The sequence below is a fragment of the Labrus mixtus genome, chromosome 22, assembly GCF_963584025.1.
Source record: "Labrus mixtus chromosome 22, fLabMix1.1, whole genome shotgun sequence".
Classification (NCBI taxonomy): Eukaryota; Metazoa; Chordata; class Actinopteri; order Labriformes; family Labridae; genus Labrus; species Labrus mixtus.
Genome location: NC_083633.1, coordinates 18,759,049 through 18,830,343, shown reverse-complemented (window position 1 = coordinate 18,830,343; position 71,295 = coordinate 18,759,049). Strand labels below are relative to the sequence as shown.

The window sequence follows — 71,295 nt, the reverse complement described above, 5'->3', positions numbered from 1 at the left end:
TTTATTCCTTCAGGTTTGGGCTTTTTTTCAGTTCAACTTAAGACTTTATTTATTTACCTGTTTTTCTAATCTTTGCTCTCTTTCTGCCTCCAGCTGCTGAGCATGCTGATTAACGCCGCCTACAAGCCCGGACGAGTCCTGAAGGAGCTGCAGGAGCTGGAGGATCCGAGCTGGGACTGTCAGGAGGAGACCCTCAAAGCCAAGTGAGGAAACCAGACCACAAAGTGCAGGAGGTTGATCAACAAAAGTGGCTGGAAGAGATCTTCATTTTTGCTTTAAATTAATTTAATCATCCTGTTATTAACTTTTAAAACGTCCATAAAGACCTATGTATCACATAGTTAGATACATTGTTTTGGATCTGGATTTCCAGATGCTTTAAACCCCGGTCACACATAAGAGCCTCTCTGTCCCTGCGAGTCCTTTCTGCAGCCCCTCCATTGAATTTTTGATGTGATTTTTTTTTTTTTTTTTTTTTTTGCAGCAGCAGCAGCAGTGGTTTATTTGAGGTCCACATTTTCTTCCACTGCCAGCTGCACGCAGAGCCCAAAATTATTCCACAGCTCCAGGCTGCATGCTCCGTGTTTTCTAATCAAAAACGGCCCCTATTTTTTTTTTTCCTTTCTGCAGCGAGGAAGAATGAGCCAGTCAGGGGGTTTGTAGTGAGTCACCTGCACGGCCGTCGCAGTCATGCGTGAATGTTTGGAGAACTTAACAAAGGAGTTACTCTTCACTTTCTGCTGCATTCACCGCCCAGCGAGCAGAGTCAGGACTGACTGTGTGTCTGACATTTACACATGTTGACATTAAGAACCAGGCACTTAGAGAGGGTTTTTGTTTGTTTGTTTTTTTAGTCTTTTTTTTTTCAGGGGAGCTTTTTGCCTTACTAGATCGGAGAGTGGAAAATGTAGGAAATTGTGGAGGGAGAGAGTGGGGAATGAAAATGAGGAAAAGGAGTCACAGGTCAGACTTGAACCCGGGCTGCACGCTTGGAGGACTATAGCCTCCGTACATGGGGAGCGACCGAACCGATAGACCATCTGCGCCTCACTTTTAAGAGTTAAAATGTGTATTTTTCCTCGACTGAGCGGATACTAAAACAAGCATAATTTTTTAAATGATAAATAAATAAATGTGTTTTCTAGGACCAAATCTTACTCAGAGTTTAGCAGAAAGTTATAAGACTGGCTGTGCAGCAGACACACCACACTGCAGGATTGCCCGCAGATCAGCTCACCTCTCCCGACCTTCAACATTAAATGGAAGATTACAGATTTTGATCCCGCGCAACACTTCACCTTCCCCTCCAACGCGATCTGAATCCCCTCCAGCTCTCTTTAAAACGGCCCATTTTCACATCGTTACTCCGCGGGCAATCATCGTTCAGCGTCAAGTGCCGTGATAGATTACACACACTTTAATTATGCATCGATCTCATAAATAAAAGTGGGCTGACAATGTCAAACGTCTCCCCCTTGCTCTCTTCCTCGTTTCTGTCAGATATAAAGGGAAAACCTATCGCTCCACCATCCGGATCGTCCGCCTCGCAGACCAGATCGCGGACTTCTGCCGCAAGGTGTGTGTGAAGCTGCAGTGCTGCCCGAACCTCTTCAGCCCCGCCCTCGTCACCGACAAGTGCCCCGAGAACTGCTCCGTCCAGACCAAAACCAAATACAGTGAGTGTGTGTGTGTCATTAAAACGCATCGCTTCCTGCACCACAGCTATGAGGAGCAGATGAATCAAAGCTCTTGAGGGCGGCTGCGGAGAGTGTGTAATTTTCTCTGATGACTAGGTGAAGTTTTTGCATTGTTTTTCAAACATCTTAATGTGCGTCTGCAGCGTATTACTACGGCAAGAAGAGGAAGCTGTCCAAGCCGGCGGGCGGAGAGGAGGTGACGGAGGGGGAGCTGGCCAAGCCGACGCGCCGCAGGAAGAAGAGGAAAGCGATCTTTGTGCAGAAGAAGAGACGCTCGTCCACCGTGGATTACACTCCCGCCGGCTCACCGCAGGTTGGACTTCACTGCATCTACACCGAGTCCACCTTGTGTCTCGTCTTCCAGCTCACACAAAACAGCCAGATACTGAATTTACTAGATTAAAATCAACAGATATGATGAGCTACACGGAGAGAAAATGTAGCTCATCTAATTTTTAAACATTTGACTAACTTGGCTTTTGAAGGAACAAACGTTTCTGACTCCTCCTCCTCTCTTTGCTCTGAGTGGAAACTTAAAACTCAGAGGACAACATGAGTCCAAGCTGACGTCAATAAAAAGGAACTGAAGACTTGTCCCTCCTTTGTTTCTGCCCAGCTCAAATATCTCCTCCTGGGGGGATTCTAATGGTGCTAAAGAGGTGGTCCAGTTTAACCACTGTTCAGCCTCACATGTGGGAGAAGGTTAAATTCAATATTCTCCAAATTGCCAAAAGTTCAGCCGATTCATTATTTTTATTCACTGCCTAAAACCTGGTGTGGAAGTCGGCGCCATTTCTTACAAGAATCCTCAAACTGATGTTTTTCTATCAGGTGTAAGAAGTCTGTAATCCCCGATCCAACGTGAGCTCCTCACCTCTCTCACTCCCAGCTTTTCTTCTTCTTCTTCCTTTCAGGACAGCGACGAAGGCGAGGAGGACGAGGAGATGGCGTTGCAGTCGGGCAGTGAAGGCACCAGCTCGGAGCCTCGGGAGGACCACACGGACGCCTCCTCGGTGGAGGTGACGAGCAGCCGACCTCGCCGTGCCGCGACGCTGCGCCGATCGTTCAGCATCGGGAACACGACGAGCGGCCAGGAGGCCCCCGAGGGCCGCAGGAGGTCGACGCGCTCGCTGTCCGCCTACAACCAGGACAACAAATATCAGCCGGCTACAGGACAAGACGTTCAGGTACATACAAACAGAATAGAATAGAATTACTTTATTGATCCCAAACTGGGAAATTGTGGCGTTACAGCAGCAGGTTATCCAAACACAATATGAGTAAAAAACACAATGTTAGCAAATCTAAACATAATATAATATTAAATACAAAGTAAATAAGCACTAAAAATATCAAAACTAAGAATGTGAATATATACAACCAGGATTTAACTAAACATTACTAGTCTTAAATATGAAAGATTAAATGTAAATGTGTTAAAACAGAGTAGTAAATGGACAGTATTGACATAAGTTAAAGTGCATGAGTGTAGACATATTATAAGCAGAAACTATTCAATATAACGGCGAGTAGACAGACAAATGAAGTGAACATGAGTGCAGGGATAATTTGTAAATGTAACATGTGCAGAACAGATGACAGTATGGAGAGACAGATATTATCATGATGACAGTTCTCTGCTCTCATGAGGTGAGCTGTTGTACAGAGTTATGGCCTTCGGTAAGAAAGATTTCTTGTATCTGTCCTTGTGACAGCGGCGTTGTATCAGTCTGTTGGAGAAACAGAGAGAAGCAGGTGTTAGTTTTTATTTATTATTATTTAAGAGTTGCCATAAAGCTCAAGGATTTGAAAAAAAACATTTTGGTCATTTGAAAGTGTTAGCATTAGCATCTCCTCAACACAAACTGGAGGAATCGGAAATGAACGTTGATCTTTGCACGTTTGTAGCTGCACAGTTAAAAAAAAAAGTTGTTGCTCCCTATCCCTCTTCCTGCATCTTATCCCATCTCTCCCCCTATCCCCTTCCAAGTCCAGCGCAGTGTCTCGAGATAACACTTGTTATGAGTTGACGCTATACAAATAAAAATTGATTGATTGGTTGTTCATGGGTATTAAGATGAATGCCTGAACAACCTGGGCAGTTATTAAATTATTTGTGTTTGTACAACAGTTATTACATTAAATCCATTCCACATGAAAATGAACAGCAGGGTACGCTTCAACTGAGAAAGATAAAGTGGATTAAATCAGTGTAGGGATTAAGTGATAGAGGCGGACAGCTGTTTGTGATTATGTAATTTACAGTGCATCTTTCATGTTGTGTGTGTGTGTGTGTGTGTGTGTGTGTGTGTGTGTGTGTGTGTGTGTGTGTGTGTGTGTGTGTGTGTGTGTGTGTGTGTGTGTGTGTGTGTGTGTGTCAGGTGGAGGAGGAGGAGGAGGGTCAGCTGGTTTTGGACAGAAATCCTCTGGAGTGGAGCGTAGACGAGGTCGTTCAGTTCATCAACTCTACCGACTGTGCTTCTCTGGCAAACATCTTCCAGGAACAGGTACACACACACACACACACACACACACACACACACACACACACACACACTCACTCTAAAGGAGTCTGAATACGTTTGAAGAACTCCTCTCTCTTCATCGTTTTGTGTCTTCTGTGCAGGACATTGACGGTCAGGCGCTGCTGCTGCTGACTCTGCCCACCGTTCAGGAGTGTATGGACCTGAAGCTCGGCCCCGCCATCAAGCTGTGTCACCAGATAGAGCGCGTCAAGGTGGCGTTTTACAGACAGTACGCCAACTGATCGTACAGCGCCGCAGACGGACCTGCTCGGATTTACTGAATATGGTGGACGTGCGCGACTGGGAACGGTTGGATTTGGCGCCTCCTGGTGGAACCTTTTTGGAACGTTTTTTTCAACTTGGCAAACAGAAGGATTATTTTTTTGGAGCAGTTGCATAAAACACACAAAATGGAGTTACAGGAGGAGAAGCTGGAGGATTCAGTTCTGGATTATTGTCGGAGTAAAATGTGACGCAGACTTCGCCCGCTCTCGACACACTGGTTGAACAAAACGCATCGGAGTGGATCCACGTGCTGTGAAGACGTTCTCCTGAAAAGCCGAGGACTCGTTTCTGAAGACATTTCTTGCTTTTTATTTCCATTTTATTTGTGACAGAGGAGCTTTAAAGCGTTTTAAGTTAAAGATCATTATTGACCTTTTGAGAGTATTTCCCCCTTTCTGTGATATGATTGGTCCTGAAAAGATCTATTCACCAATATTTAACCAACCAAGAAGTAATATATTTGGAATATTTATTGTTATCCTAATTTATGCGGAGGTCTCTCTATTTGAATGAAGATGAATTGAAGTTATATTAATTTAAAATGAATGAAACAAACTCCTTAAACATCTCACAAACAGAAACCAGGATGTGAGTTTATTTAGATTTCACTTTGTGTTCACAGAGGTCAAATAAAGAAAGTATCCCAGGTGATGTCGGGGGTTTGTGACGGCCCTCTGAAATCCTCTGAACCCCCCCCCCCCCCCCGTGATGCTCACGTCTCGTCGTTACAATCACACAAAACAATCATGTAAGCTATTCTGTGTCCATCTATGCAAATGCGTGGCAGATATTTTTGATAAGTAAGAAAATAAATTTCTATTGATTTGTATCCGTTTGTGGTGACGTTTCTTTACAGTAGGTCCATGTGAGGTCATCATCTAAATGTCAGATTCTGGTTATTTTATGGACCGGGCAACATGTCGATCAATCAAGACTAAAAACTAAAAGACCCCTAGTAAAGAACCATGGATGTCAGCCTGAATGAGCATACTCAAGAAACAACTTTACACTGTAAAACAATCAGTCCTGGAAACTTTATTTATGGTCAATACTCAAAATCGTTCTTGGTTCTAAGACCGGTCTTTTTTATTTACAGGGACGGGACGGCCTTAAGTATAAAAGCTGTTTCAGTCAAGGACTAGACCAGTGTTTCCCAAAGTGTGGGCCGTGGCCCCCTGTTGGGTCCTGTGGGTACTGCAGGTGGGCCGCGAAAAGCCTTCAACCAAGTATAAAAATAAAAGAAATGTCACAACAATGATGATTCACCATGAGTCAACCCTTTAAGTGATTAGTAAGGCGTGTCAGGACTATTCATGGACATAATGTTTAGTAAACTTTCCTGTCTCTCTTGCCATAATATCATGTTGTAATGTCCAATAATTGACTGGAACTGAAAGTGAGAGCTGTAGTCATAACTTTTATTTTATAACGGGCCCCGGAGTTATTTTGTATTTCAAAGTGGGCCGCGGCAGTCTAAAGTTTGGGAAAGGCTGCACTAGAGAAAAGAAGAACATACTCACTGATTATTTGGATGTCAGGCAAGTGTCTTTAGACCACGCTCATTCTGTCAGTTTATCAGATACGAGTTAACCAAAGTGCATTAGCATGCTAACACAACAATGCAAGACACAGGTGATTGCAGCTCGAGCCAAAGGTCAATTTTGTCAACTGCTTGATGCTTAATTCTGGTGCATTCTTATTGAAAACTCCTTCATGGGAACACGAGTGGAGAGGGGGTTGGAGGTGTGTCACTGGAGGAGAGCGGAGGCTTCAGAACAGAGGAGGCGTGGCCAAACAGCAGTTTTGGTTGTTTTGGTTTAATGCTGGTGCTCAAGGGCGACATCTACTGGATCAAAAAGTCTTACACTCTTCCTTTAATCTGCATATTTCTATTGAGGAGAATATTTAGAACACAAGAAGGATTTTAAAGTGGATTGAGGAAAGAAACAGAAGTTTGTCTGACTCATTAAAACCAAACCATCAGCTACAAAAACAATTTAAAGTTTTAAACTAAGATACAAAAAGATAATTAAAAAAAGCTATGAAACATTCATGCCTTAAAGTGTTGATCAACATCCAGTTTAAACCAGTAACATTGATTATGGGAAACTAGATCTGATCTGAGCTGTGGCTGAGAAAGAAGAGGTGTGAAACTACTTCACTTTTCACATTTTGCATCATTGGCACGTACAACATTTTAAAAAACAAAATGAGCACACTTCTTTGTTGGTGGTAACAGCACCTCCATTTTTAAGCAAACAACCTGAACAACAAAAATCATTTTAAAAAATCCAGAGAGCTCCTTGTAGCTGAAGACACAGCTGTGATAAAAGAAGACTAAAGGTTTAATGTGCTGAACGCTCCCTCGTACCGATGGTGAGATAAAGGAAGTCAGACGTGGTTAACAGAACAAACACACACTGTGATGTGTTAAAGTCACAGCGTTAGACGAACCACACTCCACTCTGAACCTTTGTTTAAATAATCACTCAGATGTTACAACTTGAGGGGGGAAAAAGAGTCGAAATAGTGAGCAAGAAATACGAGAAAAATGGGAAAAAGACAAATACTGTAATCAAAATGTAAAAGGACAAACAGCTCAAATGGTTAGTTCACAGACTGTGGAACTGCCACTGGGAAATCGTTACTACAAATGACAGATGTGTGGTCTGGTCGAATCGTCTAGTGTGTGCGTTCAGAGGATTATTATGTTAAAAATCGGTTGAAAAGGTGCGCTGGTGGTGCAGTGGTTAGCCCCATTTATGGAGGCATATGTTCCTCCAAGCAGGCGGCCCAGGTTCAAATTCCCGCATGTCATTCCCTACTCTCTCTCTCCCTGATTTCCAACTATATCCACTGTCCTATCTCTCCATTAAAAGGCACAAAAAGCCCAAAAATAAATCTTTAAAAATAATAAAATTGGTTGAAACGGTTTTGGCTGTCAGCCTAAATGCCTCAAATTCGGCCTAAGTGAGGCAATAAATGGTTGGAGTAGTTTCTTCTTTGCTTAAATATGAAGTATAAATGCGGGAGAAAGTCAGTTAAACGTGAGATCAAAATTGTAGAATTTGTAAAATAATGTTCGATTCAGTACGGCTTCTCAACATGACGTTAAGCTCAGTGAGTTTTAGGACCTGCCGTCGGTTCAACACAGCTGATTCTGTCTTTATGGTGACATGTCTGCATGAAACAAAAAGACCATTCAATGTGTAATGAATTCAGCAGCGTCTAATACAAATATCATTCAATGTGTAAACAGCAACAGAGTAATGATGGGATGTCAAATCCTGTCAGTCACGACGGTTTCTGAAACGGCTTCTCTACTCTTAATCTGAAGGAGAAGAAGAAGAAACAGACAGCTCTCTGACAGACACTAATGTATTCCACAAACACCCCGACAGTGCAATTACACATGAAGTGCGACACTGTTTTTCCAAAAACAAAACAAAGCAAAATGTCACCCCGGAGTAAAAATAGAAAAGAGTGTAAACAAAAGCTGCAATTTATCTCTTTGCCTGGAAGAAAAATGTCTTTTCCACACAAAGAGAATCAATGCAGAGGCAGTCGTCTCGTCTCTCTGAAAACATCGAATTGTGAAGCTAACGACAGGTAATGCAGATCGGTTTATTTAAGCGTTATTTAATCAGGGAAGGTTGGCTTAGCAGAAGAGCTTTGGCAAATACAGCCTGTAAAATAAACAGAAGGATAAAACAGGACCGGGCACAAACACGACTGAATTAGACAAAGACAGTCGGGTTAGCAGACACAGGTAACAGAGCAACACTACTCCATTTCTATGTTTTTCTTTATTTTATAATATACACAAAATACACATCCTGGGGCGCCAGTGGCCTAGTGGTTAGTTCATGCATTCCATGTACAGAGGCTGTAGTCCCCGGTTCAAATCCGATCAGTGGCTCCTTTCCCACATGTCATCCCCCTTTCTCTCTCTCTCTGATTCCAGACTCTATCAGTGTTGTCCAGTCCTTTGAATAAAAGCATAAAAAGCAAAGCAGCGGGAGAAACTTGGGGTTAAGTGTCTTGCAGGAGTTGCTGCAGGAGCTGGGAATCGAACCCCCAACCTTCTGGTTCAGAGACAACCGACTGAGCCACAGTCTGAAATACTCCTCACAGGAGCTTTAATGACCAGCTGGTGAATAATCACAACGATGAATTTGGTGTTTAACTGTAAAAATTCAACACAAAAATAAGGCTTAAGCCTAGCGGTTATGTTGCAAGCCCCATGTACAGAGGTTGTAATCCTCATTGCAGCGACCGTGGGTTTGAATCCGACCTCGGCCCTTTGCTGCATGTCGTCCCCCCACTCTCTCTTCCCAACATTTCCTGTCTCTCGTTAGCTGTCCTCTCTCATAAAAGGCAAAAAGGCCCCAAAAAATATCTTTAAAAATCAGGTTTAAAAATGAACAACAATCTCCAATTTTAAAAATGAAGCTTTTAGATTAAAACCACACTTAGCTGTCACAGTTGGTTATCCTTTTAGGAGGTATCTAAGGGTAGAAGTTACTGTGGAAAAATATTTTATGGCACCAAGATTGAGAGAGTCGTGCAGCAGCATGATAATAATTGTGTGTGTGAGATGATGGGGCCATTAGGAGGGTGAATTATCAGCAAAACATTTACTGGTGGCAAAATAAAAAAAAGAAATGACCCCCTATGTGGCGCTGATAGCTGTTTCATGTAGCAACATAATTGGAGGTAATGCTGTGTTAGTCATGCATGGAACACACGGCCCGATCTGCTGATTCATTTGCAGCCCTCTCCGTCGAACAACCAGCCAATAGAAATTCATAAAAGGCAGTGATTCACATTCAGAAGTGTCGTGCCTCACCAGCGCTCTGTACGGCTCCAGCTGAATTAATTTAATAGCTTTTTCTCTCCTTCTCACACACACACACACACACACACACACACACACACACACACACACAAAGAAACTCCCCCCAACTCAGACACTTTGTATTGAGTCAGTCTGAAAGCCACTACCTTATTCTGTTGCCTAGTAACCTCAAATCAAACGTTGGCTTGGCATGATTTTTCCTCACCGTGTTTGTGTGTGAAATCCAGACGAAGTCATGAGGAGTAAACACACACACACACACACACTCGATTTAAAGACGGGAGCTGAATGGAGGTTGACAGGAAGATTAGGTTTCATATTGAGGCGCTGCGGGTTCAATAGTTTCAGATGACGGTTGTGATCGGGGGTGAAAGAGCAATAATATTGACTGGAGGTGAAGGTGTGTTGTCAGGCTGAGTGATAAAAGCTTGTTTTAGTTCAAAGAATAATTCATTAGTGACACTGTTCAGCAGATTTTAAAGATCTTTCTCTGAATATGAAACAATTTATTTTCCAAAATTTAAATAGAGACAAAATTATCGGACGGATTATTTCCTGCAAAATCAGGATTTCTTGTCAAGTTTTTTTTAAATAGTCGCCCTCAGCTCCAACTAAGACCGACTAAATGAGCATTGAGTGATAACACAGGGTTGAATGTGGACGTTATTAACCCCTGTCTCTCTGTTCAAAGGTCGTATTTTGGCAACAACGACAGCTGCAGAAAACAGGAAATGCTGCAGAGAAAATAAAATAAGTAAAATGGAAAAGAAAGGAGGAAATGGAGACAGGGGAGCAGCCAAAAGCTAACGCTAGTGCTAGCTTGGTTAGAAGGGGGTCTGTGTTTACAGTTATGCAGATGTTAGTGAGACTCTATAAGTCAATCACAAAGTGGCCTTGCCCAAAAGAAAACGCTTTATCAACACTTTCCATCTGAATGTGACCAACACTTATTATAGAACTACAAAGATGAGCTGAAGAGGACTACAAACTACACATTGAGACCATTTGAGAGTTTTTCAACTGTCTTAAGCCATCAGTACTTTACTTCCTGTTAAGATAGAAAACTGCTTTTATTTTGAAAGAAAATAGATAACTTCTGGTAGCTCAACCACTGACTGATCCAACGCCGCTGTCACAAGGACAGATACAGGAAATCTTTCTTACCGAAGGTCATAACTCTGTACAACAGCTCAGAGAACTGTCATCATGATAATATCTGTCTCTCCATACTGTCATCTGTTCTGCACATGTTACATTTACAAATTATCCCTGCTCTCATGTTCACTTCATTTGTCTGTCTACTCGCCGTTATATTGTATAGTTTCTGCTGATAATATGTCTACACTCATGCACTTTAACTTATGTCAATACTGTCCATTTACTACTCTGTTTTAACACATTTACATTTAATCTTTCATATTTAATCTTCATATTTCAGACTAGTAATGCTTAGTTAAATCCTGGTTGTATATATTTTCATTCTTATTTTTGATATTTTTAGTGCTTATTTACTTTGTAGTTAATATTATATTGTGTTTAGATTTGCTAACATTGTGTTTTTTACTCATATTGTGTGTTTGGACAACCTGCTGCTGTAACGCCACAATTTCCCAGTTTGGGATCAATAAAGTCATTCTATTCTATTCTAAAAGGGGATCGTGTTACCGATTGAAAAAGCTAATGGAAATGGCTAAAGGCACCGTTCAAAAAGAAATGTTTGATGTCACGAGGTGGATATTACTTTTGAGTCAATCTGAGTTTTTCTTTAAAGGAGAAATGAGACATTTAAAGGTTGCACTGTGGCTGCAGGACATCCAGTCTGTGCTACATGGAGACGTGGCGGCGGCGGCATAAAAGGACAAAATAGCGGTTTAAAATAAATGTATGCATGACTTTTCTGACCTGAATGTCATCAGGATTACAGATCAACACTGACAGATTCATTAAATAGATACCTCTTCATAGTCATTAACTCTCCAACAGAGAGAAGTAACAATCTCTCCTCATCATGGCATGGAATTAATAAATCTTTATCTAAAAGACAGACACAACAATCTCTCATAATCAAGAATAATAAATAAGTATTTAATGTTTTTATTTTAGCTTCATGAATAACAATGGATTGATAAATACAGGTTCATAATGCAGTCAGAGCAGATGTTGATTATGTGGGATGTTTGAGCCTGTTGTTTTTGTCATGACTGGAAAATATTTGAAATCGCTCTCTCTCCTCCTACGTACTGAACCTCAGCTGAATGGAAAAAGACTGGTGTCACCCCCCCCCACACACACACACACACACACACACACACTCACACACTCTGTGGGGCACTGTGGGAAGTGAGAGTCACTCTGGGTAATGTAGGAACTCACACAGACTGAATATGAAATATTGAGCGCTTCTATGAAACGGTATCATCGTCTTTAAAACGACTGACTGAGTCCACACAGTTCGGCATCGCACCACAAAACCATCGGATCATTATCTTGGAGCCGCTCGGTGAAGAGCTTCAAGGACTCGGCTCGCGGGTGATGGAGAGGAGGAAGGTGGGAGGCGGAGGTTGAAGGAGAGGAGAGGAGGCACGGAGGAGGACGAGTGAGGGGGAGGGAGAGAGAGAGAGAGAGAGAGTGAAGGTCTGCTGGTTGGAAAGGAGAACGCTGGGAAAATAAAAAATGTTTACTGATAAACCGGTTTGGAGATGCTCAATGCCCGACTTCTGTTGATGACTTATGAGCAAATAAAAAATGACACATTTCCAAGAATGTGTGGGTGTTAATATCAATGCACTATTTTAAGTGTTTGTATGAGACGAGGTGATGAGACATCGAATGAAAGATTCCTCCCATGTTTACAGTTTATACTCTATTTGATAACTGAGCCTTTAAATAAACATCTTTTTTAATGCTCCACTAGGTGTTGATTTCTGTTTTTAAATTTGAATGCGACGCAACAAACATGATCCATTATGTTTTGTATTTCTGGAGTAAGATTGTGAAATGTCAAAAACAAAACCAAGACGGTTTTTAAAATCAAGGCCTTTGTCCTGGTTTTTTTATTGGAGCATTACGGTAAAAGTTTATCAAAACAGAACAAAAACTTGGCCCGAGTTTTGAATCTGACCTGTGACTGCTTGTCGTTACTCTTTCTCTTTCTCTCTTTCGCTCTCTCTCTAATTTCTCTCCCTCTCTCTTTCTCTCTGATTTCTCTCTCTCTTTCTCTCTGATTTCTCTCCCTCTCTCTTTCTCTCTGATTTCTCTCTCTCTTTCTCTCTAATTTCTCTCCCTCTCTCTTTCTCTCTGATTTCTCTCTCTCTTTCTCTCTAATTTCTCTCCCTCTCTCTTTCTCTCTAATTTCTCTCCCTCTCTCTTTCTCTCTGATTTCTCTCCCTCTCTCTTTCTCTCTCTCTGATTTCTCTCTCTCTCTTTCTCTCTGATTTCTCTCTCTTTCTTTCTCTCTCCCTCTCTCTCTCTGATTTCTCTCTCTCTTTTTCTCTCTCTCTCTCTAATTTATCTCTCTCTCTCTAATTTCTCTCTCTCTTTCTCCCTCTTTCTCTCTTTCTCGCTCTCTGATTTCTCTCTCTTTCTCTCTCTCCCTCTCTCTCTAATTTCTCTCTCTCTTTCTCTCTCTCTCTCTGATTTCTCTCTCTCTTTCTCTCTCTCTCTCTAATTTATCTCTCTCTCTCTAATTTCTCTCTCTCTTTCTCTCTTTCTCGCTCTCTGATTTCTCTCTCTTTCTCTCTCTCCCTCTCTCTCTAATTTCTCTCTCTCTTTCTCTCTCTCTCTCTGATTTCTCTCTCTCTTTTTCTCTCTCTCTCTCTAATTTATCTCTCTCTCTTTCTAATTTCTCTCTCTCTTTCTCCCTCTTTCTCTCTTTCTCGCTCTCTGATTTCTCTCTTTCTCTCTCTCCCTCTCTCTCTTTCTCTCTTTCTCTCTCTCTCTCTGATTTCTCTCTCTCTCTCCCTCTCTCTCTCTCTCTCCACAATAAAAGCATAAAAAGCCCACCCGTGAAAAAAAAAAACTGTTTTAGGAAATGTATTTTGATGGAATATGAACAGTTACTGTTCCAGCTCTGCTCCGTTAGCTTGTTGGGGACCTTTCATCTGAATCACACGCTCTTTAATGCTCCTTTCAGACACGCAGCTCTTTTTATTAATCTGCCAATTTAAAGCTTCGGCCTCATGACTGAATAATACCCGATTTATTCAACATACGAGGCCTGACCCTTTACAATCTGGTGACACTGAGAAGTGTTTTACAGCTTCACTGATGAAACTGATGTGAAAATCTATCAGACGATTTGCATCTCCAGATATCAAGTCATGATGAGGACGTTTCTTTGGACGTCTGAATCAAGCTGCAGAGAGTCACTGAGTGTGTGTGTGTGTGTGTGTCTGATTTACATACAGCGTTCCTCCAGCAGACACATAAAGGACTGCGCGTTGTAGAAGGAGCGAAGGACCGCACGCCTCCTGAGTGGGCGAGAAGATGAACCTGGAGTGGAGATGGTTTTGTTGGCAGAGGTTTTGTCAGGACTGAGAACAACAGCGATGCTTTTAAAGTCTATTTCAGATCCACTAAGTGTGCCTGATGTGAAGAAGATTGATTTTTGTTTTTTTCTGTTCACCAGTACAATATTTAAATACACACTGACAGATTTTTTCATTTTATTTTATTTAACCAGGAAAAAGTCTCATCGAGACTAAAAATCTCTTTTACAAGAGCGTCCTGGCCAAGACAGGCAGCAGCACATTTACAAGGTTTCAGACATAAAACACTTAACAACAATGAACACAAATACAGGAATCACAAAAACAACCATTCATCAGAATCTGTCAGAAGTCATCAGCAACAAAGCGATCAAAAAGATCAATACGAGTTAGCGCAAACATCTACAGTCAGATATTTCTGCCTCCAGATCATTAAGACAGGAAACCAACTCCCGAACATTTAAAGTATCTTGCAACCGATTCCAAGAAGAGGGAGCAGCATACTTGAACGCCCTTTTTCCTAATTCAGTACAGACCAGCGTCAGATTCAACACTGTGTTGCTACTTTAAAATGTAGAACTGAAAAAGCTTCGGCAGAGAACAACTTTAGAGTCAGCTCTTGCCAAAATGCTCAAATATGATTGGTACTGTGCACTATGAAAAAGGAGGTAGTTATACACACATCACAGAGGTGCAGGGCAGTGAAAAAACGGCAAACAAGATCAATCGCTCAAATGCCACAAAAAGTTTTAATTCATCACAAAAGAGAACAAAATGATGACCTGAAGAAGAAGCCCTCTGGTGGAAACGTTGTGAATGTGAAACTGTTTGTGGCATTTGAGCAGGTGTGTGTGCGAGATCTTCTTCCTCAGTCTTGTGTATTAGGTTCAAATTTAAGGAAAACTTGTTACGTTCACCACTTCATAACTCACATCTTCATCAATCTGAATCAACAAATCCCTTAAAATGTTACAAATCTGTGAAACTTTGGCCACAGAACTGTACTAAATCATTGAGGTATATCACTATAACCATTTTAATCCCAGTCTATCTGTTTTCAAGCCTTTTTTAATTGTGTGTTGCCATAGCAACAGTAGTTTTACACCCCACCTTTTTTACATTACCACCTCTTTCTTTTCTACCTTTTCCAATTCAATCTGAGCACTTACACCCGAGCTCTCTCGTCTCATTTCAAGTCAAAGGTGGCAGAATATATGTGAAATAAAATAAATTACACCATCACATTTTTTAAATACCATTAAACTATAAAATGAGACAACAAAGGTATCTTAAAACAACAACTTAAAAATATACTCTGGAGGGGAAATGCTCAAAGTAACCCTAACACGCAATTAATAAAACAAATGATTTCTTTTCAGTGACAAACTAACCAATCATATCAATCGACTAAAACGATCGTAGTTCAATAAAGTCAATCGATCGACGTAGAGAAGTTAATGATACTGTAGGAATAATCAAGACCGACAATAGAGAGAACAAATGTTTTAAAAAATGAGTAAAAGGAGGTCAAACAACATTATTCCCGCCGATATGGTGTGAACGTTTTAAAAACTCTGTATCGGGGTCATACAAAAAACTGAGTGTGTGAGAGGACACAGCTGGGTGAAGGTAATTTCAGAGTGTGAGAGAGTGTGTGTGTGTGTGTGTGTGTGTGTGTGTGTGTGAGTGAATGTGGGGAAAAGAGAGGTGGTATGGTTAACCAAAGACTGAGCTCTCTGTCTCTTTCACACACACACAAACCATCACTTGCATTGCACTGCAGGCTTGAAATCTAGGTCAACACACACACACACACACACACACACACACACACACACACACACACTTGCCGAACGCACAGTACAGGCTCAGCAAAAAGAGAGAGAGAGAGAGAGAGAACAATCAGAAGTGATGAAGACGAGGCTCGATCTGTCAGCTCACAACAGAACTACTTCAGACTCTCCTCCAAACCCTTAAAGCAGAAATCCTCCCTCTCTCTCTAAAAAACACACACACACACACACACACACACACTGTAAGATCTAATCTTTGTTTCGGTGCTCGCAGCCTCTCACTTGTTGTTTTTTTGATGAGGTGTTGCTATGTTCTTTTCTGTTGTAGCATCTCAACATGCCATGTTTCAACACAGTTAATGTGTGAACTTGTTGCAGTGTGAGAGGAGAGGAGTACGTTTAACTAACAGAGATAACAGTCATGATTACATGTAGTGTGTGTGTGTGTGTGTGTGTGTGTGTGTGTGTGTGTGTGTGTGTGTGTGTGTGTGTGTGTGTGTGCTCTCTCCTTGTTATAAGTTCAAATGCAAAGGAATGAAAATGTCATAATTGTCATTTTTGACTTGAATTATTCAAGAAATGATCAATAAAACAGAATGATAGGATTAGTATTACTAGTATTATTCTATTATTGTATTTTTTCTCCCTTTATTTAACTGATGTACAAATGTTTGATTTTTAACTTCTTGTGATTTTTGATAATTATATTCCTGTTTCTTGAGCTGTGGGGGATCAATAAAGTTTATCTTTATCTTTAGACAATGATAGGAGTTTGCTTCTACAACTTTGACCCTTAAATGTTTGGACTTTTACTAAATTTGTACTTTTGGAGTGTGTGCATCTTTACGTGTTGTAGAAAGAGGAATGGTTTGAAGATAACTGGGAGGAGAAAGAGTAAGGAGTAGAATTTAAGGAGGAGATTGGGCTTGATAAATCAAATATAGAAAGACAAAAAGAATAAGCAAATAAACCCTTCCCCTCCTCCTTCTCTCTATTTAACTTTGGGGCGTTCTTGTAAAAACTCTAGCATTGTATTGAGTTGCTGAATCAATAGTTTAGATTAAAGCGGTACAGAACTGGATTATCTGAGTCAGTAGAGGCGGCTCGTACACAGAGAGAGGCTACAATCCTCATCGCACTGGTCGCAGGTTTGACTCCCAGTCCTGACGTTTGTTTGTTGGTTGCGATTCTCTCGCCCCATATTTCATCTCTCTCTCTCAAGATGACCGACCTAATAAAGGCAGAACAGCTTGGAAAAGAATATGAATAATTGAAAAACATACTGCTGTTCCAAAGACAAATATGTCATCATCATCATTATAGAATATCATATGTAGAGTTTACATTTAGCTCTTATCATGTCATGTATAAAATGCATTTGAAACTACTAGAAATGTATTTTCATGAACATTGTCTTTGGAAACAGTGAAAGCACTCGACTAAATATGATCAAATAGTGATAAAAAAAAGGTGTTTTTTGTCCTGCTTCTGATATATTAAGTTGTTAAATTGAGTTGCTTTCCAGAGAGGGATCTAGTGCAAACTTGAGCTACACTTTTTAATCTTGGCATCCCCGTTTAAATATCAACACTCGAAGCTCGTCAGAGGAAGGACTTCTTAACTTGAGACGATCCAAGAAGCAAAAACACAAGTTATCAAACCTCTTAATTTAGTTATTTTAGGCGGATTTCCAGCAGGTCGTGCTGAAAAACTGAAAAATGCATAATTTAGTAGCTGCAATGGAAATCAGTCCATTTGGCCTTTATCCACAGGAAGCAAAAAAAAAAAAAAAACATACCAATAAACCGTCTAGAGAAATGTAAAGTTCTTCAGCAGCAGTGTGTTAAACAGGCTCAGCTCCTGAGTCCAAAACTTGTCCACAAACGTCCCCGGTGGGAATAATCTGTCTTCCTTTTCTAATGAATTGCACTGAGAGATACTTGTATCCCTTTGCTTCAACAGATCGCAATCTGAATCCAGCAAGGCATGTCTCATAAATTATGCGCTGCCCGAGCTTTTGATAAGCTAATAGACGTCTGAGTGGAGGCAAATTGATGGCGTGCTCGTGTGATTCAGTCGCACAGACACGTTTCACCATTGATTAATGTTTAGCAGGGGGGGCTGAACGGTGGCCTATCGTGAACATCACACCTCTGTTTATACGACGGAGCACTTTTCCTCTCTATTGTTCATTATTCATTAGTCATCTGCACGGCCTGTGGGACTCCCTCCCATCTGCTACGGCCCCGTTTCCATACGCTTGGCTCGGCCGAGCGAGGCATACATCTGATATGTGGAGAGAGAGAGAGAGAGAGAGAGAGAGAGAGAGAGAGGGAGAGGGAGGGTGTAAATTCATCCCATTTTGCCTCCCTTCATCTCTCTTTCAAAAGGTAATGCATTCGTTGATGCTATCGTTCGGGGAATGGATGAAATGATAAAAGTGGAGATAAATTGCAGCTTTGAAACGGAGACGGCAGAGAGGACTGGGACACAACAGGGCTGGTGTGGGAAGAGAGAAGAGGCGTTTGAGTTCTGCGGGTGGGCGGCAGCGAAGGGAAATTTAAAAAAAACAAAAAGAAATGTATAATTAGGAGTTGGCCGTGCAGCCTTCTTGCCTACGTGGAAATCACATTGAATATTTTTTTGACACAGGAAACGCTAAAAAAAGAATCCACAGAAGTTTTTTTTTTCTCAAATTTAAATTTTATTTTTGTTCACTGACACCTTCATGCTGGAGGGAGGAGTCAGGTACGAGGTAGATGTGGGTAAAAATCTAATTAATACAGCAGATTCAAACAATGGAACCACTGTTACTATGGTTACAAAAAACAGTCACTTAGTTAAAGTGTCCCAGAAAAGTTTTGACATGAAATCAGAGACATTTGCATCAGAGCTTCTTGACATGAAGCAGCTGGATATGTTTACAAAACTGTGCTTTTTAGTTTAGTTTAAATTTTTAATAGAAATGACATTTAATGTCCTCCCTACACTACATGCGCCTTTTTTAGGCTATTTGAGGTATATATTGTGAGTAAGAGCATGGGACAATTCATGCTACAGAGAGAAATACCTTTACCTTTCAATTCCTTTAAATTTGTCTAAGTCTTCAAAATCAAAATACTTGAGTTTATAATCGTGCAGAAATCTGTTCTGATAGTTCAAACAAAAGTCAAAGATTGCAAAGATTGTCCTCATGTAACCTGAAGGTTTGTATAAAGTGTGCAGAGTGTGTGTGTGTGTGAGTGGCCCTTGGTTGCAGAGCTGTCAGTAACATGAGACTGTCTGTCTGGATGGGGTTGGGGGGGGGGGGGGGGGGGTTGTCACAGGAAGGTCTATGACACATATCCCTCCTTTTCCTCGCTGAGTCAGAGAAATTTAAAACCTCACAGGAGTCACAACAGACGACACATCAACTCTGTGAACACACCGATACACGTGGCAGGTCGTGGACTTTTATTCACTTTCAGATATCAAATTGTCAGAATCATCAAACTTCTGATGTGAAAGAAAAGTTTCTTTCTGAACAAAACTGCAGAACATTCAACTTTGAATCTTTCTTTGTATCAGACTGAGATTCAGTTCTACAGGTTGTTTAAGTAAGAATCACACTGAACCCTCGGCCCTCTGGATCCAGAGAGAGGAGGTAGAGAGGGTGGAGAGCTTCTGGCTCCTGGGGGGGGGGGTTTACATCTCAGCTGACCTCACCTGGTCTAAAAACATCTCCAACCAGGTGGGGGGAGGCCCAGTAGAAACTCCACTTCCTCAGGAAGCTGAGACAGGCTCACCTCCCACAGCCTCCTGGTCTAGCTGCACAGCAGAGGACAGGAGGGACCTACAGCGGGCGGTGAGGGCGGCAGAGCGGGTGATCGGGACCGAACTACCAGCGCACAGCTACGTATACATCCGCTGTATTATTAAAGACCCCACCCAACCACACAGGACACAGTGTCGTCGTCCCCCCCCCCCCCGGAAGGAGATACAGGACACTCAACATAAACACAGACTGAGAAACAGTTTCTTTCCACAGGCAGTGAAACGCTCCACACCACTGTCACTTCGCTAAACGTTGCTTAAATTCAGTGTTTTTTTTAAATAATAATCTATCCTTTATTAATCCCACGACGGGAAATTCAATTTCACACTCTGTCTAATGAACATGAACACAAACACAGGCCGAAATACACCCACATGCACAAACAGGATCCTGTGGACATGGGAGGTCTCAGAGTGAGGGGGGCGAGCGCTCCAGAGCAGTTTTTGGGGTTTGGTGCCTTGCTCAAGGGCGCCTCGACAGTGCTCAGGCAACTCTCCAGCTACCAGACCAACTTCCGGACTTGGCCCGTGCCGAGACTTGAACCGGCAACCCTCCGATTCCCAACCCAAGTCCCTACAGACTGAGCTACTGAGAGTACAGTCTGGATTTTAAAGGTTTATTTATTTTATTTTTTTCCACCTTTATGTTAGAGACAGGACAGTGGATAGTCAGAAACTGAGGAGAGAGAGCGAGAGAGAGAGAGAGAGAGAGAGAGAGAGAGCGAGAGAGAGAGAGAGAGAGAGAGAGAGCGAGAGAGAGAGAGAGAGAGAGAGAGAGTGGGGAATGACATGCAGAAAAGGAGCTACAGGTCATTTGTTATGAATTGATGTGATTAAAATAAAGACTGATGATGATGATGATACTTGTGCAGTTTATTTGAAACACAGTATTTAACGCTGGACATCGTGGTACTAATACATCTTTGTATGCCTCTCAATTTCTCCCCTTTTCTCTGTCCTTTTCCCTCAAATCTTCATTCCTGTCCTCACCACCGGTTGTCCTCTCGTTCTGTAATGAACTGTACTCTGAGCAGCAGAGAATCACCAGATGTTTAACGCAAGGCATCGCAATTTTTCATGCTCTATTTGTGTGCGCAGATGTGCAAGCAGGCATTACATCGACTCCACGAGTATGTGTGAGAGTGTGTCTTCATTTGTACATTTTTTCTTTTACATTTTTCTACCTACTAGGAAACTAAATGACATATGGCACATAATTTCTTTTTATTTTTAGTTTGGGGTTATTTTTTTTTTACTCTGAAAGAGCTGACTCATTTCCTGTTTTTGTCTGCAAACACAAGTCACAGTTTGCATCAGTTTTCTGCACAGCATGTGAACATGGAGAGGTGTATGCATGTGTGTATTGCAGTCAGGTGAAAGGTGCATGTTGTATTTTTTTTTTCTCTCTCTCTGTACAAACACTCACTGCTCAGCTCGTGGTGATCCGTGTGCTGGTATGTAGTATGAGTGTGTAAAGATGATGGGGGGTCGTGTGTAGAAACATGGATGTGTGGTGGAGGAGGAGGAGGAGGAGGAGGAGGAGAAGTAAGGAGTGGGAGGGGGGGTTCCTCTGGATTGTTGCAGCAGCTGGTTGGCTGCTGGGCTGGTTTCCATGGCAACGTGTGGTTAGAGAGAGAGAGAGAAAAGAAGAAGAGTACAGTCTCCGTCCCTCAGTCCTGTATTGATGCTGATTGTAAAAGAAAATCATGTCTCACTGCGTCTGTCAGTTACTCGCATCCTAACTCAAACTGAGAGAGATTTAGCCGACCTGTCTCTTTAAAAAAAAAAAAAAAAACATCTACTTTTTATGGAAATATGAGTTTTATTAATAGATGATGCAGACTGTCATCATCATTTAAATCAAATTGTTTTTTCCCCTCAATGAGCTCCATATTCAAAATGCATTCTCTCCACATAAAAAGGAACCTGATTAGAGAGAAACAAAAAAAAAAGGCTTTTGTGGATTTGCTGCCGCTCGTGTTCAGCTCTTTACGGGAGGATTAATTTAGAGTCATACACGGGGAAACCCACGGAAGGACTCTTCTGGTTTCGGCTCTCTAAAATAGTTCAGCGTGTTTGAAAAAATACCTCCTACAGACGGACCTCTGAGAGGAATCGATAGCAAGCTTCTGATTTACCAGCTGGTTCTTCAACACGTGAATTTAAAACCATGCTACAACAAAGTATGAAGCATGGGAAATAATTTAAATCATGAATTTAATCTTTTTGTAAAGCGGTAGAAGAAGAATCTAGTTTGAATAGACTTGCACAATTTGGAATTAGCCCTCAAATATCAAACTAAATAAAATATGTTAACATTTAAATGCATAATGTATTTTAAGTATTGCTTGGATATTTTATTAAACACGATCTTTAGTATAACTGGTGTTTCTTTTCATAATAATTGCTTGCAGACTAAAAGTAGAAAGTTGCTTTACTGAATCAAGGTTTAAAGGTTCTTACAAAACTTGGAGACTTCCTTAAAATAAATGGAGAAAACCAAAGAAAAAATGGGTGTTGATCTTTGCAATTAAACCAAGCAGTCACATATTTCTTTTAAATCTAAGTTTGAAGGTTTTAAAGAAAGAGAAAACATCTCAATCATGTGAGGTCTTTCTTGGTAAAATTACATAAAAGAAGGAAGAGGAGTGGGGCTTAAATTTGAAAGCTAACACATAGGAACAAAGACTATGAACTGCAGTCTCTTTATTTTGAAGGACAATCGAATGATGCATGCACAGATTGTTTTTCTTAAGATATGAGACAGAGCATTCAAAGTTATACACAGATATCTGTAGAGATATAAGCGAACACATGGCTGAACACCCGGATAAGAAACATGTCTATAAATATTTTGATCCTCAAAGATTTGCCACTTTGAGCCGAGGTTTTAAAACACAAGCCAAAACATATCTGAAAACATGATGGGCCACAAGCCAGGAACAATATGTGTATATGAAGGAACTACTGAAACCCTGCTGTAAGCTCAATGATACAGAAGAGGACATTATGGTGCAGTATGGAACATTAGAGGACACAGGAGGACACGATGAAAGGTTGCCACAGGAACAGTGGAGGATGGAAGAGGGAAATTCAAAGCAGCTGAGAATCCAGCCAAAGTGAAACAGACGATAGGGCCAACAGTGGACATACTGGGAGGGATGCCATTCTCCCTGCAGTAGGAAGTTATTGTGCCATTAAATTGGCATATGAGACTTTTATTTTAGGGTGGAAAAGTTACATATTGTTGATTTAAGGGCAGCTGACACAGCGCAGAAACGTGCAGCACACAACATAATAAGAGATAGTAGAAAACAGCAGGGGACAGAACAGCATGGGACAGTATTTTGCCTTTTTGACCGTCGCCATCGTGGTGATTTGGAGCCATAAGAGACCAATGTTTGGAGAGGAGGGCGGAGCCTGAGGGGTGCGAGGCACTGCAAGGGAACCTTCATCCGTTAGCCGTGCCCTTAAGCGAACACTTTCAGTCTTATTTTACTGTAAAGGGAACCACAGAGTAGAGAAGGAAACATCGTGCTGATGAGGAGGTTTTGAAACTAGCAATTGAGACTAAACATTTTCCAGTGAAATGTTTAGTGATGTCATAAATTTCGTTTTTTAAAAAAGTCCTTTTCATATTGAAAGCTGCCTTTTTTCGCCCCCTGCTGGTCAGTAGACAGAATGCAGGTTTACATCATTTAGAATAGCCTTCACTTCTCAAAACCAGAGCCAACTTCCACTTCTTATATTTAGTCTATGAGGTGGTCTGGAGGGGGGGGGGGGGGTCCATCTGCTTCCACTCAGTCAATATTAAGAGTATTATAATTCTCCTCTGTGGGATCTTTAATTAGAAACTATCACTGCTTCCTCTCTGTGTGTATCTGAAGGTTTACACTACATGACATTAAAAGGTAATGAAAGCTAAACGACAAAGTGTGACATCATCACTACACTTCCTTTCAAGCCTTTCATTTAATAAATCAGGCTTCAGTACAGGAAGTAAGCAACATGATGGATGAATGTCCTGGAGTAGAAGAGGAGTGTGGGAGTCTGCTGCTCACAGTATCCAATCTCCTAATTTGTGATTGGCCGTCGGAGCAGACTCCTCTTCCTGCTTTTCCATCAGGAGGGTTGTTTTGGTTGGATGGATGAATACATGACGGATGGAGGGATATGAGGATGAAAGAATTCTGAGAAAACTAAATCTGGGTCTGAAGTGGTTCTTAACATAATGACGATAAGTCACAGAGAGAGCATAAACGATGTAAAATATTATTCTTATTGTGAACTACATTTCAATCTGTAACATTTAATCTTCATCAGGTCAAGTTATTGCTTTTTTCCCGGGGTATTACTCTCGGCCTCACCGAACATAATCCATCTGAAAGTATTATTGCATGCTGCAAATACACAGACCATTACATGATCACTGGCACCTCCTGGTGGACAAAGAAAGAACTCATATTAAATGAGATTTTGTTTTTGTTTCTTTCACTTTTTTTCTTCAGACTGCAGAAGAAAACAGTCTTATCTTTCTTGTTGCAAGGTGCCACGTGAAGAATGTGTCATGTACTGTATAGTAAGGCTGCACCATATTGAAAAAAAAATGCGATTTTTTTTGTCATGTATCTTGCGATTTGAAAAAATACAGAAAATCAAACCAAAAATTAAAAAAAAAAGTACAATCTGTGATCACATTGTTAAAAATGTCAAAACCGAAATGAAGTGCAGTAAAAATATAAATACAAAGGTGTGCAAACAAGCGATTACTCAGTATATTTACCTCTCTGCAGCATCACTTTCATCATTTTTTTCTTCATTAGTGTCAAAACAAGATTAAAAAAAACACTCATGCTTTGATTTGGGTTAACTCATCTAGGCTCACTGAATGTGTCCTATGAGTTTCTCTTCTCTGTCTGAAGTTTCACTTTGAATGTGTGTGTGTGGGGGGGAGGATAACTCAATGATATGTTCAATGTCTGCTCGGAAGTTGCATCATCTCAGGTAAAAGTTACTTTCTGGACAAAAACATTTGCAATAAAGGGCAATACAATTTTTTCTCATCTATTTGTTTTAAATTAAATGACCCACAGATGTAGCGTTTGCAGCATTTAAACTTGGCCTAAATTAATCATAGTTCTTACATTTATGATTTACTAAATTAATGTGCTGTGTCTTTATATATATTCATATTATCATTATAAAAATAAACAAACAAGTCAACCATCAAAGTAAACATCTTTCTGTTTCTGTTTGATTTTAACACCATGTTTGAAAACTTTCAGGCAGGTAGTTGTGTTATCACCGACGGTCATTGAACGCATCTCCGTCTCACGGTTAAATGCAGCGTCCCCGCTCCCTCCCGTCTGTCAGAGACACGCTCGGATGGAGAACAGCTTCTGTCTGCGGATACTGAACTTCAGAGCTCTCTTAAAGGTTCGTTCCTACAACTTTGTTATCTTTTATAAAAACTTTTAAATATTTGTGACGAAACTCTCTCTGCCTTTTTTTTTTTTTACCGCATAAAGCAAACAGTTAGTTCCTCTAACACTCGGGCATAATCACAACATACACCGCAGTCTTATGTGTTTGACATTCAGCATATGGTTAATTAGAGGCTTGGCGGTTTCTATTTAAGTCTCCTTTGTTTTGAAAGTAAAAATAGTCGCTTGTTGTTGTTGTTGTTGTTGTTAGCGTGTTAGGCTGCATTACAAAGTTATGACTGGCTTGTTAAACAAAGGGATGCATTCTGTAGTAATTAAACGAGATGTTTAGTATGTTTGAGTGACTTTTATGTCACTGTGCAGCATGCGTATGAAATCCTGCTTTAGCTCCAGAGGTGTTATGTATCTGGCTTTATTGTCATTATACAAATGTACAACGAAATTAGAAAAGCTTCACCTTAAAGTGCACACTCACACAGGTATCCACAGCTCACTGCATTCAATTCAGTGTATGTGTAGAAAGTATTTACAGCAGGTAACGTATATGTATACTGCACAGATGTATAATGCTCATCATGCTGCATGTTTTAAGTATGCACAGCTTCAACACATGTCTACACTATTACTGAGACAGATAGATGGACTGTGACGTCCTTAAATCAAGAGAGTCAACATAAACGACTACCAGTAAGTACTTTCAAATGTGATAAAGTGCAGAACTGAAGTACAATAATCATGCACGGGGAGTATTGTGTCACTTTCCAAACATGTTTTTTAGGAAAGGGACTTAAATCCCAGCAGTCATGGATTATTTTCACAGGAGAAACAAATATAAATTGTCCCTTCTGTCTTTGATTCAGTGTTCATTTATAGTCTGAAAACAAAATAATCTGTGAAGGGTCACATCCTTGTGCAGGTTTACTCTCTTTCAACAAGTGACCACTTCAGGGACCCTTAAAGTGTCCGAGCAGGTTTGGTCAAAAGGCTTCTGTCACACACATGGACCGCCTGTCAATAACAACAAAGATCTCCCCGTCGCCCCCCCCCTCCCCACTGTCTTCAAAAAGCTCACACACACATGAACAGTTGTGTTTGATGTCGCTGGGCACAGAGGGTCAGGTGGGAGGCTCAATCGACTTTAACCTCCCTCTTTAAAAGGTTCAGAAAGGTCTGCTGTTGGCACATGGGCACTTGACCTTCCCTGTGACTCCCCGTGTGTGTGTTTGAGGATTGGGGGGTAGGGGGGTGGCATTTGAGCGCCCATGGGTGGTGTTTATGAAGTGAATCAGTCACCTCAGATAGCACCCTGATGCCTGCACACATAAAAGTGTGAGCACAGAGACACCCGGACACAGTAACGTGTGTTTACGTCCTCATGTGTGGAAAAGCACATAAGACTCCATCAGCTGCTGATTTGCAGCACGTTAATCCGGCTGATTTTATGTTAAAAAAAAAAAAAAAAAAAAGTGGCTCTCAAAAGGTTTTAAGGGTAGAAAGTTCAGCAGCTTGTTTCAACAATGACCCCCCGTGTTTCCGCGTCTGAAATCCTCTTACACTCAAGAGTTGTTGCGTCACCGGGAAAGAAAGACGGCATAGACGGGAGGAATTCCACAAAGACGTCACAAGCTTCAAACTTTACATCATACGAGCTGTTGAGTAAAACCGTCCATATAACTACGTGCCTCTTAAGTTATTGTCAAATTATGTAACTTCTTGCAGTGCAACCGCAGATAATAATACCGGCTTCCTGCTTTGAACATGTGCATGAATAAGGAATACAAATAATCTACTGTTTCTCATAAGTAACAGCTTTGAACAGTTTTTCTTATAAAACTAAATAATGGTGCCTCTTTCCCCTCCCACTCGCTGCAATGCACACCTCATTTTGTGCTATATAAGTTGTGTTGAGTGGGTACGATCTCCCATGAGGAGTGAATAACACTTCATGGCAAAGCATCTGGCCAAAAGTCTTGAAGGCAAACTCCTCCTGTCGCCATTCTTAAATCATGGCAGAGGCGGAGAGACAAAAGAGAGAGAGAGAGAGAGAGCGAGGGCCGATTGAGCATACACGTCGGCGCCAAATAAATCTGAGCCTGCGGGGGCAGTAAACAATGTTTCATGGTTGTTGTTTCTGAATTTATTCAAGATTTAATGACAAAACAACAAAAACATGAATCAGTTTCACTTTTATCTTTAGCCTGGTTCAAAGTCAGGGGTAGCGTCCTTTTGAGTCCACCGCTCAGGACAAACTGAAAAGAGAAGATCTAGAGGATCGAGGATTTCCTGTTTGCCTCACCAGCTGTCTCTTCCCTTCCCTTCCTTAAGCGCCTCTCCTGTGGCCTAGCATCCTCGACAGTTGCACCGGCTAACATAACTATTTAAGATAGTAATTTAACCCGATCTGCAGAGGGTCACTTCCTGTCAGCACCTGTGTGTCCAATCAGACTCAAAGCTGATCGTTTGCTCTTACTGACATTGTTCTCTTTTTTCTAGATCCTTGCTTGTGTTGTTCTTACTCTCTGATGTACGTCGCTTTGGATAAAAGCGTCTGCTAAGTGAATTGTAGAATTAACCCAACTTTTTATCACTAGCTTTTTATATTTAATTGGAACCATTGTTGGAGGCTTCAAAAGACCCCCGTCTTGTTTGAATTGGTACGATCTGGAAGGTTCAAACACTAACTAAACACTAAATACTTACCCTAACAAACAGGGTTAATTACTCGTTGCACCACTTGTGTGCTTGTGCAAATGTTCTTCGGGGTTGGACTTACTTTAAGCCCCTCAAAATGCAGTTTCATCGGGGTGCCTGATGGACTAGCGGTTAGTTTGCACGCCCCATGTACTGAGGTTATTGTTCCCGAGGCAGCGGCCCGGGCTCGACTCCTGCATGTCATTCCCCTCTCTCTCTCTCTCTCTCTCTCTGCGGTTTCTGACTCTATCGACTGTCCTATCTGAATGAAGGCCCCAAAATAAAAAATCTTTTAAAAAGGTGTTTTATTGTATCACTGAAAAAATAATAATTTCTCCAGAGATTTTATATCTATCAGAGCTCGGCTGAAAAAAAATATCTAAAATGGTTAGCTTGATTATTAGGTCATGTCCTGTGTCTTACGTAAGTTACCAATTCTTTCAATCAATCACATGAGCAATCAATGTAATGGTTTTTCATCTTACATATATGAGGATGACTTGAATTTATTCGACTTGAAGAGTCTTAGTTTAGGTTCTCCCTCTCACTCTCCTCTGGCCACCTTTAAACATTTCGATCAGTCCTGTTGTGACTGTGTGTGTGTGCTGTTTGTCTATCTAGTGTTTTCAAGCAGCCCCACCTGTGAAGCTTCACATTTAACCGCCCAGAGACAGGAAGTAAAGCAGCGGAAGTTTTCCTCCCACCAGCCCTGCATGAAGGCAGCAGCAGCATCACAGGTTCAAACTGCACAGCAGGCTGCAGCTCTGCAGGTTCTTATTATATGTTTGAATCAGTGTTTGTTTGTAGAGGAAGGTGTGGGTGAGGATTTCAAAAATATGCACATTTATCTGCATGTTTATGCAGATGAAGGCAATTATGCAAGGATACATTTAAGGGAAAGGAAAGCCGATACGATTTAACTGGAAAAGACATAAATGAACACGGGGGGGAAAAAACAGCACAGAAGTGAGTATCACAGTTTGAACCTTTAAACCTAGAAATAGTTCAGCCAGTGTCTACATCAGAATTATTTGCTTAAAGGTTTTGGGCACGTTTTGAGCACTTATAAATAGACAATGCCGTAGATAACATAGACTTTATAAAACATGTAATCTCAGAGAAGTCAACCATTTGTTTCTGAAGAGGCGACTGTTCATAAAAAATACTAAGAGACAAAGAGAGTTCTTAAAATGTATTCTGGTGATGTAAAGGTTAACTGGTAAAGGCTACTGGCTCCCCATGTTGAATATTTCTAGACTCTGAACAACCTGAAAATAAAATACTTTGTAAGGAAATTAACTAAAATCATTGATAAAAGTATTGAAATTCATTTCATTCATAAATTCAAAATAGAAAACCGTTGCATGATTTTTCATTGATTTTTTATAAATTAACAGATAAAACATTTTGGTCTTCAACTTTTTTTTAATTAGTAAATATTATTAAAGTATTCCTGAAGACTCCAGAAGTAATTTGACCTCTGAATCATTGTAATTTTTGAGATACGTTTATGTTCTTGAGCCGTGTGCAAAGAGGTTTTAATAGTTTCATCTGCACTAGAAAAGCACGCCTCCATCATTTCTCTCCGGTTCCTTTAACGCTTTGTTTCCTTAAATCCTGATCGACCTACAGGTTATGTAAGTTATTCTAAAGCTTTTATGTTTTCATTCATTTCATCTATTCAAACAGGATTATGCAAAACGAGAACCACCTACAGTCAGATTGCAGAAGCCCCCCCCCCCCACCACCCCTCCAGGTCCAGTACGTTGGCACAACAATTTACACGCTATGTAATGCAGCGTTATGACATCATCGCCATAATATAACATTAGGATGCAAAAGACACAATCTGCAGCTTTGTGAATGCTGGAGCTGTTATGGTGGTCATTTCAGATCAATCTAAACAGGATTATGTAAATCACAATCTCCCACGAGCAGCAGTGGGAAGTCCGCTCTCACAGAGTTTATATAAATTATTGATCGGCGCAGATTTAAACTACAGCTCAACAACATACACAAGACTAAATGTCAAACCACACAGACAGTAAAGTGAAGTTTCATCATCTACACTACATCATTAGTTACAGTAACAAGGACGGAGTCATCAAAAGGATGCGATTAGAAAATGATAAAATAGTTATATTGAAATGATGATTCAGGATAAGTGATAAACGTATTTCTGTCAACGATTTGGGGAATCTGCTGTAGCATGACAACATGGTTGGAGGGACCCCCCCCCCACCCACCCAATGAATTATTGCCTAAGACTCCAACAGACTCTAGACTCCCCCCTGGTTGGGTCTTTGTAGATAATATAAGAACGAGTAAGGTCTTAAACCTGTTTTTTGTAAAGCGTCCTAAGATAACATTTCTTATGAATTGGCGCGATACAAATAAAGATTGTTTTGTTTTTTTCAACATATTTTTATGAAAGCAAGTTCAAGACATACAGTGCAATTGGGATGTAGTCAACATTTTTCTTTCCCCCCCCCCCAGAAACATTCAAAAACCCAGTATCACTTCTCCCTATAAACAACACCTCGCAGTCCAACAAATAGACAAGAATAAAAGTGCAAAAAATAAAATACAATAACTTAATAAAAATAAATAGATAAGCGTGAAAAAATAAATAAAAGTACATTTGAGAAGAGTAGTATCAAAATAAAGATTGTTTGATAGATTTTACAAAATGTCCCAACATTTAAGGAAACAGGGTTGCAGTGCGTCCATTCTATGTACTTGAACCTGCGTTGGTATTTCTAAAACGATTTCATCAGAACGAAGAAATAATGACGAATCACAAATCTTTCCCCCTCCTCCTCCTCTACTTTGTGTGTTTCTACGTCCGTCTCATCTCGACTCCTGACTCAGGGTCAGCTGAGTTTACTGTAAAGGTGACTCGCTCCAGCTTCCGAAAAAATGACGCCAACAAGTATTGCGGACTGCGGTCGTGATCTGCGTTTAGTATTTCAGCGCTATAAATACTCCCCCTCTCCCGGCCTCCTTTCCAACACTGGGACTGACACACACACACACACTCACATACACAAACGCACAGAAAAACACACACACACACACAGCTCCCCGGCAGGCCTCAAATATCACATCGACCGTCACCGAGTCGAAGACTGAGCCGTGAAAACTGCTGCAGAGAAGGCTGCATGAGTGTTTGTGTTGCTGATCACACAAAGAGAAAGTTGGAGAGATTTGAAAGAGAGGGTTGTGTTTTTTATGACGGTACTGAAAGTCTCTGCCAGGAGTGACAGCTGCTGTGTGTGTGTGTGTGGGCCTTTATTTGTGTTGCATTCAGGTACAGACGATGGGTTGTGAAGTTTCGCTGATCAAACCTTATTTCCAAACTGAATCATTTGAAATTTGAAACAAGAAATGTTGTGCAGGGATTTCCTTTAACATGAAGAAAGTCTGCAGATAGAAACTTGTTTTTGTGGTGACGGTGTCAAATGTGATGAAACACCTCTCTTTGCTCTGTCTCTCTCTCTTCCTCTCACAGGTTGTTTAAAGCATCAAAGGCAGAAAATATCCACCCCGCCTCCTCTGCCTCCTCTGCCTCCTCTGCCTCCTCCTCCTCCCCCCCCCCCCCTCTTTGCTCTGCCAGCCTCTTTTTCCTCTGGAGGAAAAAGGGTCAGTCGGCTTTCTGCTGCGGTGGAGGAAAGGTGGTCGACACCGAAGCAGCATTATCGTTCTGGCATCCTTGCGAGGTTTTCCCCTGGAGGATTCTGTTGAATATTTGTGACACAGCCAGAGAGTTAAAAAAAAAAACCTGCAGTGATGTCGCCTTTCCTGCGGATTGGGTTCTCCAACTTTGAGATGGACCCCGGTTTGGCGTACCACGAGGAGGTGCTGAACCCGTACTGTGCTGTTTACATGAAGGAGGCCGTAGACACAGGTGAGTCACTCTACACCCTCAACAGTTTCCAGGAGCCCCGAGAGTTTGACAAACTAGTTCTTTCCCATGTAGTCTTTCTTTCTTTTTAAGATTTATTTTTTGAGGCTTTTTCTGCCTTTTCTTTTATAGATAGAACAGTGGATAGAGTCAGACATCTGGGGAGAGAGAGAGAGAGGGGGATGACATGGGGGGGGAAAGGAGCCCCAGGTCAGATTCAAACCTGGGCCGCCCGCTGTAGAGGACTTAAGCCTCTATATAATAAGGCAAGTGCACTCATCGCTAGGCCCAATGTGGTCTATATCTAATGTAGTAAAGATTAATAACGTTCATGTTTCCGCTAGGAAGATAGGAGCACTGAAGATATCTAGATAAAGACTTTGACCTGAAGTGACACTAGAGAAGAGTTTTGACACACATTGAATTGGTCAAATTTCTCTCCAGTTATTGAGTAACTTCCCTGATTATGAACACAATGTTACGCTGCAGCTCGAGCTTAATCTCTGAGTCCAGTCTCAGGTGTCAAAGCTGTTTTTTTTTACATCTCTAACATTTTAATTCTCTTTCTTATAAAAGGATCAGTTTCATACATTTCTCACTTTCTTTGATTGGTTTAAACTTGTAGCAACAACATGTATTCCAGTTGTTGCCGTAGGAAAACATACGCTCTATAAAGAAGCACTGACTCGTTCTCCTCTGCCTCCCAGGAAGTGACGCGGTCGATGTTTTAGAAAAAGCAACAACAGTGGGTGTTTGGGATAAATATAGAAGTGCAGAAGTGGAGTCTTTATTTTCTAGACTTTTGTTGGAAAGAAATGTCAAAACGTCCGAGGATTAGTCGGAGGAATGTTGCGGGGAACATGTTAACACTTTTAAAGAAATTCAGCTGTATTTGTTGAATATTGTCTGTCTTATGAACAGAAGCTTATGAGTCAGCATACATGCATACTGTAAAACTGACAGGGGATCTCCGGAATAGGATGACAGGCTTCAAATAGTTGGACAAAGATAGATAGCAACGGAAAAGTGAGCAGCTCCAAATATTTAAAAAAAAAAAAGATCATTCATTATTAGGATTGTAGATTTTTACTACAATGTGTGTGTGCACTCTGGGAGACTTCCCTCATGGTGACAGACGTGCGAGCAGATATCTTCGTCCTGCATCTGTCTGCCTGTAACTGCTGGTGGGTATTAGAGGATGGAGCTAAAAAAAACAGAGAGAGATCGAGAGGAAAGAAAGAGGAGGGCTTCTGATGTTTCCTTTCCTCTTAAAACCACAGACGTGTCTCTACGCTGCAGACGTCTTTATGTGTCTTGCTCACAGGAGACGAGCTCCTTCAGTTTCACTTCTCTTTGACTCGATTCAAAATCTGCTTTTAGGTCTGACACTAAACTAAGAATGACGACTTACAGCCAGCATTAGTCATCGATCAAACGCTTACATCTTCAGGGTTACTGCCGAACAGAGAAGATAACCGCCATTTTTAAACCTGAATAAAGAAGTGAAACAAGATCAATACAAGTTTTTTCCCTCAGTGTCCCCCCGAAAGCATGAGAACGTTGAATTGTGCTTTTAGTGGTTTCAGCTGTCTAAAGATGGCACCCTGCTGACTTTTCACACTGAACGCTGCTGCTTCAATACGTTCCCTCCCAAAACAAGAGAAAGTTCCCATCATGCACGCTGGCTCGTCTTCAGTTAGAAGTGATGGAAAGCTTCAATGAGCAGCTTTTCCTTTGCAGTCCTCTTCAAACGCAAGAAACCCTTTTCCAACTCTTTTCATCTGCAGCATTAATTTAAAGGCCCAGCGTCATTTTGTTGTTTTCAGACACACTCATCTTCAAGAGCGGCCAAACGCACAAACTCAACTTAAACAACGCCAACAACCTTGTTTATATACGATAAAGATTACAAGGCTAATGATGTGTCATCTTACGCCACACTAAGAATTTAAACTTTTGTTTTAAAAACTGAACCAGGAAGTGTAGCCTCAACAAATCAGCTTTCTGTCTTTACTCGTTCATGCCTTGTGAAGTGGTGTGGTCAGATGAAATGTGTTTCCAGCCGTGTTATTATGAATGGTAATGGAGTTTTTGTTTGGTTGTTTTTATTTCATTAAGACAAAGAATTGGGTTGCTATTAAGGCTGTCAGCGTTAACGCTTTAAAGGCTTTATATGCGATTTTTGGATCCAGCAGATGTCGCCCTTGAGCACCAGCATGAAACCAAAACAACTCGCGCTGCATTGTTGTGTTAGCATGCTAATGCTAGCGATCTTTATGATGCTCGTATCTTCACACTGCATGTAAGTTTACCTGAAATGAGCGTGATCTAGAAACACAGTTAAGCAGTGAGTACAGTATGTTATTCTTCTTTTCTCTAGTCCCTCAATTAAACAACTTTTATACACGAGGGGAGGAGTCAGCCGGCCGTCCGGGCGATGTAAACAAAGTGAAGATAGGACTCTGAAAACTCTGAAAACATCACAGACAGTGGGACTCGGGTGTTACACCCATTGTAGACAGTCATGACTCACAGAGTTATTTTCAGAGGAGATACTTGATTTCTACATTTAAGTGTGAAGAATCACATATAAAGAATTTAAAGGTTAATGCATTTTATTTATTTTTTATTGCATCGATCATGTGCTGTGTTGACCTTTAGGTGCACTGTAGCTAAGTATGTGTCTCCCTGTAGTCACAATGATGGGAAAAGAGTTACACCACTGCTCCTCTCTTTAAAATATAAACCTCCCAGACGGCTCAGTTTACAAGTCAGAAGTCAGATCCACCTCGTTACATCTAACATTTCATTTTGTTTACCGTCCTCTTTAGCGGTCTTCATTTACTTTTTGATACATAACAGATTCAGTTTTCTTCATGGTTAAGTGCAATCCGTCGTGTATTTCTACCAAAGACAAACATCTAGAAAAACAGCTCACCAACAGAAAACAAGTTTTTTTTATAAAAAGGCCAAAAAAAGGTCAGGCCTCCCTCAAACAGCTGCTCACTGTGGTTTTGCAACAAGCAGAAGTAAACAGTGTTTATTGGGGGCAATTTTAATAAGAGGATTAATCCACATTTGGGAACTTGGCGCTGCAGGACGGTGTGTGTGTGTGTGTGTGTGTGTGTGTGTGTGTGTGTGTGTGTGTGTGTGTGTGTGTGTGTGTGTGAGACTTTGTCAATGAAAACAGTGTGTGCTCTTTTTAATTAAGTGCAACACCTTTGGGTCTTTAAACGGGACGGCTGTTGGTAGAGTTAGTCGTCTCTCAACCGGAAGGTCGAGGGTTCGATCCCCAGCTCCTGCAGCAACATGTCCGATGTGTGCTTGGGCAAGACACTAAACCCTTGCTCCCGCTGCTTCCTCGGCGGTGCATGAACGCATATGAATGGGATTAGTTACTTCTGATGGTTACTATAGCAACCACTACCATCAGTGTGTGAATGAGTGGGTGTGACATGCTGTGTAAAAGCGCTATACAAGCTCAAGTCCGTTTACCATTTACAGGGTGTACGTTTGTGGAGCTGAATAGCCGATTGCCCCATGTACGGAGGCTGTAGTCCTCCTTGAAGCGGTTGTGGGTTCGAATCCTGCCTGGGCCATTTGCTGCATGTGATCCCATATTGTCTCCTCCCAACATTTCCTGCCTCTCTTCAGCTGTTCTATCCAATAAAGGCAAAAAGGCCCATATATAGGCCAAATATTGACAAGTTTTCATCGTGTAGTGGAGGTCTGCTACTCTTCCAGTTACTGTTTGTGTGTTTGCTCATGTAACTGAATCTTAGCAGTTTCCTTTTTTCGTTTTATATCCGCCTGTTGTAAAATGGAAAATCGTGTTTGACAGCATGTACCTGCAGTCAAACAGTGGCCCATTCTTGGTTAACTTCCACTTTTTTTCTGATCCTATTCAAGCGAGGCAAACCTGCTGAGTCAAGGCTCCAAAACGCTGCTAATAAACTTTCATTAGTGAGGGATTTGATGTTTAGATTAGCGAGGGCTTTAGTGTGAGGGATTAGGGTCCAGCTGTGGTGTTGTTTGAAACTTCTTTTTTAGTATGAAACTAAAAAAAATTCATTAACTTTGAGGTTAAGGTCTCAAACAAAAACCCCAAACGTAAGGCTTCATTTAACAAAAAGAAAGGAACTTCAAAGCAGCAGAGGCTTGAAAGCACACCTTAATCTAAATGCCACCCTGGTGCTTTTCCACAGAACTACACAGGAACTGACAGAGTACCTGCTGACATAAAAGACGTGTCACCTCTCTCACTCTGCACAACGCCGCACACACATTTCTTGCAGAGTGTGATGTCGAGTCAGGAGAGAAAAACAGACATATTTCCCGCTCTCTGGGTTCTTAAATCTGCACAAACAGCAGCAGCTGCGATGAGCTGGTGATGATGGTAACGGCCGCAGATCACATTGGGAGTATAAAGCTTAGCGGGCTTTATTGTTGAAGCAGCAGGATGGCATGTGGCCGTTATGTAAGTGGATATTTAGGATGTTATTTCAGAGGAACATCAGCAGATGTCAATTATGAAGGCACAGGAGAGTTTGGTTTTTTTTATTGTGTTTTTTCGGCCTTGCAATGTGAATCAAAATCTCTCAACACGGCGAGACGACAATCACAAAAGGTCTGCTTAACGCGGGCTTGAATTTTCTCAAAAAATCCTGCATCGCATACTGAATGTATCCGCCCCTGAAATAACAAGACGGCAATACAAGTAAAGTCAGCAGTCCAGATGCGTTTGCACATTAAGCACATTTTCATGCATGGATTTGAGCTTTAAATGACAGCTCACAGGGCTGAAGAAGAGCAGTTAATCCCCTCAGAGTGGAACCCGATTGCACACCATACATTCATCCCCGATCACTGGATTAATTCATGGTGTCGCTTTTCAACCCTGGAAAATCTCCTCCACCTTCAGGATATTTTTAATCAAGTTGCACCACGTTCAATCAATAAAGAAGCCGGCTGTTGATATTCTATACGTTCAGTTTTGTCAATAATTCTAATAAAAGATAAACATATTACTTTGCTATGTTCTTATCCGCTCTGCAGGGGCCCTGGCCTGTTTTCTCGTTCTCAAGATGATGATTTTTTTTTAAAGATTTTTTTGGGGGGCTTTTTGTGCCTTTATTGAAGAGATAGGACAGTGGATAGAGTTGGAAATCAGGGAGAGAGAGGGTGGGGATTGACATGCGAGAAAGGATGCGAGTGGATTCGAACCTGGGCCGCCCGCGTTGAGGACTATAGCCTCCATACATGGGACGCGCGCACTAACCACTGCGCCACCAGCGCCCCAAGACGATGATTTTAACTTAAACTTTGGCGTAATAAGAAAGGAGAAAATACTAAATGTCTGTACAGTTTGTCATATCTTCAGTTCAACACTTTGTTTTGGTCTTTTATTGAAGTACAGAATACGTCTGTTAGTGTCTTTCATCAGGAAATTTAAAAAAAGACTATCGGGTTGTAGTTGCATGTTGACACCTTGTGCATTGCCAGTAAGAAGATGACGTTAAATTTGCTGACACACAGGATTTCTTGGTATTGAAGTAAAAGTCAAAGTGAAAATGAAAATCATCTCGTGAAGCTTTGGTTTCATCAAGAGACTGTGTATTAAGAAGGACGGAGAAAACAGCCACATGGGAGTGAAGCCAAAGTACTTAGAGCTCCCCCTGCTGACTGGGTCCATGTTTTTATTTTAAGGAGTTATTTGATATTAAAAAAAAGACCGGCTGTGACATCATGATCGACAGCATTTTCTCTGTATTCCTTTTTTTGTTTCTTTAGAAAAGGGTCAAGTGTACAAACAGAAGAAGCCCACCATGTACCCCCCGTGGAGCACCACGTTCGACGCCCACATCCACAAAGGGCGCATCATGCACGTGATGGTGAAGGACCGCACGGCAGAGCTGAAGTCCGAGGCCACGGTGGCTCTCGACTCGCTCGCAACGCGATGCAAGAAGGAGAGCGGCAAGCTGGAGATCTGGGTGAGTGCATGACGTGGATATGTGTGTGTGTGTGTGTGTGTGTGTGTGTGTGTGTGTGTGTGTGTGTGTGTGTGTGTGTGTGTGTGTGTGTTTGTTGTACTCACTGACCAGCTGTTTGAGCAACAATCCAGACAGGCTGTCTCACTTCAGGGTCAAAACACCAAATGTTTTAATCTGTAATCCACATTTTAGACATGGAGAAAAAAACTCACCAGAATCACTGTTTTTAAAAAATGAACCAACAGGCGTTCTTCCCCTGAAGAAAGTTATTTTACTGTTTCCAACATCTGGATAAATCGGGGAGTTTAGCTTGAGTTGAAGCTCGAGTCGGTCTTCTCGGTTTGATTTAAGATCATAAAACTCAGTCTGAGCCGTCCTCAGTGAGACATTTTAAAACAATCCTAAAAGTTTTAAGGAAAGTTCAATGACATGAATATTGTCGACGACCAATATGGCGCATTCTCTGGAAAGCAGAAGGAAACAGCGAACGTAAATATTGTAAACATTGAGGGAACTTGAATGACCTTCTAGTCACTGCAAACCTCAGTGTTAGTGCTGCAGCTGTTGGCTTGTGGCCTGCTAGCTTGTTATATATTAACCCACTTATCACCACAGGTAACACAAACCACAGCATGAACAAGGACAGTTGCACCAATTTACATCAAAATAACTCTTCCTGGTAAAGCGTTTTCAAATGTCTGATGACTCACCCTGCACTCAGGGGCGCTTACTGAATTTCGACCAATTAAATGAGGCTTACATCCTTGTCAAAGTCATCGCTGCAGTCCGCCATGTTTGTTGTGATGCGCCCACTTTTCAACAATCTAATCAAATTCATCCTAACGTTAGGTCCCGCCTTCTACCTTGTGATTGGTTCTATCCAGTGTCAGTCGATAATCACGTCTCAACACGGCCGTTAGGTACTCTTAGTTCTGTTTCATGGGGACTTTAAGCATGATGGGAAAGTCTGATGAGTAATCTTGCAAATATTGACCCCTAATATCTCCCATGCACTAGAAGACTTTATAAAAACCATTAACTATAAAAAGTTTTAAGTCACAGACTGAGATCTTGAGAAGACCGAGGATCTTGCTGCAAGACTTCAGTACATCTAGATTCCTTTTTGACATGATTTCCCATCATGCACCTGGTGGAAATGTACTATAATTTTAAAGCAGGAGGCTAAACGGGATGGAGTTGTGACAAGTCGTAAGAAGGTTTCTGAGGGTGAACCTGCAGAAGGATCCTCTCAGTAACTGTTCTATATAGACACTCATCGGGGATTTCATGGGCCGCGGCAATTTCTGTCCTCGTTTTTTTCCTTCTCCACTCTACAAAGTGGAGGACACGTCTAAGAGGCGTTCTCGCTCTCTGCACAGCTCCACCAGTTTCTCCTCCTTTTCTCGTCATTTGGGGGTTTGTAGACAGACTAGGGACACATGTTCATGTTAGAGAAACATGGTGAAGTGGATTTTGTATACTATGTCTATGACTAAACAATAGACTTAAAGACTCCTTATCCTAATTTCCTCCTCCTCATTCTTCCTGATCTACCAAGAATCAGATTTTTCAGCCTGTCATACAAATTAAAATGAGGTTATTGAGGCCAGCAATTCTCATTTCTATTCTTATTTTAACGCATCAGATCAATCCTTGCCGAGAAGAGATTTTCATTTCCCTGGAAAAGATTTGGCTTTGAGTGACTCTGCAGACTTTATGCCAACTGTCTCTCAAAGCAAAGTAAGAATCAAACAAACACATAAAGTCAAGTGAATGAATCAAATCAAACACATTCTGGGGCCGAGTATCCTTCTCAGTCTGTTCCTCTGTTTGTACGTGCCAGACAGCAAGCCTGCTACCGTGCAGCCAAACAGCTTCACACACATCATCATCATCACGTCCTTCCCTTTTTTGTTTTTCTCAAATATTTCTGTGGTTTCAGTTTCTCTGTAAACCCAACAGCTCTTCTCATACACAAAGGTCATACATTTCACATTTATTGTAATATATTTTGTCACCTAGGTCCCTTTGTTTTATTCTATTTTTAGATTTATGGTAATGCCCCAGTCACACCGAGATGAACTTGTTGTTTGTGTAAACCTGCTTTGCAACAAACCCGATTCTGTTTCCGATCCTCAGCTGGAGATGAAGCCACAGGGCCGCCTGAGGATGGAGGCCCGATATTATCTGGAGAAGAGCGGTGAGTGATTCGACTTTCTGCGGCTCCATCAGATACTAAAACGACTAAATGTTGTATCATTAAGGGGTTTGACTGCCACCAATAAGAATAAAGAAAAATGGCCAGAATGAAAAAGTAAAGCTGAGGTGACAGTTTTGATGATATGCAGTTTTCTGCAACGTCCAACCAGAAATAATTTGTCTACTACCAACTCCTTTTGCTGTTAATTCAAATTAAATCAAGAGTTTTGTTTCTTGAAGCATCTATTGTACAGTATCATTCCTGTGCCCAAGAGATAGTCAGGTCATTTTTAAGGTAGTAACTTTAATGTGGAAGACTTCACCACATGACATGTTTTTATAATAGTTTTCTATGATGCAGTTCTGAGCTCTTTTGGAGATGATTTCTGTGGGATTAAAACAGGTTCAATACAGTATAAATAAATGTCATCATCGAATACAAGCAATCATCCAAATTGTCTGTGTAGTCCTACAAAAGCCGGCATCACGCCAACCCTCTTGAGTTCATGAAGCTTAATCTTCAAAAGCCTGATTACATTTTCTCAAAATAAAAACGTCATTTATTCCGCACGCTGGTACAAAAAAGATGCATCTTGCTCCTCTTACGGCTGCTTTCCCTGACATTAACACCGCGCAGAGGCCTGAGGAGTCACCGAGGACTTAAAGAAGACATCTCACGTCTCTAAATATAGAAACACGGCTAATGAGAAATCAACAGGTGACGTACAGACTGGGACCAAGAGGCTATTTGATCCGGGGGTCTTCCTCCTGAACGTCATGCAAACACACAAACACATGCACATGAACAGTTCAGGAGGTTAAATAAAATATAATGTTTTACTGGGGTTTTATGTAATAATCATAGAAATGCCACTTTATGGTGTGAGCAGCTAAATATTGCCTCCATTGTTTGAATCAGCAGAGCTTTCAAAACACTTTCAAGAGTTCAGATTAAAGATCTTCAATGTAGTCATTGTGTCAAAAGAACTCAATTTGTTCATTCTCAGCTATAACTCAAACTGTCCTTTCTACATTTGCCTTGATTATATGAGTTTAAGACAATAGACACTAAGGCTATTTCCTCATGCCTCCAGTCTTTGTGCTAAGCTAGGCTAATCTGATCCCAAACTCTGTAGTTTAGATTAACAATCTTTAGATTGCATAAATACTCCTCTAAAATAAAAACCTCCTCTGGTGTAGCTGGGGTATAATGTGAATAGTTTAGAGTTCATGTTTTAAAATGCTGCTCAAAGATCTAGACTTCAACCTGGGCCGTTTGTCTGGAGTACTTTTGCCTCTAAACATGGGGCGTTACCAAACAGCTAGGCCGTCTGCGCCCCCTTTTTGTGTGCGTGTCATTCCCAAATCTCTCTCCCCACATTTCCTGTCACTGTCAATAGCTTTCCATCCAATAAAAGGCCAAAAGCCCTCGAAATAATCTTGTATAAAGAACGGTGAAATTGTTCATCCCTACAGACCACTAACACAAGAACAAATTATCAGTACAACACAAAAACCACACGATAAGTCAGACATGATGTAAAAAGATATCAAACTCACTGGTTAGTGCAAATTGTGAGGTTAGGCAACACCTCCTCTGATTGATTATCTGCTGTTAACACCTCACTTAATGCAGATTTTACCAATCAGTAAATCTATAATTAGTTATGCATCATTTTAAAAATCATTCAAGTTTGAATCAGAATATTTTTAAGCCTCAAGTTAGTAGAAGACTTTACAGAACAATGGAGGGTGTGACAAAGGAAACTGACTCATCTCTAGACTCTCAAAATGAAAAAATATGTTAGTAAGAAGTAACACTTCCCAAACAACAAAAAGGTGAGAAATTGAAACATAGGTGTGAAATCTGCTCAGATAAAAGAAGCGCTCTGACCACTTAAGCTTAGCCAAACAGCATTATGTCTTTTTCTTTTTTTACATCAAGGTTGTATGATGTGTTTCAGACGCTGCAGGCCAGACTGAGGAAGACCCCGAGTCTGAACGGGAGAGGGAGGGTCTGTTCGCCCTCCATCATCGGCGGGGAGCCATCAAACAGGCCAAAGTTCACGTCGTCAAATGCCACGAGTTCAGCGCCACGTTCTTCCCTCAACCGACCTTCTGCTCTGTGTGCAAAGAGTTTGTCTGGTAGGCAGCAAACTGAGACATATCAAACCCCCTTATCTCTCATTTTCTCCATTATCGTATGAGTCACTTCGACTTGTTTTTATCCACCACAGGGGTCTCAACAAGCAGGGCTACCAGTGCAGACGTAAGTGTCTGAATATTTTCCGCTGGCCTTCTGGATGGAAAAGTTCTAATTCTGACTTCTTTTTTCCTTTTCCTGTGTGTCTAACTGTGTCATCATTTGGGTTTTTTTCAGAGTGCAATGCAGCTATTCACAAAAAATGCATAGACAAAGTCATCGCCAAGTGCACAGGGTCAGCCATTAACAGTAAAGAAACAATGGTAGGTGACTCTGCAGACTACAGACGCTCTTTGTTCACTATTACTCATCTGTTCTTTAAATCTGTCAGAGCATGAATAAGAGATTTGATCACATGTGGTTAAGCTTATTATTAATAGACAGCAGGTATCATGACAGACATTTTTGTCTCATTTTCAGCTTTTATCTTCTTGCTCTTGTTTCACTTCCTCCTCTAATGCATCGCATGAAAACCAAAAGAGAAGGAAAAGAAACTCATGTAGTAATTGACATTCTGTGTTTACACTTTCCGGAAACAGAATGACTCACAGAGTTTTCAGAGGATATACTTGATTTCTATTACATTTAAGTGTGAAAAATCGCATATAAAGCCTTTACGGTGTGTGATGTTTTGTGCTGTGTTGCAGACCCACAAGGAGCGCTTCAAGATTGACATGCCGCACAGGTTTAAAGTCTACAACTACAAAAGTCCCACCTTCTGCGAACACTGTGGTACTCTGCTGTGGGGGCTCGCCAAGCAGGGGCTCAAATGTGAGGGTGAGAGGCAGGAGTTTTATCGTTTCTGTCGTTTAATGTTATATAAACGTTCTATAAAGAAACCTGACTGATGCATGTAGAGATAGGCCGGGCGTGAACTGTGCGATTTCAGCACGATGTAGACCTGATTTTTAAGTCGTATGACTAATTTAACAGTTGTTAGTTTTGCAGTGTACGGGGGGGGGGGGGGCACGACGGCTAATCCTGGCCCGATCAGCTGCTCCTGCTTGTTGTAAAATAGGAAACATAAATACAGATGCATATCTCAGGTCACGGTTCAAGGACCATGAAATCTGACGTTTCCATCTAACCGACCTCCATCAGGTATAATCGGTCGTTTAAACGTTGTATGCTCAAATGAATGTATCAACATAAAGCGTGGCTTTATTGTCGTTTGTATTCACTGAACACCAGCAATGATCGAGTCCACAATATGACAGGATATCTGTCCAACAGCTGGTTCAACAACATTTGCTCCAAATATTTTTGCATGTTCTGGATGTTCGAGCAGAAACACACCGCAGCTGTCAGAGCAGCTGGCAGAAGAAGTGCTCGATAGAAAACATGACCATGCTCAAACAATCTGAGTAAAAGGAGTTAGGGTTATTTTTTCTGTTTTGTGTTTCATTAGTAATAAATAAGGGAAAAATAAATCCTCAGTAATAGAAATTATCAACCCATCAGTCAATTTAAATAAAAGGTTAATAGTTTTATCTTGCATCAGTGACATTTTTAGATACAAAACTGTTCTCTAATGTATTTTAATAACATGCTTACATGTGGTAATGGTGTGTTTTTTGTGTGCAGAATGTGGCATGAACGTGCATCACAAATGTCAGAAGAAAGTAGCAAACCTCTGCGGGGTGAACCAGAAACTGATGGCTGAAGCTCTGGCCATCATCGAGAGCAAACAGCAGGTCAGACACACAAACCTTTCTGCTCTTTTATAATCAATTCACAGCACTAAACCTGCCCTGAAGCTGTCAATATGTTAGTCATATTATACCAAAACCAGCAAAATCTCATTGTGATGTCGGTCCTACCTTTTTACTTTCAGGCCAGGACCACCAAAGATAGTGAAGTCATCAGTCGAGAAGGTCCGGTGAGCGTCAGCCAGCCGGGAGTGGTCCGAGCTCCGTCTGGGTTAGTGACTGGTGTACCAGCCACAGCTACACCTGCAAATAAAGGTAAACAAACAATCAAATCCCTGATCATAAAAACTCTCCTTTTTCTTATTGAGAATCTTTTTAATATTGTGTGGTCGCTTCCCGACCTGCAGACACTCAGGGTGTTTCATGGGACGGACCAGCAGACGGCAGCAGGTCGATCACAGAAGAGGTGCCGGATGAAGAGCCTCTGTACGCGGTTCCCAGGAAGGACCACCAGCCCAAATTCAACGTCGATGACTTCGTCCTGCACAAGATGCTCGGCAAAGGCAGCTTTGGGAAGGTACCGGACATGATCTGATATACAGAAGGAAAAAAAAGCACAGAACAAAGCAAACTCAGCACAATTTTAATAACAACAAAATGAGCTCAGGGTTAAGAGTGAAGCTCTCAATCATGGTAACTAACTTCCTGTCTTGGGGTTTGCTGTGTAACAAATAACAGATATGAGGCATTCTACAATTCTACAATTCACTCAGCAGACGCTTTTATCCAAAGCGACGTACATCAGAGAGTAAGAACATCACAAGCAAGGATCTAGAAAAAAGGGAACAATGTCAGTAAGAGCAAATGATCAGCTTTGAGTCTGATTGGACACACAGGTGCTGACAGGAAGTGACCAGAGGCAAAGCTCAACATTGAGGGCAGTTCTTGAGAGCTCTAATCAGTATAGAAACCATCTTATAAGTCGTCATTATCAAACAAAAACCATCGTCATTACCATCATCATCATCAATAATATGGAGACCATCATCATTAAGTTAGTAGGTATTCATGAAAGAGCTGGGTCTTTAGCTTTTTCTTAAAGGTGCAGAGGGACTCTGCAGATCCAATGGAGTTTGGAAGTTCATTCCACCACTGGGGGGCGACAGAGGAGAAGAGTCTAGTCAGAGACTTAGGACCCTGTTGTGAAGGTTGGATCAGACGCCTTTCATTGGCAGGTCACGGCACGCACACAGAAAAGACTGAAGTCACAGTAGCAGAGTCTAGAAAAATATTTGAGTGTCTTCATGGAACTTCTTGCAGTTTTTTATAGTTGTTTGTTTATTTTCCATTAGTCACCTCACCTTTGCTATTCAGTTTTTTTCCCCTTTCAACATCATGCCTCAAACCAGCAAACTGTGTCTTTGTTTGTGCAGCCCGTTTCTAAATAAAACCTCTGACTTCTACTTGCTTTTATGTAGGCAGGTTTTTACATCAGCCCGGAAAGGGGGCGTAAGAAATGAGTGGACAACAGAAAAGAAAAATACGTCAACCTCAAAGCTAAAGAAGTTGTGTGTTTGTTAACTTTTCAGGTGTTTTTAGCAGAGCTGAAAAGAAGCGGGCAGTTTTACGCAGTGAAGGCTCTAAAAAAGGACGTGGTGCTGATGGATGATGACGTGGAGTGCACCATGGTGGAGAGGAGGGTCCTCTCTTTAGCCTGGGAAAACCCTTTCCTTACACACCTTTACTGCACCTTTCAGACCAAGGTGTGAACCGTGTTTAGTCGGGACACTCTCACAGCTCATCCATACACATTTCACGCTAAACCTCTACCACCCTAACCCGTCTTCATTTTTGTGTCCAGGAGAACCTGTTCTTTGTGATGGAGTATCTGAACGGAGGAGATCTCATGTTTCACATCCAGACCTGCCACAAGTTTGACCTGCACCGAGCAACGTATGTATCCCAAAATCTGCAACATTCAACTTAAAGCAACCACAGGTTTAATTAATAAGCCACGGTGAAAGTTTCAAAATCATCAGTTCCTGGAATAGCCAAAGTCAAAGTTAAAATATCCAACTCTACAGCAGAAATGTGTTCACAGACAGGTGCAAAAAAACAGTTTTGCTCAGTATAGCTGATTTCCCCATTTGTGTCAACTGTGGGAGCACATTTGATAAATAGCATTAGTTTTAATTATCTTTATTTAAATTGGCCGCTTGGGTATTCTCTTTATCAAGCAAATATTATCTTCTTTAAACGTCTAGCTCAGAAAGAGAGCGAAAGATGCCAAACTTGAGGCATCAAATGGTAGTACACTAACCAATTGGTGCCGGCACAATTGCTACGTCTACTTTTTTATAAAGTCTTTGGATAGGAAACACAACTGAACTTTGTACGAACTGGGATGGGTTTTTTTCAGATCTGGGTAGATTCAGTCACTTTCTGTCTGTGTGTATGTTAGTTTTAACTTCATGCCTTTCAGTGTTGCTGTGACTTATTGAATAATGTCCCCTCTTTCGTCATCGATTTGCTTTTTTTTTTGCTTCTTGGCTCGACAAATTTGCATCGGAAAAAGCTAAGGAAAGACAAAAACTAACAATGAGTATCTTTCCGTAGCTTCTACTCAGCGGAGATCATATGTGGGCTTCAGTTCCTGCACTCTAAAGGAATCATTTACAGGTACAGTCTCACAATAAACCACAAACAGAAATGAAACTGACGATGACTAATACACAAGAGGCCAAACTGAGAACTATGCTCTTCATAAAACCTCTTTATATCCTGTTGTTTCTCTTCAGGGATCTGAAACTGGATAATGTTCTGTTGGACTCTGAGGGTCATATAAAGATAGCAGACTTTGGCATGTGTAAGGAGAACATGCAGGACGAGTCCCGGACATGCACCTTCTGTGGGACGCCTGACTACATCGCTCCTGAGGTGACCACAGACTATATCTACTGGAATCATAAATAAATGGCTTTTTAAGAAAAAGTAGTATCCCATGTGGCAAAGATTTTAAAAGGCATTTTAAGAAAAGCTGTGCCCAAAACAGAGACGAGGACAACGGTTATAAAAGATTTGTGTTGTGTAATTGTGTCTTAGATCCTGCTGGGTCAGAAGTACAACAGCTCAGTGGACTGGTGGTCATTTGGAGTGCTACTTTACGAGATGTTGATCGGTCAGTCTCCATTTCACGGCCGTGATGAAGAGGAGCTGTTTCAGTCTATACGCACGGACAACCCCGCGTATCCACGCTGGCTCACAAAAGACGCCAAGGACATTCTGGTCAAGGTCAGCAACTGTGTTTGTTGTTGTGTTTTGATGGCTGTGCTTTCAAGGTATAAGGAGTATTCCACTATTTAATCTCTAGCAGACTAATTCTTGATTAAAAAAAATCTGTTTAATTCAGTTTTGTTGGATAAGAAAAAGAAGATAAAAGAGTAAATTGATTGCTGGTGACTTTAACTTGAGACCTGAATATCTAAGGGTCATGTGTTTTTTATTCCTGCAGTTGTTTGTAAGAGAGCCTGAAGAGCGTCTGGGAGTGAAAGAAAACATTAGACAACACAATTTCTTTAGCAGCACTGACTGGAACGCTCTGGAACAACGGCAGGTGGCGCCACCATTCAAGCCAACTTTAGTAAGTAGATCATTTGAAGCACAACAGAGTCTCACTTAAGTCAAAAAAGACATACTGCAATCTGCAAAAATAAATAATGTTAGTGTTTTATGTTGAGTTTATTGGTTTTATGACATACTTCTAATCAATTTTTTGAGAAATATGTTTAACTTGTGCTACACCATGCAATTTGCAGTCCTATTAAAAAAGCACAAAAATAGTAATAAGTTGTATTGTGGTTGTTAAAAAAATTCCCCTCCACCCTCACAGTCGTCGCCCAGTGACTGCAGCAACTTCGACAAAGAGTTTATCAACGAGAAGCCTCGGCTGTCGTGTGCAGACCGGACGCTCATTAACAGCGTGGACCAGACGATGTTCAGAAACTTCTCCTTTGTAAACCCGGGGATGAATCGGATCGCGGCACACTGAACAACAGACCGACAACCTACTACCTACAAACAAGTCACAGCCAGCACTTCACAACTGTACCTGAAACAAACTACAGAGACTTCAGACCATGAATGTCACACATTTCAACTGTATCGAATAAATACTAATAAGAGGGTGTTGTTGATGTAAGGCACTTACAGGGTCTTTGTTGCAAACCGTCCTGTCTCTCCAACTAATTGAGATTTAAAAACATTTTGGATCAAACAAATAGTTAGACGAAATATAAAAAAAAGCTCCCCTATAAATTGTCTTTTCAATCTCTTATCAGTATTAGTCATGAAAGCAAGACAAACTAATTCTGTTCTAATAAATGCATATCATTAATTTATCTAGAATTAAAGTTAGGGTGTCATTATCAATAGAAAATATGTTGTATATAACTTAGGTGCCTCATAATAGTTCTCACAAAATAAAAACTCAAACTATAGTCTTGTTATAATAATTCTCATTCTGTCTTATTCCATAGCTCCACATTGGTTGTAAAAATCTTTTAACAGTCCTTTATTGTGTAAATACAAATGTGTTGATATTCTGTATTGGATGTACTGTAGATCAGTTAATGTATAACAACGTTTTTGTTTACATGTGTTTTCTTATTGTACCTCAGGAGTCTTATTGATGCTGTAAATTGAATCGGGTACCTAGATCCCTGCGTACGGTAGATTTTATTGTTCTCTTTATTGTGAATCACGTACAATAAAATGTGTCCGTTTTTTTCTACACATTTGTTTCTTTTGTTCCTTATTAAGGAAAAGCTTGGCAGATTTACTGGAGTTTGGATATGGATACTCCATGTCAGGTTTTCCACACAACATTGCATACAAGATATATTACTAAATGACAGAAACCTATGCAGAGATTCACAAAACTCACATTGTGTTGGGATAACTGAAAATGGTCTTCCATGCTCACACATTGACACACAATATCTATATTGGCTTTTCTTATGAGAAACTTCCATCCCAGAAACACAATGTTGAATTGCACTGGTTTGAAATTACAATCAGGGAACTAACATGACAGCTCTAAATTCAATATCTCTGTAGCTCTATTTAAGACTAACTTTAATGACAGAATTCACAATGAACATGATGACATTGTGATAAACATCTCCAATTATTTGTTCAGTCACAAGCTGCATAATTCTACACCAGGTTTTGCCTCTCATTTGAAAGTTTGAAATGTTTGAAACAACTTTTCTTAAAAGAGTCCAAGATTTTGTCCGAAAACAACCCAACTTTGAAATATCCTGCAGTTCAAGTGACAACACGTAGCCTACCGCCGTTTCGAAGATATTTCAAGTTTCTGCAGACTCTCTTCCGACAATCCAGTAGGAGGATTTATTAGTGCAAACAAAGATGGCGACCGGAAGTGTCATGACGCACTTATTTTCTCGCGATCTAAAAAGAACCATACAATAACTTATTTAAAAGACTTAGGAAAATTAGAATACATGTGTAGTCACGTGGATTCAATTGTAATTTTATATTTAAAAAAAATTGATTAAAACTCATTGATGTCATTATTTTAAAATAAAAGTGAATTCTAGCTACTATCTCTGGTTGGTTGAAAAACAAAATTGGTAATTTAGAACAAAGTGGAGGTCAGGAAATGCCTTACAAAAAAAACAAAAAATGACAAATTTTAAATTGTGTATTTTATTTATTGTGAAAATATATACCAAAAAAGTAGTATGATTTCAAATAAAACCAAATCAATAAATAAGTTAATGAAATTAATGTGATCAAATATTTTAAATGTAAGTTGGCACATGACAGCAATAATGTAGGGGTCTGCTGTCCTTTACACATCACATTGCCCACACCTGTGTGTCTATTTATCAAGTTTAGTATGTCAACTCAGTGCTTAAGTCTAAACATGGAAATAACTTGTGTTCTTCTTCTGGCCTTTCTAACAATTAATTACTATGTAAAATAATTGTATGTTTTTTAAGGCTGTTGTATTATTTTGTGTTACCAGTGTTTGGGTAGGCCTATCAGTTGGTGGTAGTGCGTTACTTCATATGCCTTAACCACCTTCAGAGAAAGTGGGGGTCCCCAGTCTATGGTACCCTTATCTTGGGGGTCACAAACTGAAAAGTTTGGGAACCCCTTAGAAAACAAGAGGCAAATGTTTGTCCTCTGCAGCCAACAGAACATCTGTCCTGCCAGCTAAATATCGCATATTGCAAAGTTGTAATTACCAAAATAGTAGTAAACATTTACAATCCAACTTATACATAGTTTTTCTGCTTAGAGGTGTTTTTTTATATTTCATGAAAAAGTGCTCCGGATGTGGTTGTAGTATACTGAATACACTGGGAGTCAACATATAGGTGCTGTGCAAGTTTATTTTAGTAATACAAAACTTGACCAAGCTGATCTAAGAGTTGTTTCCCATCCACACTTCCTCCATGGTTAAGCAAGATATTACATTCCTTGTGTGCAACAGTCAAGTGACAGACAACACATACAGAGTTATGTCTTCATTTGATGGAACAAAAATGTAGGTGCTTTCGGACATCAGCAGTATTTTTGGGCACACACACACAACGTTTTTGTGATTTTTTATTTACAGTCATTCTTATGTTTGTAATGTTTTTACTTTATTCTTTTTAAATACTTGGCATAGAAACAACTGGATGGCTATTGTGTAATCTCATAAGGGGAAAAAGTTCATCATGTTTCCACACATGGTCCTTATGACTCCAGAAGGAAGTAGCCAGAATCTCTTTATGTTTCATTCCACGGAGAATCCTTATCTCAAGATTCACACATCCATATTAAGGAGACATAGGTGAACAGTCTAACACAAATGCAATGTAACTTTTTGTTGCTTTTTTTTTTAACATGAATCCTTTATGGTCAAGAAGGACCTGCATAGGCCACTTTAAAGGGCTAGATACTGTTGTAGTCCTGTGTTACCTTTGCAATACAGTCCCAATGCAGTTGAAACACTACATAGTTTCCTAAATGTCTGTCTGTAATGGTTTGAATTCTAGGATGAACTCTTTGTCAGGTGAACCACACTCTACTCATTTCACGTTGAATAATCAAGCAATATGAGCTTTATATTTCATCTAATTAACACAAGACATGCCATTTTCTTGATCTGCAGGAGGCAACATGGTGTTGTTAGAGAATGACTATTAATTGAATATGTGATTCTAACATCAGTTCAGGAGTACAGTTATTTATCTCCTTCCGATGGTTCCAGCACCACTACTACGGTTTAGGTTACGGCTGAGTTGAGGGAAATGAACTGTAGGGGTTCTGGATGTAGGACCATAGAGACCAAGATTTCTTGCTGCTGCCGACTTCCTTGGCTGCTTGACACTCGGGAATGGGGAAAAGACCTGCTGTTTCAGAGTGATGGTGCCATTGGACTGGAACGCTGGGGTAGAGGGGGAGGATGACATATGCGACCCAGACGATGAGGAGATAGAAGAAAGTGAGGGAGTTGAGGGAGAGGACGTTTTGTAAAAAGTTGAGGATTCTGGAAGAGGGAGGGAGAAGAGGTCATTGGCTGAAGTGGATGACGGGAGGCCGGATGTAGAGCTTGGTGTCGGGGTGGGTGATGGTGTTGGAGAGGACGAGCAGGACAATTCCAGAGAAGTCGATGTAGGGACTGGTGATGTGGACGGACTCATGGTGGAGGGTGAGGAAGAAGGGATGTTGAGGGAGTGGCTGGGTGGAGGTAAAGCAATGGAGGAAAAGTGTCTGTCAGAGGCAGTGCTTCTTTCTGAACCTGAGGAATCAGAATCTTTGTGCCGGTTTGAGGCTGGCGGAGGAGGAAGAAGAGGGACTTTGGGTTCAGGTTTGGACTCTGGTAAAGTGTGATGTGCATCTGTGTTGTTGATGGAGGTCAGATTTGTTTGGTTCTCTAGATCCAGGGAGTCCAGTTGCACAACTACCTCAGCAACTTCTGCATCATTTATCCCATCAGCAACCTGCAGAGCCTCTTCATTTCCTGACCCTGCACCCGATGGATCTGTAGATGGAGGCTCAGAGAATTCAATTTTGCATTTCTGCTCCTCATCATCTTTATCTTCTTTGAACTTTCTCTCTTCACCCTCCAATCCTGCGTCTTCCTCCTCATCTTCCCTTTCCTCCGAGTCTCCGAACCCCAGCTGTGCTCGGGCTCTGGCAATATTCCTTCGATGCACCCGGACATGAGCACGCCAGGGCGACCCCATGCCTCCTCCAGGGCTGCCAGGAGACGCAGTGCAGTTGTAAGGAGTTGATCCGCAGCGCTGCCTGCCCGGAGAGCCCTGATTCTGCGACAGAGAAGCAGGTCGGGACCCAGGGAGCGTTGAGACGTTAGTTGATGCGAGTCTTGAGCTTCCACCACGTTGTTTGCGACCCAGAAGGAGGTGGTTGATTACTGTGCTGGACGGGTTGAGCTGGGAGGGCAGTACTCGGGTGGCGGGGCACTTGTCTGGGGGGGGAAGGTTACAGGAAAGACACAAAAATACATTAAAACAGGCTTAGAAAGAGATGCCAGCTCCAGATGTATGAGATACATGTTTGGTGAGTGCAGCTGAATTTTTCTACACAGATTTTTGCTCAGTAATGTGATTTGTCTAAAAGAATTGTCAAAAAGAACCCTCATATATGAAACTTGAAATAATGTGATTCTGATGGATTTAAACTATTATATCTGAGCATTTTTGCATTTGCGTTTAAACTACATTTAAGTTTAATTTTTAATCATGCAGATGCAACAGCTTGGTTTCATTTAGGAAATGAGTCAGCTCTTCAGGGCATCAGACACCAGAGGGCGCCAAAGTGTTCTAGCATCAGTTTTGTGTCTTTTCTCCTCTTAAGGATTTATCCACCAGGCCTCTCACAGAATGAATCTTGTAGTATTTTGGATTACAAGACAAGTGCATTACAAAACATGTACAGTAATGCACAGTATGTTGTTCTTTTTTCAATATGCATAAGCCATGTTCATGTTAATATGTATTCATAAAACCATATTTATGAGCTTTACTGAGAATTCTTTCTTGGTGATGATTAGTGTCAAAGCAGAAGGGTGAGTGTATTTAAACTTGTGGACAGATGTTTGAATCTGAAATAGAAAAAACAACATTCAATCGCACAGTAATACTGTTACACAAGCCTCACAGATCATATGTTAAGGATTGAGAGCGGCAACGACCAGAGGGAAGTAGAGGTTAGTAATAGAAAGCCAGAAACAGCAATCATTTTAAAATCAAATGAACTGATGGAGACATCTGTCACTGCTGAAGATATGCTCTGTGTTTATTTACAGGCGTCATTGGTGCATTCAAAGCACACAGTTTTTTGGCTTTATTATCATTGGGAACATGTTAAAATGTAGAAAACCTTATGGGTTTCCTTTGTAGAGCAGCCAACACCCATTTAACAAAACTGTTTCTTTAAATAAAGTCAAATTATACATCTAATGAACACATGTTCAGTAGTGGCAGGTATCTCCTAATTTATATAGAGTATAACAGGTTTATTGACTTGAATTCTGCATGAACCACCTGAATATAGAAAACAAAACCATCACCAGTTGACAATATTACCAATGCCAAACCAGGTCCAAAGTAGTCTACCATCCACCTTTAATCATTTTTTAAATATTTTAATCCAATTTAAATTTCCTCCAATCAGCCGCAGAGTGCCCAAATTCAGAAAGCCCTTTTGTTTAGACACCAGTACCATCATCGTGGCGGTCAGTACTGTCGTTGAGTTCGTCTGGATGCTCCTTAGGAACCCCGGGACTTGTGGTCACTTCAGTTTCAGGTCCTGTGAGTCACACATCATCGTCAAACATCCAACTTTTCAATTACGCTGTTTGTAATTCTGTCACACCGTCGATGGAAGAATCGTCTCATCAGTGTTTGTTTTTCTGTGGTAGTGCTATGATATGATATGGTCACAGTTTTGTTTGCAGAAGAGCAAGCTCTGCCTGAACTGGTTTTTGTGTTTTAATAGACTTGGATGTAAACTGCCACTGAAGGCAAACAGTACGCTGGTGTTAAGGCAAGTATGAGCAAGTATTCTGTAAAGAAGCTACGGTTTATTTATCCAAAAAGAAGCAGGTTAGATCATCATGTAAGCCCTGGTCATCAAGCAACAGCCACTGACATGATGTAAATTAAACCTTTACCACAGGGGTGGAGCAGAGATGTTAAAAGTGCGGGTGTTCTGATGCTAGTATATTACCACCCTCTAGCAAATCAACACATTCTGTTTCATTTAATGTCCAATAACTAATGTTAGCTGACACATCATACAACAAGACAAAGTTACAAAAGATAATTAGACACTAACTTTATGAACATCCATTGTCAGTAACCCAGTTAGCTCTCAAAAGGAGATTCAAAACTGCTCTTTGTGATGCTTTTATTTTGCTTTTCTTATTGCCTTATGCCTCAGTCTCTTTATTTCCGGTCTTCATATATAATGTGCTTTTATTTTGGAAAAACTGCAAAGGGGACTTCGGCTACGGGAGTAAATAAATACAGCTAAAAGAACAACCAGTAGGAAAAAAGACACGCCTGCTTTACCACCACAAAAAGGCAGCCATCACTTCTCCGCCCCTCACCTGTGCGGATGTAGAGCTGCATGGCCTGCTGCTGCTGCCGCCTCTTGATGCGGGTGTATTGCTTCTTCAGGGCGTAGATGTCCGTGCTCATCCTCTCCATCATCATGCTGTTGATCGCTGCTTGATGCTCTGCCCTGGCCCCTCCTCCTCCTCCTCCTCCTCCCCCTCCTCCTCCACCTCCTGCCCCTCCAGCCCCCACTGCTCCCGGGCTCAGCTCTGCGATGTTCCCCTGCTCCGATCGCTGGTCTGCAAGTTGAAAAACAACAACATACTGATCAGATCTTGTGTTGGGTTACTTATCCCAACATAAAAAACACTTTCTTTTCCTACTCGTTTATCTTCATTTTGTTGTTCTTTACTTGGTTATTCCGAGCAAACTGAGTCAGTCCTTCCTGTTTGTTTTTCCTTTGATGAGGTTGGAAAAGAAAACAGGCTTTGAAGAGAGGGTAAAGTGTGTTTGACATTTACTTCACTCAATTTCTGTTTTCTCTTTACCCTTAAAGAGAAAGGTCAGTGTATTTTATCCTCCTTTTTTTATCAGCAGGCCTGCCTCCCTTTGTGCTACAAATCCAGGTCAAATTGGTTTGTGTGTTCTACTTATGAGGTTAAATGAAGCCCTTCATTTCTCTTGAAACCTCTCTGGAGAACCAGACTTCAGATCTTAAGCAATGTTTTTTTTAATCTAAATCCTTCAGGCTGTTTGTATTTTTTAACATCTTTGACGGAGCCGTTGAACTAGCAGGAAGTGGGGGGATTTGTCTGGAGGAAACAGATCAGAGACGACGGTTTGTAATTGGAGTCAAATTGAGGTCAGGACAGGAGGATTTTGGGTGCGGCAATTTGTCTTGATCTACTTGGCTGATGTCTCTGTAAACTCTCCGGAGGGTTGCAGTTTTTAGAAAGCCTAAAGGAGAGATTAATGAAGCCGCACTGACCTTTGATATGTTTCTGGTAGCGCTGCAGCTCGGGGGCCAGCAGGCCGCCCAGGGGACCCAGGCAACCGAGCGCCGTCACCATCGAGTCTTCGTCGTCCATGTCGGCATCGTCGTCGCTCTCCCAGCTGCCCAGACCGCCACTGGAATGAGAATATCACATCGTCACCATCACTGCCACCAGAACTAATTTAACACACCTCCAATAGATAAAATTTGGACACAAATTCACTGAAGATTTCCTAAATTATACTTTTATTTCATGTATACTGATGATTTTAACATTTAAATTGAATAAGTCTGACCATCAAAACAAAACCATCTTCACTAATGGATTAAATTAAGGGTGTAGGGACTGGTAAGTCATTAAAACGATAATCAGCATGTTGAGAGATTTTAAATATTAAAGTGTCTTAGACTTGTAAAGAGTATTGACCAACCTGCCGTTGGATTTGACCGAGGTCGGGAAAGGAGTGATGTTGTAGGTGTACTTCTCTCTCAGCTCGGCCAGCTGAGGGAACGGAAACACGGCGATGGAGTAAACCTCCTGAGGAACAAAGAGGGGAGAGGGGAAGGCGGTAAACGGTTAACAAATAAACATTTTTTAAACATGATATTGAAGAAGTGTTCAGGGTTTGTTGTTTCCGTACCTGCATGAGTTCGGTGGGATCGATGAGGTTGTGCTCCAGCATCTCCTGAGTGAGACAACCCATCGTGCTGTAGAACTCGTCGGCTGTGTGACAGTACTCGATCCTCCTGGACGCAGAGAGAGACGGAGGGAGAGAAGCAGTGTGTATGAGATGAGGATCAAGAAAAACAGACAGAAGAACACAGAGGAGCATCCAGACGAGAAACAAAAACAGAAAAAAAAAAACCCTGATATTGTCTATTGCTGCCAAAATCCATATTTCTGTAACTGATGTTGTTGCACTCACTCTCCCAGTCTCTCCCAGATGGCGAGGGCGACTCTGAACAGCACCTCTGAACCCTCGAAGAACACCGAGTCCCAGATCTTCAGGACGGTGGGCGCAGGCAGGCAGGTGGCGAACATGGTGAGGAACCACTGCATGGTGAACACGTTGGTCAGCGGAGGCTCGTAGCTGCCTGAGAGAACACACACACACACATCACAGGTCTAGATTTATGACTTTCACCCTTTAAATTCAGATTTTTGTTTTTATATATATATATATATATATATATATATATATATATATATATATATTTGTAGCTCTGATCTCTGTTTGTTAATGATTTTTTTTATGACTGTTTGTGTAAATGAAATTCAGATCTGTACCTCCGGCCTCTCGGTTTGCAGCTTTCTGGAGATGGTGGAGATGCTGGGAGAGTCGGGGCAGCTTCAGACGCAGCAGGTCTCTGAACACGGCCATGTCCACTAAAGAGAGAGTTAAATATACAGTACATAAAGACACGTTAGTTAGAGATTCAACATGACAGTGACCTGTTACCGGCCTATAAGAAGCATTCTTGCTCAAAAATAACTTTGATGTTTAGCAGAAATTATGTGGATTTAGATTCTGTTGATCTACTAATGCCTTTCCTCTTCAGTGTCTTAAAACAGATCGATCTGTTTCCAATGCATCTGCAGAATTTAAATCACTAAATCAACTTTAAATCAAGGCAAGGCAAGTTTATTTATGTCGCACATTTCAACAACAAGGCGATTCAAAGTGCTTCACACAAGACATCAAAAGCATCATGACAGAGGAAAGAAAAGAAACATTAAAATTGATTTTTTAAAAATCACTGAAATTATTGAATCTGAAAATATGTTCAAATAAAAATAATTCAAATGAAATTACTTGAAATAAATAAAGTAAAAATATAGAAAGAGTTAAAAGTTACAGTGCAGAGTTAAAGTTTAAAATCTTATTCAAATTGTTTAATGAAAGGCAGCTGAAAACAGATTCTGCACTTTTGTTTGACAGCCTTGTGGAGCTAGTAGCTCATATTATGTTAAAGCAGGTATTGTCTCTTCTTTTTCACCTCCTATTAAGTATGAAATCAATCAGAGTGTCTTTGTGTCTTTTGTTTTTACCTGACAAAGCTCGCAGGTTGTTGGCAAAATAACTCTCTGGTAGCACTTTGTCAATCAGATAGATCATCACCTGGAAGTAAAGGAAGCAGAAAAGAGAACCGTGTCAGATTTATTTATGTCCATAATCATATTCAAATGGCCTCCACAACATAGTCTCTCTCTCTCTCTCTCTCTCTCTACTCAGCAGAATGTTTAAATTAATTATTCCAGTGTACCTTAAGTGCATCGCTCTCATCGCCCTCAGTAACTTCCAGGATAAGTGCAGCCAGCACATTGAATCCTTGGCAGTAGCCCACAGATTTATTCCAGCGGGCGTACGCAAGCAGCACCCTCTTCAGCACCACCCTGTCCTGCTCCCCCTCCTGGCCACAGTAAGAACTGCAGCCCGTCCTGTGCAGGTCCTAGACGACACAAAAAATGCAAAAAGTGTGAGTTTTATTTTTTATTTTTTTTATGGAATATTTTGTGGATAAATGAATTGAAGCTGTTAGGACAGACACGCTGACCTGAAGAGAAATAGAGCAGACAGTGTTTGGACTTTGCTCTGCTGGTTGAAATCTCTGAGTCATGGAGGAATTAAAAAAAGAGCTCAAGTGTTTCCATGATGCAGTCATCGCGCTCTCTGACGCACATGAACAAACATCCTCTCCCAGAACATTTATCTCCACAGCCACAACAACATTATTAATGCTGAGGCTCATTTTCAAAACTCACATATCGTGTTACAATGCAGGGTGTCCATCGTAAACGTAGGCAAATCATTGGCTGAAAATCCTAAAAGATGTGTTTGCACAGGAGAACAACAGCAGAGTGGCTGACTCAGGACGCACACTTTAAATAACACACAATGCAGAAAGACATTCATCTTAGTCCCCCACCCCTAAACCTCTCACAATACCACGCGGTTACCTTGACGATTTGGATGCCGAGGGAGTCGTCGTCCGGGTTGCTGCGCTCGTTAAAGGCGAAACGAAGCGTCTTGTCCCAGTCGATGGAGATACTGTGGAGGTACTGGTCTGCTAGAGTCAGCCAGACCTGCACACAGACGACAGACACACACAGATTTAAAAACACATGAATCATGAGCTAATATCAACAAGTGAAATTGAAAAATTAGATACCCAGTCCTTTTTTAAGCATGGTCCCTATAGATGATTTAACAGCCATATTTTCCTATGACTAATATTCTCATGCTGCAGTGGTTAGCGCTGTTGCCTCACAGCGAGGAGGTTCCTGGTTTGAATCCCCGTCAGACAGGAACTTTCTCTGTTTTTGCATTTTCTCCTAGAACATGTGGGTTCTCTCGGGGTGCTCCGGCTTCCTCCCACATGCTCGTTATGTTAACTGGTGACTCTAAATTGGCCCGTAGGTGTGAATGTGAGTGTGGCTGGTTGTCCGTCTCTATATGTCAGCCCTGTGATTGGCTGGTGAACAGTCCAGGTGATCCAGCCCCCGTCGACCCCAAACAGGAAAAGCACTATAGATAATGGATGGATGGATAATATTCTCATGTTTTCTTGTGAGAGTGATTCATGTTGTTTTGCAAGTTCAGGAGAGAAATTAGAGATGTTGTTGTTCGATCTCCTCGGTCAAGATGAAAGTAAACGCTGCCGTTTCCCGGCTCTCTCTCTCTCTCTCTCTCTCCTCCTGAGAGATAAATGAATGAGGATGTAAGATAAACGGCGTGCTGTGGACAAAGTGCTTCTACATGTTGTTCTCTCAGACTGCACTGGATCACTCAGCACCTTTAATCTACTCGCAGGTCAACGATGATGAAGTTTTTTTTTGTTTTTTTGTTTGTTTGTTTTTTTTAATGGTAGCACAACTGGGGCGTCACTAATCGTCACCTACTTATCGTTGCCATGGAAACACTGGATGTTACATCAAAGTCTGCTACATAAGGAAGCTACGTAATGTTACATACCCTCTTCCGCCATTCCTTCGGGACCCCTGTTGGGAGTCTGGCCACTGCTTTGAGGGCATCGTACCACTGCAGGGAACAAACACACACACACACACACACACACACACACACACACACACACACACACACACACACACACACACACACACACACACACACACACACACACACACACACACACACACACACACACACACACACACACACACACACACACACACAGTTGCATTAACTCTTTTAATTAGCCGACACATTACCACTGAGGCTGAGGCATATTGAGCAATGTAGCATCAACTTTGAATGTCTTAAAATTATCATTTAACTGATGACAGCCGAGAGAAAAACAACACTTTGCATTATGAATACACTCTCACATTAAAACACTCAGAGTTTGAACACATATTCACACTGCATTACAGTTAAAAGTATAAAATAATAAAGTGTAATATTTACCTGCTGGAATCCATTCTTCCCCAGCGATGGTTCGATGGTGAACTTCAGTCTTGTGTCAACTCCTAAAAGCAAACAGAGACACCTGGTCAGACTCATCTAGGCCACTTTCATTGTTCTAGTCCTGGAGGCTTTCCATTACGCAATGACCCCCGTTTTACTGCAGTTGGTTTAGCGGACACTTTGCGCTCTTCCACATGACACGGATACAAGCAGGAGAGTTTCCTGATAGCAGAAACAAACACAGAAGGAGGAGGTAGATGTGAACAGGTGACGGACTACAGCCAAGACACACACTGCTGCAGATTTTCAGTTTAATGTTTGAACTCTGTGACCTTTAAGAAGGCTGGGTGTAGAGCAGATGATGAATGAATGTATGAATCAGTCACTCACAGTTACAATCATTTGGTTCAAACTTGTAAAATATCAGGATTTGTTGCTTTTCTTTGGTAACCGGGAGAGTAAATGTAGAGTACTCAGAGGAGTCAAGTAACGTAAGTACAAATACTTCATTACCTTACTTAAGTAGAAATTTTGGGTATCTATACTTTACTGGAGTAAATATTTTTCAGCCGACTTTTTACTTCTACTTCTTAAATTTTCACACAATTATCTGTACTTTCTACTCCTTACATTTCAAAAATAGCCTCGTTACTCCTATTTCAGTCCGTCTTGTCATCGTTCAAAAAAACCCAAAAACCTATCCAGATAAATCGCGCCATCCGGATAGAGTGAATTTGATTGTGGTTGGATGAGAAGTATAAACATATATCATTCCGACACGCTGTGGCCAGGCCTAAGCTTTTGTCCTTAATGGCATTTTTCCCCCTTACATTACTTTTACTTTTATACTTTAAGTAGTTTTGAAACCAGAACTTTTACACTTTTACTTGAGTAAAAAGCTTGAGTTGATACTTCAACTTCTACAGAAGTCTTTTTAAAACCCTAGTATCTATACTTCTATGTGAATACTTCTGACACCTCTGAGAGTACTTCTTGGTTTCTGAATGTTTGTAGGACAAAGATGTTAAATTTGGAATTCTTGACATTTTTCATTTTATAAAAACGTTAGCAGACCACATGTCATGTTGTAGTTTATAATAAAACCCCTTCAGGAGAAATATATAGTGCATTGCCCCTTCTCTAAAAAAATAACTTGGACAAGTTTAAAGATGCTTCAAAGAAGAGGGACACGCTGGAGACTTTTTCCAGAAATCAAAAAACTACAAATCGATCGAGCGACACACCAGAAGTAAGTTTTTTTTTTATGATCCCTGCACCAAGCCCCCCAAGAGAAATGCACACTTTGTATTGAAAACCATGTTATATTAAGGAGACATTACTTTGTCACGCTGGTAGTTTTCACATATAAACATCGATTCTTCTTACGTTACGCGGAAGTGTCGCTGTCCATTTCCGCGTGGTGCTGAATCCGCGTTTCAATCTTCGCTTCTCTATAAATCGTTTAAAATCTATTTGCCAGGACCAAACCAACATCTTTAATGATTTTTCTAAACCCCCTTGCCTCCCCGTCCTGCAGACAAAACGGAAATGAAAGTTTTGACGTGAAGTTAAGCGGGCAGGTCGTGACATGTCTCGGCTCGGGGCCAACAGCTCAGCCAGCGGCCATGTTTCTCCCTTTCCCCTATCTCTCTCTCTCTGGAGGATCGACCAGAGAGAGAGAGAGGCTGCCGAATTCACTAAAAGTACGAGTAACATCGTTTTCACCTCCAACAAAAGTCCCTGTCCCGGGATAAAAATGTGTGATCAACCTGTTTGCTCCGCCTCTGTCGTGTTGTCCTGCGCCATTCTGTCGATTTAGTCTGCATGCGTTTTTTCCTGTCAGATCTTTGGGAGAGGATTAACAGTGAAAACCCTCCTCCTCCTCCTGTCACAGATTACACCGACACAGCTGACACACAGCCCAGTTGAGGACAGAGACATCAGAGAGAGGGGGCAGAGGGTTCACTCTGTTATAATAAACGAGATTTTAAATTAAGTCAAATTAAGTCAAATGAAGCCAGGTGGAGGATGTGTAGAGAATACATGGAGGAGGGAGGAGTGGAGGTAACAGGTAGGAAGGGATAGAAAGAGCAGGAGAAAGGGGAAGCAATAAATTAAGGGGTGAGAGAGAGAGAAAGAATCCAGCAAGGAGCGATGGCAGTTTTAGTTAAATTGGCAGGAAGAAAAACACAATTTTTAAAAAAACCTACAACATTTTTTGGGACCATAAAATGGTTTTTGAAATGTGTGTGCTCTTTTTGCACATTGAGCAGTCTGTATTAACTTTTTAAAATTTGGTTGATTTTGATATTTGGCATTTTTATGTACAAAGAATTGAAGGTTGTTTTTTTAAAGTGGGGTCCCCACCAGAGCCTGATGAAATATAGGGGTCCTTGAAATGGAAAAGTGTGGGATCCCCTGGTCTATAGAGCTCTTGTTTGTAATATCTGGGTTAAAGGTCCTTACTCATTTGATCATAGAGTTACCAAACACATGAAGAAAACACAAACAGCACTGGATGTTATCTGACTCCAAAGAGATTTTCTGTATTTCCTTAAATGACTTTTCAGAAGTGAAGAAGAAGTATTGAGCATCATCTGATCTCACCTCACATGTCAGGTGAGAGTGATACATGATTAAATAAAAGAAACCCAACCTGCACCTTTAATCGCCCTGTGTGCTCTCATGATTTGATTTAAACTCAGAGGAGAAGTTTTACCATCAGGTTTGATTCTTTCTCTCTGTTGGAAATGAACTCATGTGACACTCTTATGGAAACTGGATGGTTTTGTTACAGCTAATAAGTTCGATCCATAAAAGTGTTTGTGACGAGGCAAAAGAGAGTCATTTATCAGTTGTTGAATTTGTTTTTAAATCGATTAAACACTGTGTGTCTCACATGTGGTACCTTAAAAAAATGTTTGTATTGAGCTACAATTTAAAATGTCTCCATGTGTTTGTACGGGGTATTTTATGTACAGCACAAGCATGCAAACCATCTTACTAACCTATCTTATTATTTCTCATTAATTTCTTCCATGCTTTGTCTTTACATTTCCTTTTCATTTGTGTAAGTATTAGTACTCACAATAAATTAAACAAAGATTATAAAAACGTATTTTTTTTCTATAATAGGTATTAAAAAATGTAAATGTACGTTTAATTTTGTAGTCATGTAGTTCCCTTTACTTAAAAAAAAAATGTACCTGACACTGAGCTCAAATCAAAATGACACCTGATGTAAAATGATTATATATGTTATAGATCATTCTTATTAACTAATAAAATCGTTTTTGACAGGCAAAATGCGTCAACATGGGAAAAAAATACTTAAAAATATCACTTTTTGTTCTTAATTTAGTACATAAAGTAGCAGAATTAAATGAGACAAAGTGTTAATAAAATCAGGCCTCTTAGGCAGTAAAAAAAGGGGGAAATTAGAGCATGTAGGGTGACATCTGCATGAGAGCAGCTACAGATTTAAAAGACATGGCCCTACATGACCCTGCGCTTACATGCAGTATATTGTCGAGTTTTCTCTGCACTTCATTTCCTACAATAAACCGCCATGATCCGGACCTGCAATGCTCTCACGGCTCACCTGGCTCCAAGGTGCAGAGCAGCCGCGGTGCACTCCGGGATATCCCGTTCCGTTTCTTCAGGACGTTGCTGATGATGTTACCGACCCCTCCCGCGCTCTGCTGCCGCTGCCTGGCGCCCGCCCTCGGCCTCCTGCCGGCGGAGTAGAGCCGCTCCTGCCTCATCCGGAACCGGAGCGTTCAATCAGCTCATCTGCCTGGTCCCCGGCACGGATAAAAAAACCTCCTTTATGTCCTCTTTCGTGGTGATTAATTCATCCTGATATCCAGAGAGGCAGCTGTTCTTCCAAAGGGTTTTTCCTCCAAGACGTTACAAATAATCGATTACTCTGATTACCGCGTTTTCAATCGCTTCCGCTTTTCACTTGTGGTTTCGTTTTATTCCCCGAAAAATCGACGGACCTTTAACTCATCACTCAGCGGAGCAGCAGAAAGGAAGCGACTCAAATATCTGAATAAAATATGGGTTAGAAGTGTCTAAAATAGCCCATCGCTCTGTGGTTTGTGCAGCTTGTACCCGGCAGTGCTGCTGCTGCTGCTGCTGCTCCTCCTGCTGATGCTGCTGCACACCTCCTCATCCTCCTCCGGTCTGACGTCACCAGGAGGAGGTGCAAGGATGGAGGGATGCGGTAGGATGGAGAGACACGCGGGGAGGAGACAGAGAGGATGAGGTAATGGAGGACAGAGGAGCAAAGCGTGAATAAAGAGAGCAGAGGTGGGTGTTTTTTTTGTTTCATTAACCCAGATTGAGAGGGGAAGTGAGGCGGAGAGAAATGAAGCAAAGGATGCAAGAAAATATTTATTTTTTGCATCAGCAGCATCATGGAAAAAAAAAAAAGGTTGTGCAAAATGTGATGAAGAACAAATCAACTCATAAACCTTGTGAAGCAAAATGACTGATAACCACATGAATCAATCACGTCAGCGACCTTTTTCTCTGCGGGGAGTTTCATCCAGGTAAAATAAATCATCTACTTGTGATGTCACAGTGGGATTCTGGTAAAAAAAAACAATGCTGCAACTCAAGAACAGTTAACACTTAACCTCTATGTTCTCCTCAAGATTCAAATCTGCAAACTACTTCATGCTAACTTCTCAGAAACACAGATGGTGCAGTCTACTTCCTTATCAAGACGTTTGCAGACAAGAGACTTATTAACAAAAATGACGATTGTGATCTGAAGCCGATGATGCACGTCTGCTTTAAGTGCTTCCTGGATGGAGAGCACATCCAGGATGAATGACTCTCTGAATCAATACGAGCAAACAGTGAAGATGACGATTAGAGGAAATGATCTGTGTTCACCTGCGGGCACCGCGGTAAACTTACAATTCTACAACTCACTCAGCAGACGCTTTTATCCAAAGCGACGTACATCAGAGAGTAAGAACAACACAAGCAAGGATCTAGAAAAAAGGGAACAATGTCAGTAAGAGCAAACGATCAGCTTTGAGTCTGATTGGACACACAGGTGCTGACAGGAAGTGACCAGAGGCAAAGCACAACATTGAGGGCAGTTCTTGAGAGCTCTAATCAGTATAGAAACCATCTTATAAGTCGTCGTTATCAAACAAAAACCATCGTCATTACCATCATCATCATCAATAATATGGAGACCATCATCATTAAGTTAGTAGGTATTCATGAAAGAGCTGGGTCTTTAGCTTTTTCTTAAAGGTGCAGAGGGACTCTTCATTCCACCACCGGGGGGCGACAGAGGAGGAGAGTCTAGTCAGCGTCTTGTCTCTTCATTCTTTAACTGTTGACATCTCTTTCTGAGTCACATGTCAGGATGTTAAAATATTCACATCACTCAACACTGGAAAGTTAGTGAAAGTGTTTACACTGACATTTGCACAGCTGATGATAGATTTAGATGGTTTTAAATTCCAGTGTAAAATGCCACCTGCAGACAGAAGCACGGTGTCTGAGACAAAGACTGGCTGTACTGGAAATGTGAACACAACCCGTCTCTGACCCCGAGTGTAAATACCTCCAACAAGGACAAACGCTTCTATTGTTGTACAGTCCTGCTGAATGCTGGCGAGTTATAACGGTGAAAAAAAATCTGACTTACGAACCAGCAGATCTAAATGACTTCAGTTATGTTTAACCTTTTTCTTCACATGTCAAAAGAGATGATGTCGCCGTGAAGGAATCCCCCCCCTGCTGTGTTTCAGGATGGTGTTTTATATCGCACCACCAGAATGAGGCCATGTCTTTAAATCTCTACCCCGGGGACATTAAGTATGTTTTTTTATTTTTACCCTAAAACGTCTCTTACATAACAGAAGAGTCAGATATAGGATTCTGTTTTTTGACACTGCAAACATGATTCTTCAATAATCACGCGCTTTGGGCTTAAACAGTTTATAATGTAAACATGAGAGCGGTTTTCAGACTGCATGATGTGATGTGACGACTCTGGACATGTTCAAATATTACAGTTTTTATTGGGTGTTTTTTCAGATTTATTGAAAAACCTCTCCACACAACACCGCACTGGATTTGAAAAATGTGTTTTAAGAGGGATCCAAATGTGCTTTTTGAGAAGTTTGATGTCTTAAAAAACGATATCAAATGTGTCTCAAAGCAGTTTTTTGATGTTCTCTACAAACCAAAACTATTTATTGAAAGGAGAAGATATTTCTAGGGATGTCAGTTAAACATATTAGTAATGTTTTGAAATGTTGGCCCTGGATGTCAATCAAAAAATATGTTCAAGCTGTAATGCAGACGCCACCACTAGGCGGCGCTGTTTGGCATGGTGATGTAGAAAATGGAGATGAAAATGTATGCAGGCTGCGTCAGGTTTCATAAAGTGGAAGCGCATTCAGAACAGGAATGTGGATGTTAACCTGCAAGGACTGAAGGCTGGCTTGTACATTCATTGTGCTCAAATTTGACTGTTTTCTGAGGGGTTTTCTTACCTTTAGAGCAGTTCGTTCAAATTAATTTACACTTCATTAAATCAATTTTAAATGAGTCGCCCGGGAACGTCCCTACATCACCACAAACATACTAAATGTTTTCCAGTCTTTTGTCTTTTTCCAGCACTAAAGCAAAAGAAGAAATGTGTCTCCTTACGTCGTTTCTGTGACACCGCCTGAAGACAAGCCGTGATGACGTCGTAGTGTTTCTGCATCTTGTGACAGAGGCGGTCGCGTCTCTTCAGCTGACGGAGCAGCTTGGCCGACTGCAGGCCTGTGCGGTACTTCACCTCCTGGATGATCGACTGCAGCTCTTCTGGGGCTGTAAACAAAATATAGAAACATCCAAGTTAGATGAAGGTTGCAGGAAGCGGTTATGTTGCATGCCCCATGTACAGAGGCTGGAGTCGTCGTCTCAGCGACCGGGGGTTCAAATCCGACCTTTGCCCTTTGCTGTCTCTCTTCAGCTGACTTATCTAATAAAAAGCAAAAACCCCCCCATCCCACTAATAGAGTTGGTGAAAATTTCTACATTTTTCCCCCAGATTCAGCAGCAAAGGGCAGCAAGCTGTCAAGTTTCATGACCTCAAAAGCAATAACAAGCGCAGAGGTAGGTTCCATGATAAATGTCATATTTATCGGTTTGGTTGGTCACAGTGTCACAGCACAGAGAGGTTTAATTATTTCAGTTTGCACTCTGACTAAAGGTACTGATGTAGTTTGAAATACCATGTGACATCTTGCACTTCACCGTCAGATCAGAATATCACGCTCATTAGTCTGTTTCCAAGCTGCAGGCTAAGAACAAATGAAAACCAGAAGCCTCACCTCACACAAACACACTCCCATCTCATGTTCAACTAAAGGTGTTTCAAACCTATGACCAAAATCGACAACAAATCTGTGGAGCTGGATAATAAATTGCATATTTGTGTTCCATTTAATTACATTTTTAAAGGTGCACTATGTAGTTTTGGTAGAGAAATGTGAAAGTTGGAGAAATGTAGAGATTTATGTCCATCATAACTCTAAACACAAACTGTCCTCAGAGGAACATTTGGTCCCTGTGACAATGTTTGAAGATAAAATACTACGTGGGAAGTTATGGTGGTGGGCCAGCAACAGTATTGAAAAAGGGCATAACTTGTAAATTTAGGGATAATCCTAATAAAATCTATTTTCTTGTGCTATTTTAAAATGAAGTGATTGACATCATGAGTACAGTTCCATATACTCCAGATGTATAAAATATTCAGTATTCTTAATTTTTCAGTGGTTACACCACTTGACATTTTTAGGTCCATTCAGTCTTACCTTTTTGAAAAAAAATGGTGTAAATGTAATTTTAAATAACACAAAACCAACATGAATACAAATCTCACATTTTAATGAACCTGATGCATGCTTTCAAATTGTGTTTTGAACTGGTCATCTGAACAACCCTTATTTGTCACTGACAAGAGAGGTAATCACCGGTACAACTGACAGTATGCAGTAAGCAGAGGATACACTTGACTTCTGCTGTATTCTACAATTCACTTAGCAGACGCTTTTATCCAAAGCGACGTACATCAGAGAGTAAGAACAACACAAGCAAGGATCTAGAAAAAAAGGGAACAATGTGAGTAAGAGCAAACGATCAGCTTTGAGTCTGATTGGACACACAGGTGCTGACAGGAAGTGACCAGAGGCAAAGCACAACATTGAGGGCAGTTCTTGAGAGCTCTAATCAGTATAGAAACCATCTTATAAGTCGTCGTTATCAAACAAAAACCATCGTCATTACCATCATCATCATCAATAATATGGAGACCATCATCATTAAGTTAGTAGGTATTCATGAAAGAGCTGGGTCTTTAGCTTTTTCTTAAAGGTGCAGAGGGACTCTGCAGATCAAATGGAGTTTGGAAGTTCATTCCATATGTCACACATTCTTCCTTTAAGGCAGACTACCAACTCCCACACCTTGCATAAATGCTGCTTTTTCCAATGGAATCTGGTGGCTTCAAATAGAGAGATGTATCTGCTGTTTCTGTTCCCTCGTTCATTAAAGGTTCTGTCTCCTTCCTGTTATGATGCCAGACACTGAATAACATCTGAGCCTGTCAGCTGCAAAAAAAACAGCTATTTTAGAGGACATACATACTGTGATAATGTGCATAAACATTGCAGCTGTTTAGACCTGTTTTGTGCCTGCAGGCTGAAGAAATCTCCTGCAGAAAGTATTTGCACAAACTAGTCATCCAGGCCCAAAAAATAAGTGAAAACGAGGCCCCAGGTTTAAAAATATATAGCACCTCCCCTCCCAACAAATGGATCTAAATGTCATCATAAGTTGGGGGATAATTCCTCATTAAACACTGTTTAAAAACTGTCCTGTGAGGCGTTTTTCACACTGTTTCCTCTTCCTGAGTGTCGGCTCTGTCTGCATTGTTTAACTTGACTGCGCCTCACAGTGTGATAAAGGGAAAACAGTGAAGTCTCAGACCTGAGCGGTGTTTACTGAAGGACTCCACTTAAACAGGAGGAAACAATGGGCAGCGTGGCAACTCGCTGTAACGTGCCTTTGGAGACTCTGAGGCAACTGACTGCCGCAGCACAATGTGAGGAGCGGTAAATAAGCTGTCAGCGCTCTTATCAGCGTCTGTTTGTGCACGCATGGCAGGATTTGCACGCCGTGAGACGTTTACTGTCCGTCCAGTTAGCTCCTGCTGCTGGTGTCTCGTGCTTGTAGGAATGTCAGCTATCATAAACTAAGACTGAAAAAGACACTGAGCTCATCTCACTAAATTAATCCAATTGATTTCAGCTTTTATTAGATTTATCATTTGCTGTCTTCCTCCAAAGCTTGAGCATACAAAAAAACTATTTAAAGTCGATTGATTGTATTTTCTACAAATGCAAAAGCCCTCAACCTGACCTCATGGGCAGTAAATGAATCAGCTATAGACATGGCTGATGCACATTTTGTAGCGTCTTTACAGATAGAAGATAAAACTGAGTGTTTCTGCGTCCATTCAGTCATCATGGCAGGCCACTAACTTTAATATTTGCACCTCTTAAACTCCTGCTTTCTTCCTCATCGCAAGGAAGCCCAGTTCTACAAATATTAAACTGGGCTTGTTTACCCAAGATGCATCTCTTCACCAGGTAAACACAGTGGAGAATAGTGATGATGTTAAGACATCTCCTGACAAAACAGCGCCTGAAGAGCTGATAGTTGCATCATTGACGTAAATCAACACAAATTAAGTAAACTAACAAACATTATGTTGGATCAACATCATGAATACTGCTGCTGATCTATTTCTTAACAGGTGGAATCTTATTTTAATAAGTAGTATGTATCCAGGACACAAGTGCAATTGTTATAATAAACTAGCAGCATTTACATGAATGTGCTTTAGGGATTTTAATCTGTTAATGAAATAAAGAATTGTCCGTGTTTTGCAGTAATGTGGATGATATCTGAAAAAGTCCCAATATAACTAGATCTAATGTAAGATAATCAATTGGTACTCAGTTTGATTTAGCCCAGGGGTGGGCAACTGGCGGCCCCCCCCCCCCCCATTAATCCTCAATGTGGCCCTCAGGTCAATTAATTGGAAACATGAAGAAAAACATGACAAAATCTGCCATGAAATCATGAAAACCAGAAATATGTCCATAAAAATACTTGATCACTGGTAGATGTTGAGTTAAATTTGAGACATAATTGACTGTTATCGTTTTTGTATCCTACAATTTGGCCCCCTGGCAGTGACAATTAAATGAATGTGGCCCCTTGCTGTGACCAAACTTGCCCCTCCCTGATTTAGCCTGATATGAAGGAGCAATATGGAAGAACATATAATTACTTCCAGAGCAGAAAGTTCCCGACCCCCCCTCACCTTTCTGGGCCAGGTAATTCATCTGATGCCTCCTGGTGTGTTTCTGCTGGAGCTCCTGGAGGAAGTTGGACCCGGAGTTACTACGTCCCAGGAAGGCATCGGACCCGGACGCCTCGGTGGAGCTGTCCCAGCTGTCCACATTCCTCCTGCTGCCCCCGCTGTACGTCTCGTAGAGCTCCACCAGCAGGCAGTCCACTATGGAAGCCCTCGGACCGTTCCCCACGCCTCCTCCGTGGGACTCGGAGTCGCTGCTGTCCGCGGCCGTGCTGGTGCACCTTTGGGCGGCTGTGTCGGCGCCGAGCTGCCGCTGCTGAGCCAGAGGTGATGATGTGTCATTAGGGGACTCGGCGTGGATCGTCCATTGATGAAAGCCGGAGAAATCATCCTGCAGGGAGGTGACAGAGTTGACGAAAACGCCGCTCTCTCCCTCGGAACAAACGCCACCGTCGCATATGTCAACTTCCAAAAGTTCATCCCCGTTTAAATGTTCTTCTGTCGCCATGTTTTTCAAGAGCAGTGAATTACCTGTAACTGTTTTCTAAGTGAGAAGTTTTAAAGTTTTCTCTGAGCGTCCACCTGGAGCTCTCCATTCCTCTCCTGAAGAAGGTGAAGTCCTGTCTGACAGCTTCTTTTTGTTTCCTTCCTGAAAGTTTCCGGATTCGATCATCCTGCCCCCCCCCCCCCCCCCCCCCCCCCTCTGACTGAACAATGGGCCGGCCCACGTCGTGAAAAACTTCCCAACGGCTGGCAAACTTTCTCCACAGGTCGAGCGACAGGTGCTGCAGGAGCCCCGGAGGCGATGCATTGACCAATCAGAGAGGAGTCAAAAGTATTTCAACCAATCATCTTCCTCCTTTAAAGGCTATACTAGGAGGTCGTTTAAAATGTATAATTTGACTGTTTTAATACGGAAAACAATGTTAGATAGCATAAACAAAACAATAAACCTGCACTTACAGTGTCTTGTAGGGCATTTAAATCATTATTATTGAATCTAATTAACATTTTTTGTCACATATTACACATTTTTCTTGTTTCATTGTCCTATAGTAGCCTATCCAGGAAGGTTTCACACTCTTTTCAAAATGTGTTGGAAAAGTTTGTTAATAATATGATAAAAAGTAAGACACACTGAACATGGCATTTTCATTTCATTAATGTTAATAGAGTCTTTATTTATTTTTTTATTCCATGAATGGATCGACGTGCTGAAAATAATAAAAATAATAATTATATATATATATATATATATATATATATATATACTTTTTTTCCAAATCTTTTTATTAAATTTTTGCAGACTTTACAACATGATGTC

At 41.1% G+C, this 71,295-nt stretch overlaps 3 protein-coding genes across 10 annotated transcripts in view; 2 read left to right on the top strand and 1 right to left on the bottom strand.

Moving 5' to 3' along the window:
- sfmbt2 (Scm like with four mbt domains 2) overlaps positions 1-5,336 on the top strand; it is a 44,801-nt gene extending 39,465 nt beyond the window's left edge. For all 3 annotated transcript variants that reach the window (XM_061029649.1, XM_061029647.1, XM_061029648.1), the window contains 6 exons: positions 94-203; positions 1,501-1,676; positions 1,841-2,010; positions 2,612-2,884; positions 4,079-4,204; positions 4,324-5,336. In XM_061029649.1, coding sequence (XP_060885632.1) covers positions 94-203; positions 1,501-1,676; positions 1,841-2,010; positions 2,612-2,884; positions 4,079-4,204; positions 4,324-4,464 — 996 coding nt within the window. In that variant the 3' untranslated portion in view covers positions 4,465-5,336. The remainder of the gene's footprint in view (positions 1-93; positions 204-1,500; positions 1,677-1,840; positions 2,011-2,611; positions 2,885-4,078; positions 4,205-4,323) is intronic.
- Positions 5,337-24,823: 19,487 nt separating this feature from the next.
- Positions 24,824-48,331, top strand: prkcq (protein kinase C, theta). Of its 2 annotated transcripts, none has more exons than XM_061029844.1 (18): positions 24,824-24,894; positions 31,105-31,500; positions 37,288-37,487; positions 39,627-39,687; positions 41,651-41,831; positions 41,924-41,955; positions 42,067-42,152; positions 42,537-42,666; positions 43,474-43,583; positions 43,724-43,853; positions 43,946-44,115; positions 45,128-45,301; positions 45,400-45,491; positions 46,155-46,217; positions 46,337-46,475; positions 46,641-46,829; positions 47,050-47,178; positions 47,428-48,331. In XM_061029844.1, exons 2-18 carry the CDS (start codon positions 31,383-31,385, stop codon positions 47,584-47,586), a joined length of 2,163 nt encoding a protein of 720 aa, XP_060885827.1. In that variant the 5' UTR covers positions 24,824-24,894; positions 31,105-31,382; the 3' UTR covers positions 47,587-48,331. The 2 variants fall into 2 exon arrangements, with proteins under 2 accessions (XP_060885827.1, XP_060885826.1); XM_061029843.1 differs by lacking the exon at positions 24,824-24,894 and adding an exon at positions 28,350-28,559.
- A 1,608-nt stretch (positions 48,332-49,939) lies between these two features.
- On the bottom strand, positions 49,940-70,638 carry tbc1d30 (TBC1 domain family, member 30). Of its 5 annotated transcripts, XM_061029837.1 has the most exons (15): positions 69,978-70,638; positions 66,245-66,409; positions 59,558-59,619; positions 59,105-59,170; positions 58,090-58,215; positions 57,396-57,581; positions 57,181-57,250; positions 56,419-56,517; positions 56,057-56,225; positions 55,772-55,877; positions 55,562-55,668; positions 55,125-55,264; positions 54,190-54,435; positions 53,301-53,387; positions 49,940-52,044 (listed from the first exon to the last, which is right to left on the bottom strand). In XM_061029837.1, exons 1-15 carry the CDS (start codon positions 70,477-70,479, stop codon positions 50,801-50,803), a joined length of 3,375 nt encoding a protein of 1,124 aa, XP_060885820.1. In that variant the 5' UTR covers positions 70,480-70,638; the 3' UTR covers positions 49,940-50,800. The 5 variants fall into 5 exon arrangements, with proteins under 5 accessions (XP_060885820.1, XP_060885821.1, XP_060885822.1 ...); XM_061029838.1 differs by lacking the exon at positions 53,301-53,387; XM_061029839.1 differs by lacking the exons at positions 66,245-66,409; positions 69,978-70,638 and adding an exon at positions 63,159-63,723.
- Positions 70,639-71,295: the final 657 nt, after the last annotated feature.

What these genes read in the sequence shown, in the direction of transcription:
- prkcq (XM_061029844.1), top strand. Translation starts at nt 31,383, where the DNA reads ATGTCGCCTTTCCTGCGGATTGGGTTCTCCAACTTTGAGATGGACCCC. An exon ending in GCAAAGGCAGCTTTGGGAAG is followed by an intron (nt 44,116 to 45,127) that starts GTACCGGACATG and finishes TTAACTTTTCAG; the next exon opens with GTGTTTTTAGCAGAGCTGAA. An exon ending in TCTAAAGGAATCATTTACAG is followed by an intron (nt 46,218 to 46,336) that starts GTACAGTCTCAC and finishes GTTTCTCTTCAG; the next exon opens with GGATCTGAAACTGGATAATG.
- tbc1d30 (XM_061029837.1), bottom strand. Translation starts at nt 70,479, where the DNA reads ATGGCGACAGAAGAACATTTAAACGGGGATGAACTTTTGGAAGTTGAC. An exon ending in ATCCCACCGAACTCATGCAG is followed by an intron (nt 55,669 to 55,771) that starts GTACGGAAACAA and finishes TTTGTTCCTCAG; the next exon opens with GAGGTTTACTCCATCGCCGT. An exon ending in TCGGTCAAATCCAACGGCAG is followed by an intron (nt 55,265 to 55,561) that starts GTTGGTCAATAC and finishes TTCTCATTCCAG; the next exon opens with TGGCGGTCTGGGCAGCTGGG.